Here is a 72,089-nt window from a genome sequence, read left to right as displayed (position 1 = left end):
ATTTCAAACATGAAGCTACTAATCCCCTTACTGCTCCCTTTCTTCCACTGTTCTGTTAGAGAGGAAGAGAAAGGAAAGACTTTTCAAAAGCTGCCTGTGACTGTAGAACTCGCCTCTAAAAATCATCCCTCCTAGTGACAAATTTGACTCTTCTAAGTAGAGAGAAAAAGATATATTTCCTAAGCAATGTTGTAAGAACAGATAGACATGCACAAAACCTCTAATGCAGTCTTTAAGAACCAGGCCATTTGCCTGGGTAACTTTGCTGTCCTGCATTGAAAATGTTGATGATGACATTTGTATTTTGCTATGAGCTAGGCTATGCTTTCAGAAGATACTATGTAATCAAAAGGAAAGTAATTAGGATGGATATTGCCACTAGTTGTTCAGATCACTTAATCACTTTACTGCTTTGAGCTAAAAATGCTATATTATCATTTCCTTGATAAACTAAATGTAATACATAGCATTTCTCATTTTAAGATGCAGGCTTTTTCCCTTCCAAGTATTTATCTTTGTTTGAAATGTTCCTGTAAATAGTGAATCTACAGATAACTCATATTGGCAGTGATAGCATATGATTCAAAACTGAAGCTACTGTCATTTTAAATCTTTAGAGAAATATTTTATTCTGAAATACTAATACTTTCAAGATTCTACTCCTTCAGTAATTTTCCAAATCAATTGGCAGGTCATACTTTCATTTCACTGCAATCTAGAAAGAAAAGGGTTTTGCGTTTTTGTGAATATATTTTTAAACCATTTCTATAAGCATAAATCAGTATATAAAATTAATTAAACCTTGAACTCAACTGGATTTTTTCTGCAGTCTAGAAATACCAATTTTTCTGAAGCATTATGCTGCTGGGTAACTATATTTTTATTACAGACACATGAGAGTATTTTAAATTAATTCTGTTTCTATTTAATATTAGTGGTTATTTACATACTCCTTTTGGTTTCCTTGTCAGCAAAGCCATGCCATTTTTCCATATGAAATATGCCTAGCCTCTTTAACATTCTGTTCACATAAAAAGCGCATACAACCAACTACAGACTATGGTCACATGGCACCTTACGTGCCATATTCACTATAGTGGGTTACCTTTTTTCACATTGAATTTTTCAGTAATTCTGGACGTCAGTGTACATACCAACATTTGCAACAACTTCCCCTTGCTCAATAATTAGTAATATTTTTCTTGGGGCCACAATGCTTTGGGGCTCCCTAGGAAGCAAAGAGTACCTATACTTATTTCTTGCATAAAGGGCACGTTACTGCTTTTGCTGGTGGCTCTCCCTGATAAAAGGTGCTGCCTGGTTACCTAGCCCTTACCTTACTGAGCTTGCATGAAGCAGACCATCAGCCCCCAGTTTTCCTCCACATGCCCCAGTCCCAGCTCTCTCTGCTCTGGAAGTGGCTGCACACGTATGTGCTGAATTCACACCTCTGAATGGCATAAATTTGCCAGCTTCCCTCACGCAACACAGCAGTTCAGTGACAGAAAGGTGCAGTACTAAAACAGAGATGAGATTTACTTAGCAAGCTTCGAAGTTAGGTTTTTGGGTATAAAACTGAAAAAGCAAATTGATTGCTTTACAGAGTATATGAAATATCATTCCCATCTCAACCTGACAGCAGGGCTCATTTCTACCTTCTTCAAGTATACCTCAGGTAGAAATCACTCAGCATCACATATTACCTGAGAATAGATGCTTGACTCACCTGACCTTCCAAATGATCCCCTAACTTGTGTACATTTTTCCTTCTTTCTAAGATTTTAAAGATATATTTTTAAATACAAAGACTATTATATGCTGCAACAACATATATAAAGGAAATTTCTTCTGTCCACTTCAGACAGAATTGTGCAGGACATACAGGAACTATAAACTATCTCTGCACTCTCCTGGAGGTGCATATAACATAAAATTTATTTTCTACTTGTCTTGCTCATTCTTGACAACAAACAGGTCTTATTAAATAGAAGTTATTCGTATAGTTGCTTACAATGGCCATCTCTTTTGTATACTGGTATGTAGCATACTAAACCAATTTTTCTTACCCCTCTTGGCATATCTGCCAAGTTCTTACTGTGCAGTGCCTGTGACATTATGTTATTAGCAAAAGTTGTGATAAAAATCTATACTTTACAAGAGGGAAACCAAGACTCAAATATGTGAATTCTCTCTAAATGAATTCCCCTGCCCTCCTGCTGCAGAACTTAACAGCTGTTTGCTACCTAACAATCAAGAGAGAAGAAAATTTTCTAAAAACTCATCCACTGCAGCTCTTTTTGGAGAAAAAAAAAAAAACAGTTTTCAGAGGATCAAATAATGATCTAAATTCAAAGCTAAAAAAAAAAAAAAGGTAGAAATTTGGAGAAAGTCAACAGGCTTGAGCAGGCAAATGATTATTTCCAAAAGATTTGGAATGGAATTGCACCTAAAAGAATGGCTTTCAAGATGATTTTGAGATCAAGCACCTCTGTTCGCCATATTTACTAAAAGATAACATTACTGTAAATTTAAAAAAAAAAAAAAAAAGAGATAAATCAAGCCACCCTCTATGTAAACTTTCTATTTTTAAACATATAGTTACTAAAAGCCCTTACGTACTCATATGAAAGAATAAAATTTTGTGAGATATTAAAAAACCCGAAGTATTTCCTTACTGTCTACATCACTTATATGTTCAAATAAAACAAGGACTACACAGGTCATATGTGAAATTCATGCTAGAATTCATGTAAATCTTAAAATAATTTTGAATGGTTTTCTGTAATAATACTACTTTTTTAATATTATTTTTTTTCAGTGAGGTTTTTCTAACACAAAAATATGTTAGACTTGTTACAGGCCTAATTATATTTAGATAGGAATTATATTTTATATTGTAGATATATTTTATATTGCAGAAAAATTGTTAAGTGAGACAAAAGGGCACAGGAGAGAACACTTCAATCAAAGAAAAACATAACAAAACTTATTGGATCTGATTCATAGCCAGCTGGAAGTCTATGGAAAGACTTCCATTGTCTTATAAATAGGATTTCAATCACGTTCATTGAATGGCACCTTAGGTACTAAGACTGCTTTGTGACCATTTCGTTCCATGCTACTTGTCAAGAAAACAGCTGTTGATGGCTCAATTGACTTTTTACCCCATCTTTTACTAGCTTATGTCAAAGTTGTCATGCTTTCCTCCAGGTTTATTTGTGCATGTGTTCAGTTATATATGCTGTGCATTTCACTGCATTTAATTAAATGTTTTATCATTTAAAAAATAGTCATTGCAGTTACTTCAAAGTGAGAACAATCAGAAAAGTTATCCGGGGATTTTAAAATAAGATTAGTTACTACAGTTAACACATCACATAAAAACACACCATGTCTTGCCAATAATTCCAGAAGCCATTCAAGGACTTATATGTAGAAATCTCAAAGGCCACTAAATGCATTAATTTAAAATTTCTCCCTTTCCAAAATGATTTACTCTTCTCCCACCCAACATTATATTCACTTGAAAATTTCCATAATATGTTCTGTAATTGTAGATATCTTCTTTCAATTAATTCACCAACAACTGATGCTTAGTTTCCATAGTAATAGACTGCTTTAGCACTCTTTGATAAACTGCATTTATGCAAATTAAGGGTTGAAATTCTAGATAAGAAAGGTGAATTTCAGTACCAGGCAATTGCCTAGAATTTATTTATGAATTAGAACAAACAAACGTTTGATGTAAAAACTGCATAAAGAATGGCACTGTGCACAGGAATTTGTTTATATTATGTTTTGGTTTATTTAACTGACTCAGTAATAACCTGATTTCAATCTTAGGACTGCTGTTTTGATAATAAAATAGTTTCACGTGTAATTTAGGTCTGCCCTCAGCTTTGCCTCATATATACAAAACTGATTGTATAAAAGAAAAGAGATCAGTTTTTAAAATAATCTTGTATTATTATGCTGATGAAGTGATCTAACTTCTTAATTGATCCAGTAAGCCTTCATGCACTTTATATTGTTCAAGATGGATTAAGTGATAATTGCATTTGATGTAGGTCCTACACCTGGAAACAAATGGCTCATCACACCAAAAATGATGAGGCTGCAGACTGGACAATCGATTGATCAATGCAAAATTTATCTCACATTCCAAGATATCACTAATGCCATATTAGAAAATGGTATTGCTTGGGCTGTGATTTTTAAAACCCCTTCCTGTTACATTTGTAGATGAGAATATTTACATGATTAGTCATACTGAAAGAATGAATTTTCTAACTCTTTCCAAATTTCTTTGAAAAATGGCAGTTGATCATGACAGTGAATGCTCAGGCAGCTGCGTTTGGGTCTCATTTGAATACATGCTGAAATGTCAGATATCTTTACACTTCATTTGATAGATTCCAGATTATGTTTTGTAATATTAACTGTCAAAGTAAGTGGATCTAAAAAAAAAAAAAAAGTGTCTCCTTCAAAGACAGCATATAGAGCAGTGCTAGAGATGCATTGAACAAAGATTTTGTCTGACTCTCCTGACTAGTTAAATGGTACCAGAAAAAAGCAGTTATACAATTGTCTCCTCTGGCATGCCTTACTGTTCTTCCATAGATTCAAGGATAAGACACAGACACAGACACAGATTTCTAGGTTGGAAGAGACCTCAAGATCATCGAGTCCAACCTCCGACCTAACACTAAGTACTCCACTAAACCATATCGCTAAGCTCTACATCTAAACGTCTTTTAAAGACCTCCAGGGATGGCGACTCCACCACCTCCCTGGGCAGCCCGTTCCAATGCTTAATAACCCTTTCGGTAAAGAAGTACTTCCTAACATCCAACCTAAAACTCCCCTGTCGCAACTTTCGCCCATTCCCCCTCATCCTGTCACCAGGCACGTGGGAGAACAGACCAACCCCCACCTCACTACAGCCTCCTTTAAGGTAACTGTAGAGAGCGATAAGGTCGCCCCTGAGCCTCCTCTTCTCCAGGCTGAACAAGCCCAGCTCCCTCAGCCGTTCCTCGTAAGACTTGTTCTCCAGACTCCTCACCAGCTTGGTCGCCCTTCTCTGGACTCGCTCGAGCACGTCCATGTCCTTCCTGTAGCGAGGGGCCCAAAACTGAACACAGTACTCGAGGTGCGGCCTCACCAGAGCCGAGTACTGGGGGACAATCACCTCCCTAAGAGAGAGAGCTCCCCACCCTCCATCTCCATCCCCTTCCTCAGAGTTTGCTCTAAGCTGCTACAGTGAGCCCAGTGCCACATGACGCAGACAGCAAAGAGTTATGAAAAGGTGAAGCATTAAATCACTTGTCAGACACTTTCACCTTCCTTTCTTATTTGTCTGTAGGTTGACCGTAACTATTGATCTGGGCAATTATCCTGATTCTATGAGACTGCAATCACAGGTGGCTTATTTTGGCTCTTGGGTGGTTCAAGAAGCAGCAGCAAAGGGGAGAGCACATTAAGATACAATGCAATTTTCAAACAGAATCATTAACCACTGTATATAAGATTTAATATAGCTGTTTTACAGCCTGTTACATCTGAAGTATTCTTTGTACACTGTGATCTGTATTGTCACCATCTCAAAGCTTCCATTGCCTTTGAGAGTTTAAAATCAATGCAATAGGGCTTAGAAACACCAGCTGAGAATTGGGTCCAACAGTTTTTCAAATGGCTATTTTTCTGCAAAAGAAGAAAAAAATAAACAGCGCATCAAGAATGTACTGACTAGTATCTCATTGATTCTCAAGACGTTGGTTTGCTGCTTCGCTGCAGATGTGGCACTATCATTGTGCCATTTAAAGCACAGACTACAAGTTTAAAACCACTAACATCAGTCAGTAACAATACCTGCTTTCAAAGCATGCGTTTACTTGCACATACTAGTTTTTGAAAGGTAAAAGTACCTCAGTGCTGAATACTGGAGGCAGTTTGCACTCCTTCTGGAATAGTAAGAACCCCAACAGACTTCTACAGAAGAGAGAGAAAAAACAGAAGCAATTAACTGAGCTAAAGGAGCTGAAATAATTTCTTCGGCATCTTGGATCTATTTATACAGTAGTGAGTCTTTTTTAAATATGTATATAAATATTTTTGTTTCCTTTTCAGTGTTTATAATGTAGAACTAAGCAGAACAGGTTTGTTTTAGTTCAACTCATTTCAACCTATCTCCAGGTCCATACTTAGCAACTAGTCTTTAAAAAACTTTAAAAAATACCTATGGTCTGTATTAACCAGGTTAGACAGGATAAGTTGAGTTTTAGAAAAATCCTATCAGTATGTGAACAAACTATTCCACAAAGCCTTCTTCCAACCTGGAAAAAAAGAAGGCGTGTTTCTACAAATGTCTCCTGGCTACTGCCAGGACAGGAATAGGTAGAGTTCCTTGCACAGCTCCAGCCCACAATGACCTCAGAAGCCCCTCACTTTCTGTGGGGGCAGCACCCTGGGAATGTACCAGTAAAGGAGATGAAAGGCTGTACTGGGTCCGGCTGGGATGGAGTTAGCTTTCCCCACAGCAGCCCATACAGCCTTATGCTCTGTACTTGTAGCTAGAAGAATGTTGATATCGCACCAATGTTGACTTGTGAAATCAGAAATGGAACACAGGAAAATTCAGCTCAACCCTCTTCAACCTCTTAACATCCAGCATACAAATTTGAAAATGTGAAAAAAATGCAGATTGCAAATATAAACGTATTACTGACAATCTTGGCTTGTTTCTGTTGCATCAATAGATGGCCTAAACACAACTCTACAGACTTCTTTCCTACCTATTCTCAGACATCAATGAAGGCTTAGCTCATGTATCATTACATTCAAAACAGCCAATGTTTAGATACAATTCCATATGAAATTTAGCTTAAAAGCCTACTTCTTCTCTATTGGATCCTTAACTTATGCATTTCATTTTGAATACAAGGATGGACATCATTAGGATTTCATAATCAATACAAAATCTGGAATTTTCCAAACTCTTAACTCTTGCCATTGGAATTTGAATATATTTTTCTCTTATAATTTTATATAGCACTCCTATGAACTGGGACACCCATGTCCTCCACAACCTTTATGCCAACTTGAGAACCTATTCCTCTTTGCTTTCACCTTTTCTAGATCTGTATTTTTCCCTCTAACACTGCCTTTTCCTGTAACCGTTGTCTCACAACCTTAGTTTCTCCTTCCTTTAGTAACATTGCTGTCCTTTGTTGTGAATCTTGAATATCTACAGGTGAAAAACGCTAAAAGCTAGACACCAATTACTGGTGGTATGCAAAAGCTCCAGCTCTAAGTGCAGAATTGAAGAGATGGAAGAACTTGTAGGATAAGGTATTTTTCATTAATACAGTCTTTTCTTGAACATATGTAACAAATGTGCTTGACAACCCAAGAATGGAATTGCTATGGGCAAATGGTATTAACAAATCAGCAAATCTGGTACCTTAGATGAAATTGCTTATGTGAATCTGCTGTTCTGTCTTTGTCTAAATATGCACTTTCTTCAAGTGCTGTAGGGTGTAAAGTCAAAGCTGTAACTTGCTGAGGGGATGCTGACTGAATGCTTTGAAGGAGACTTCATTTGCAGTGGCAGAGCAGTGCATCAGTACACACCAACGATATATTCTGCTGAACTTTTCTGGGTTTTTAGGAAGATGTTTGTACACACTGTATAATAGATCTGTATGGGGTGTCTTGTCAAAGTCATTTATAACTAGTAAAACTGAAACTATTTATAAGGCCCAGCACATTGTACTATAAATTGTTTTTGCACAGTCCTCAAGAGACAATTCATGGCTTTGCTCTGCCTCATGCATGGCAGTATACATGAGCCTGTTCATGTGTTTATTAGCTTTCCTTATAAAATATATTTTCAGACTGATATGCAAAGCTCATCTACCAGATAAGAAATGGTAGAGAAGGTGGAAGTTTTAGGAAAGCAGATGAGAGAGTAAGGTTTTCACAGACAATCCGAACTAGAATCTAGTGAGCAGTTAATTGTTCTTGTAGCTGTGTATGGTGTAACACTGTCCTTACTGTATCCCTAAGGAAAAAAATAACTACTGCTGGCAGTATTAGCAAGGAATGCAGCTGTTTGTGTCACACCATCAAATCTGATGGGAGTTCCACAGCCACTTATAGGAGTTTTCTAGAAGATGCTGGAGTGGCCTGGTGTTTTAGGACTCTGGTAAAACGAATAATTATTAATTAAACAAACTACCTGGTAAATAGGAGGTCTGGCAAATTTGCAACTTCAAACATTGCAGTGCTGGTGTTACTGACTTATAGTGGCAGAAAAATTCACACAACTGAGGTGAGAGCACAGATAGGTTCCAGGGCTTTGTGTGAATTAACAGTTAACACCTAGGAGGCATATTTCCTGAGAAAGGCGAGAACTACTGCATAAAATATTTCAGAGGTTAGGCTCAGCTGAGAAAACAGGGAACAGCAAACATTAGACATGAGAAGAGAAGCACATCAAAGTGTGACTTGAAAGTAGAATTTCAGTGAGTAATACACTGTTCAGTGGGAAGCCAGGCAGCAGCAATCTTTTAGCACTTGAGAATATGTTCATTTGTGATTTGAGCTGTGTAACTTGCTTTGCTGAATTTTGATTCTTCTGGGAACTTTCACAAAATACTCTCACTAGGCCTCAGCACTACAGTATTCCATTTCCTAATCTGATTGCTGCTCAGGCAGACAGCAGCTCTTACAACAGGCAGCAGAAACAGGATGTCTGCAAAACAGACTCTCAGAGAAAGAATAAAGTTTCTCTATCCAAATGGCCACCGTGTCTCCAATTTTAAAAGTTATATTGTAGATAATGAAGTCACCTTCAAAACAGAAGCCACTAACAACTTTCTAGCAAGGTATTTCAACCACTAATTGGTAATCAAGGGTGTTAAACTCTACTCTCATCCATACTGCAGAAAACCAGAAGAAATTCCACTGCTAAGACCGGTATTCTTTCTCTGCAAAACCAGTGCAGCTGAGACTAGTGCCAGGTGGCATAATCAACTGCAAGGTTTCCTACTCAGGTATCGAGCTGTCGGTGCATTTCAGTTGCCCAGAGTAACCCTGATGATGATAATAATAATAATAATATGAACACTACTAAGTCTTTCAAAGAAAATCATTACAACATGAAGTTGCAATGCACATTTTGTTACTTCCTTCTTTAACCACTCAGATCTCCTACTGCAATGGCATCCAAGGAGCTAAAATGCAAAAACAGAAGAAAATTTTAACATTACAGTATGGTTATTTCCAGGAATATCATTTCCAGCATCTCTGGAATACTTCACAGAGTGACACATTGCCAGTACCAACCCCAAAACTTTTATAACTTTAGACCCTTCAATATTTCAGTTGGTAGAATACTATTACTTTCACATTCTTTTCACTTAGAAGCAGAGTCAGAGTTTTTGTTTAATCTCAGCTCACTTCAATATGATGCCAGAACTTAGCATCTGACTTCATGAGATGTTCAACAAGCAAAGCTAACCCATTTCTCACATAACAATGGTACTGTTACAAATTCCTCCCAGGGAAAAGGATTCATCACTGAAACACCAAACACACAAACTAGCGATGTTCTAATAGACCTTGGGAAAAGCAAAATGAACTAACGAAGTTATTCTGCACCATAATGTAACAGCTGTTGTCACTGATGAAAAACTGCAAGCAGAAGTAAACCACGCATATCCAGAGAGCAAGAGGCCAAGAGGGTAAACTATGGTAAGTCACTACCCAAAGGACCATGAACAAACACATGAAAGATATGCTACATTTATGGTTTTTAAATGACATATCTGTCTGGAGATGTAGTTCCATATCAAAATTTAAGCCAGCAATTTCAGTAATCATCAAGACTTGCAGAGTGCTAGGTTTTGGAAAGTACTGGGTATCACACCCACTGAAAAATAATTAAAACTTTAACATTCCTCAAGGTTCCCATACACTGTGGCAAAAAAAAAAAAAAAAAAAGTCCTTAATTTCTTTGTGGAAGAAAACTGTTTTCACTATGTATCTGTGGAGAGTTTGATAAAATCAAAAGTAGCAGCTGTTACTGTCTCAGAGTTCTGTGATTATTGTATACAATTAGCTAGCAACCTCAGCCTAGCCCTTACTGGATAAACATTCACATTATAAAAACAAAAGGCATATCTGGCTTTGTGAGCAGTAACTGTATTAAAGGAGTTAATTTAATTGAAACAGTATTGTTTTATTTTTACACAGGCAAGTACTGTCTGAAGAATACATCATTTATGGCTAAACCCCTTTCAAATTTTTAGAGTTGTGCAAACTCTTATTATCACTTCATTGGGTTGCAATTGCAGAAATAAATCTGAGAATGGTTCTTAAATTTGCCCTTAACTCCAACCTTTTTCCTCTGTCCTGGTACTCTACATGTTTGGGAGAATCATCTATTCAAAATTTTGTTTTCCAACACACACTTAATCTGTTAGGGTTACTTTCTGTTCAATTACTTTAGACGTTTGCTTTTTTGCTAAAATATTTAGAAATGAGAAAGTCACTTATAAGACTAGAGATACATAAGACAGCAGTATCTGATATAGATCATTTCATTGGGTTGATTTCTGCAACTCCTTATCCAAAAAAAAAAAAAAAAAAAAGAAAGCATCCATTGTACTCATATTTAGATTTTGTGACAGGAATAGCAAGAGATTAATTCTCTCAGCTCATTCATTCTAAATTCATTTCTGATTGTGTTAAAGAGTTCCATATTTCTTAATAGAATAGGATCAGAAACCTTATTTTTCAGACTCCAGAAATACTACCTTTAGAGATATTAAAACATCAGTGTAATGCCCTACCCACAAATATAAGCAGCTTCCTAAGAAGGATCTCAGAGTTCACCTACTTCACAATTTTCATCAAAGAATTAACAAAAACTGTCATTCCTAACCGATACTGTTTAACTTGTGCTTGAAGAACTCATATATTCCTAGCTACCTTTTCAGCAGACTTTGAGAATCAAGCAAAACAAAACGAACAAAAAAAAAACACAGGATTTTAGGCTTCTTAGAGGAAAAAATATTCATTTGATTCTATGCTAAAGCTAATAAGCTTGTTTATTCATGACAGTCCTGCATACTTCATTTCTGTAACTGGCAGCATGTGACTGAACCAATTACAGGGCCTTTCAGCAGTGGCTAAAAATTAATAATAAGCCAAAAAGCAAATTCTAAATGTGTAAAGAGTGTTCAATAAACCATAAATAATAAACCATTTAAATCAATGTAAATTAAATGGTGACAAAATAGATAGCATTCAGCACTGTAACCCTGGACCATGACCTTTAAACAACACAGATTGTTCATAACATTTATGCAGCACTCAGGAACAAAGTTCTTTGAACACACAAGATCTGAGCAGTAGCAACCTGCATTCTTACAGCATAAGCAGAAAATGGGCAACAGGATTAAGCTTTTAATCATGCATAAATAGAGTGTAACATCTTCCAGTGAACCTCACCAGAAAATGATATACAGGAACTGACACACAGTTGAAAAACAAAATTTCTCCTTGAGATAGTCAAGTAATTTCTATTAGGCTATAAAATTTTTCAGTTCAGGTCATACCTACAAATATTGATCAGCAATTGAAATACTGACTGGCAGATCTAGAAATGACATTTAAAATGCAGGACACTATGACTTCCTTTATAAAAATCCCCAGATAAGTTCTTTATTATCAACAGATGCAGCACAAGGAGGAAGATAAAGGCCAGTGCGACCTATTTGAGATGATTTCAGGAATCAATCACAAGCAACTCTGAAAAGTTACAGAACAGCATGAGGCCTTCAGCTAATCCTTCTATTTATTTAAATCAGTTAAACCCTTGACTTGTGAAATCAGAAATTGAACGGAGGAAAATTCAGCTCAATCCTCGCCAACTTCTTAACATTCGGTATACAAATTTGAAAATGTGAAAAAATACAGATTGTAAATACAACTGTACTGCTGACAATCATGAGTTTTCTTCTGCTACATTAATAGATGGCTTTTTGAACAACACTTTTCAGTATCAAAATATGCCATTTTATTGAACTTCAAGTATTTCAAGGAAGTATTATCAGTTTTGACAGACTTTTCACTAGAACAGAAAGACATTCAAAACAGAAGCTTTAATAGTTGCGGCAGTCTGGTAAGCAAGGAAAGACCCTGGTCCAAGTCTCCATTCTGTTATTCCATATATTGGGAGAGAAGTGATAATTTTGTTGTCAAAAATATAAAAGCATCCATTTTTCCTGTGATTGCACTGAAAATGCATCTTCCACTAACTTAAACAATCTTTTTCAAGCTAAACCTCATTTCTATTGAAATAATGAATGGCACATAGCTGGATAAACATACAAGTTAGGACATCAGAATTAGCACTCAGTGGTATAAATAGCACAGTAGTATTGGTTTAAAATGTTTGTCCATTTTGAATCATTCAAAAATCACTGTTCATATTTTAAAAATACAAAAAAAAACTGAAAATATAACTGAAATCCAATTTTCCACATTAATAAACTGATAAGATACATTTTGAATTGCCCAGAAGAAAGCTGTTAGTATAATCTAAAATAGTTTTCCTGATGATTTTATGATTTTCATCCCAAGTTAAAGAAAAAAATATGGAAAACAGTATCAAAAAGGTACCAAAAGCAGGTGAAACATTGGTACAGTTGAAGAAAATATAACCATTTTGCCAAGGACATTTGAGAGTTTTACACAAAAACTTGGTTTAGGGAGAAAGCAGCATTAACCCTGGCTGCTCTTACGTTTGCCCAGAATACCCCATCAATCTTTTCCCTATGTCCTGGATGTTTTGTTTTTATCTAAGAGGCAGCTACACTGAAGAAGTGAATATAGCTATTCATAGATAACACAGGCCCATGCGTACTGCAGAAGGAAACAAGATCTTTTCAGTGATTCTGTAAAGTTAGAAGCAATGGGGCCAAGAGGTTAAAGCCAGTGTTACTGTCCCTGCAGTAGCACCTTGACCATACCTCTGTCCAGGGCTGTCCTCTTCTGTTTTCATCTAATTTTGAATTACAGGAAGCAATCTGGTGCTACAGAAACCACACTTGTCTCTCTGTTCCTTTGTGGGGGTTTTGTTTGTTTGTTTTCCTAAGCAGCAATGCTTTTTCTGCTGTATAATAACCCCATATTTCTCTCCTAAATAACATTAGAATTAGAGCACCCTCACACACAATAGGAAGACAGAACAGGGGAAGACACATAAGAGATCATGAAGTTTAACTGCTGCAAACCATACAGCTTTTGAGTCAACCCATGAAAGCTCTCAGAACAAAGCATATTTCCTCCTTGACCTTCACCTGCTGCTTGGCTCTGACTCACAAGATTGTGTTTTCCCTTGTGGTGAACATTTGTTAAACCTCAGCCTCATTTATCATGAATGCTCACACAGACTTTTCACAAAGAGCTAAATGCCAGAAGTGAATGGGTCTTTTTGACTAGGCAGCCAGGCAGACATACAACAATGACACCCGAGGTGGATGCCTGCTGTCATTTGGCTTTAACCATGTTACTCTTCCATCATCTTGTCATAAACAGAGTACCTGCCTAGCAATTTGCTCAAGATACCACTTAGAAGGGATTTGAAACGCTGCTGAATATTTAAGACTTAACATAAATTCCTTGGAGTTGGGCTGTTATGCTGCTATACAGTTGTGATGAGAATAAGTGACATTAAAATTTACTATGGGAAAATAAATACTGTTTCTATATGTTAGTAGTTCCCTAACTGTTGTCTGTGATAATCCCTTCTCAGCTGGCTGCCTGAAAGGGCAGGCTTTTATCTTTATTTCTAAATACTAAATCACATACTTGAGAAGCAAAGTTTGTGTTTTTCAAAAATCAAATAGCATCTGAAACAGAGACACAAAACAAAATGAAGGTAATATCTGCTACCCAGACTTAGAAGGGCAGCACTGATCACGAGTACAAGTAGGAGGCAATGCTGCTCTACAAAGTATTCACGTTATCAAAGAGAGAACCATTCCAAAGAAGAAGGAAATTTCAATAACTTTTCTTCATCAAGAGGATTATACAAGCCCCACACTGCATTAGAAGACATTTACAACGTAGTTTCAGTCCTAGCCCTACTCAAATACTCATTGATGATGCACTTGCTTGATCTTAAGTGTAACCTACCAAATCACAGCATCACCTCCTCTTGTTAAGCTGCCTTATCATCTGCACAGCCCTCACCAACTGTGTTCGAGGTTCACAATAGCTGCCAGAGAAAGGCTTACAAAAGGCATATGCTGTGATCGCTGGGTCCTCAGTACCAGCAGCTTTGCTCAACAGATCTGCTCGTACTTTGTCATATTTATGCTAAATACAGCCTCTGCCATCCTTCTGAGCCCTGGCTGAATGAAATAAATCCAAGCTTAACAACTTCCTAACGCATAGTCATCTACCAGTACTTAAAGATTAGCTATAGAATAGATCATCATAAACTAGATGAGCATAGGCTGTTCCAGGCTGGCAACATCAAAGACCCCTCAAAAAGTCAGGCACATATTTTAAGGAACAATCACACCTTCTTTTCTAGCTAATAGAGAGAGAATGCTGGGTTCAGTCACATGAAGGGCTGCTTCAGAAAACTACAGTAGGAAGGGATACATCACCCTCAGGAAGCACGTGTTTCCCATCAGGGTTAACAGAAAGAATAGACAACTAAATTCAGGTGAAATAAATCCACCTTTTGCAGAATCTGAACTGCGGGTTGTTGAATCCTAACATTGTGCTCTTAGTTTGACCAATTGAACCTTTATATATATATTTCTATAAATATACACACACACTTTTTTTTTTTTTTTTAACTTTTTAGTTTACATGTAATACACCAAAGCGATGCGTTTAATTAGGGGAGTTAAGAGCATAAAGCATTATCCTGAGACACAGTTCCCAAATAGAAATGAAAAGCATAACTCATCAGCAAATTAGCTTTGTCAAACCATCTGCTGAATTTTAAAAATAACATATGTAACAATATTTCCCAACTCTCTCACACACTGAGCATTCAGCTCCCTTTGCATTCCCTTGTTTTGTGCTTGTCATTGTAGTCATCATTTAGAAAAAGTCACTGTTTTTTTTGCTACTGGGGAGCTTTAAGGAGCTTTGTAGGGAAAATCTTTTGTAATGTTGAATGTCATTGGATGCAGCCTTCCAAACAGTAGTTTTAGAGCCTAAACATATACCTTAAAAAAGTCATCAGTTATACAACATTCCCTTATATTATATATCTAAATTGGATTCTTTCCTATTATAAACTACACTTTCTAGTATCCAAATTGCCACCATGCCCACTTACACTGATTTATTGGCATATAATTTACACCATTTATGACACCACTAAATTTGGCTCAAACAAAGTTCCTGCAAGTGGCAGCATGCTGTGCTACAGATAGATCTGCTGCGCTGGACCAGATGGTAAAATTCTGCTTTGCAATTATACTAGGGGGAAGGAGGGTGGGGGTGGAATTACAAGACAAGAAAACAAAACAAAACAGAAGTCCTCACAAGAGATAGACTAGGAACGACTAGGAACAAGGAGGCCGAGACAGAAGACAGATTAGCTGTATTTATGGAGTTTAAATTCCTTTCAAACTAGAGTTTCTGTTTCCTACAATAACACCTTAGAACTAAGCTTTATTTACTCTAACTTAAGCAGTAGGCATGCAGACAGGTAGTATTAGTTCACTGAGGAAATATGAATAATGGGTATTAGGCAAATCCTACCTTTCAGTGACTAATTCTGGGAGGGAGGGTGGAATGGACCACTTTTTGGCTCAAGTTTGTTAATGTCTAGCACAACAGGTTTCTTGTTCCTAAGGGAGGGCTTTGTTCATCCTGTAAATATTTAGAATGTGCTTACTCTGCCACTCAGAGTATGTATGCCAAAGCCCAGTGACATAACTGGGATCCGAAATTGTCAACATCTAAAAAGAAAAATTGCAAAACAAAAATTTCACAATTAAAACAATCAGAAAATGAATTGAGAACTCTTTTCCTTTTGCTAACTTAAATATGAGTTATTTTTATGTATCTAAGCAAGAGGGTAACAGATCTCCTATTCCAGAAGTTGAAATTATTATTTGTATACTTCAAATTTCCAAAGTTATTTAAAAACAAAAATGAAGAGCTTTCTTATCTTTCAGATAAGATTCCAGTGAATGTGACCCAAGGTGATTTTGACCCAAGGTGATTTAACTTTGTATACACAAAAAGTACACAAAAGATTTAAATTTTTTCAGTCTTACAAATAAGAAAATATGAACAGCTTTCTTTTCATTCTTCTAATAGAAGGAGTAGTTCTACCAACAAAAAGTACAGTACCATGAAATAATCCATGGCTGAGGAAAAATCCCAGTTGGGAATTCAATAGAGAGCTCCTACCACTGTTTGATTCAAACAGTTACTGATGCAAGTTACAGCTCAGTACAAATTTTGATGAATTTGACTAATTTTGTCAAAAGAGCATATACCACATAAGAATCATTTTTCCTGTAAGTTAGAGAGAAATTTTGAATCAGATTCTGTTGAGAAGACAGGACTATTTATCGCTATCATCAGTTTCATACTCTTTTTATAACATTACTCCAGTAAGCAGTAAATGGATTAAATTTTAAAAAGTGAAAAATAAAAATAAAATAAAAAGTCCTGCCTACCCAGAACACTGAGTTCATAGACAGTCATCTGCTGGAGTGGCATCCTGCTGTGGTGGATACCTCACTGTAATATTCTTCTCCAATAAGAAGAAAATACCCATGAGATTCAGGGATCACAGAGCAGGAAGAAACATTTACACTAATCAAGTTTTCTATTTTCAGAATATTTTCGTAATATTCTTCCTCCTTTGCCCCCCACCTCCCACCCACACATTTATTCTTTCTCTTCCTCCGTGTAGCGTTCCTTATAGTCAGTGTACTTGTTTACTTGAATGCATTAGGGTAGAAAGGTCTTTCATCTGTGCGTTCCAAAAATCTTTGCAACTAGCAAGCACAGAACGTTTAAATATAGCATGTCTTCAAGAAACCTTTAAGAAGATCAGTTCTCTTTCCTTGTTTCTTCAATCACAGAGAGATTGGACTGCTGTCCAAGAAGAACTGAAGTGAATTGAAAAGGCTATCATCGCCAGGAGTCATGATAGAAGCATTGTCAGATGGAGACAAATTTGGTAAACAAAAGAAGTCACATTTTTTTTTTCCCCAAAAAAAATTTTTCTTGGTTTTCCCAAGCTGAAAATGAAGTACATCAAAAAATGTGTCTCCTATACGGTGACTGTTGAAAAATGTCACTCATTTGGCAGAAATGTTCTCTCCGAAATTCCTCCTTGGAAAGTCATGTTATTTTGATAATGAAAAAAAAAAAAACACCTTCTGTGTTAAGTTTTTCTTTCTTTAAAGGACATAAAATCCATATAAAAAAGATAAAAGAACAATTATTTTCCATAATGTGCAAGACAAATGATATGTCAGAGCTGTCAGCAAATAATTCTTTCCATTAATTCTACATTTTGAATAAATTTATACAAGCATAAGAATAATATAGAGGTGCCAAATCCTAACATTCTACCATAGTTTACATGGTATTTGGTGGAACTGGTTATTAGATATTTAAAATAAATATTTATTGCATTTATTGTTACATTTTTATTGCGTTTAAATAATTTTAGTCCTATAAATCAAACAGATTTTTGTAGACTGTAAGGAACCTGCAATTAAGAACATCTTTTTTGTGAAATATATAAACAATCTTACAATTTAAAGTTACAGAAACTATGTGGTTGTTTTAAAGAAAGAGTAAAGTGTGTTTGTCTTTTCTTTTGTTTTTTAGATTCCACCTTTTGTCTTTATGTTGTTGTATCTCAACTTTCTTTATCCTAAACATGCTGTATTGATTCTTGTACAGTACCTGGATACTCTGATTGCAGCTCTGGAAATTCAAAGATCAGGTGCAGCACATTCATGGTCATAAAGCAAGTGCACTATGTTTGCCTAAACATGAATGCACAACTCAATCTTATATATATATATATATATATATATATATATATATATATATATATAAAATGCTTCCTCCAGTTCCTGCAGAAACCCAGCCACATGAACTGATCAAATACATTGCCGTACTCAGCCAGATGCTCTGAATGCGTTACTTTTAACTATGCTACTAATGTATGACGCAGCTTTCAGAAAGCGAAATGTCACTCTAGCTGGATTGAGCAAAACTGATAACGATGCTTCACAGTAACTCATTGCAGAAACAGGGGGAAAAAAGTCATCAACAAAGCACAGAATTCATATTTTAGCACCAATTTATCTCTAATAGATATCATACCCTATGTAAACCTTCTGGTCTTTTTTTTTTTTTTTTTAACATCGTATCTGTTTAAAAATGCATGTGTGAGAAAAGGGTATTAAGAAAAGATTTTAAAGATGCATATAGTAATTCATATAGTATTTCATATTAGAGAGATACACACAATCCTCTCTAAGCTGTGGTTGGAATTACAGATAAGTAATCATCAACCTTACTATGAAGTCATTGGGAAGCATATTACTGCTATGTTCCTTTTGAAATATCAGGAAATTACAACGCTCAAAATTCCAAATACTGAAATGTTACATATTGCAGTTAAAGGGAAAATAGTATTAAGACACTACCCTCTACATTCATATGAATAGAAGAAAAATCACTATCAGATATCATCTAAAAGATAATACTTTTGCATGAAGAAATGCCAGTATAAGTTTTTTTGTATCATGCTTCTACCCAAAGAAAAAGCATGAATATCATCTACTTTTTTTGTGGTTACAGTAGAAGACATGCACTACCTGTCGCTGACTTGACATGCTGTAGATGTAGAAAGCTGATAGCAAGCACTTCATCTTTACAAGTTGGCCTACATCTTCAAAAACAGAAGCATCATCACTACCTTTCTTAGGATGTTTTCACATGCAAATCAGTGAAAACACCACTACCATTTGTGTGACAAGAGAAATGAAGAAACTAATTTCTAAATGCACAACTCATGATGTTCGAATAACTTCTACAACCTATAAAATATTGTTTTACAATCTGAAGGAACGCTAATCTCATAAGAAACAGTTTTCAGTTCAACTATGATTTCATAGTTGAACCATTTCGGAGTTCAACACAGAAAGTATAGAAAGAAATTGTTGTAAAGATACAGTAATTATTTTTTTTTTAAGAAATATGGTAAAATGTAGGCAAAAAGTGCTGACCAGTGAAGCTAGGGAGAGAGTATAAGACTACAAGGACCATGTGAGGCAGAGCAAAGAAGCAAGATCTAGATTTTTCAGCATGCCTTGTAAATTAATCTTTATATTAAATAACCTGCTGGATTATCTAAAGAAGTCCTGTAGAAAAAGAGCTACAAAAAGCTACAAGTTGGGAAGTGCTCCATTTAAAAATAAATAAAAAATTTTAAAGGGAGAAACATACTTGATAAAGCTAAGGATATTATGCTTTAAACAGTATGAAACAAAGCTCTATTGAGAATTTTTGTAACAGTGCATCACAGGTTACCCAGCGTGTCTGCTGTGAGCCAGTGTTACCATGGAGCGCTTATTACTGATACTATAAGAATGGAACATACAGGAAGCATTTCTGGCAGATGTTCCTCTAATTGGTTTATAGCCTGAGATTATTTATTGTGGTTATTATTGCTAATGCAAATGTTAGGCAATAACAAATATGTTATATTTTAAGGGATACTGAGTGCATACTTATAGCAAAAGAAACTGACACCCCTCTGCTGATTTTCATTAGAAAGTCAGAAAGCATAAATATTATGGACCCCAGAACTATGTGATCATCAAAACAGTCAGCAAAATTTATGCAACTGAGCGTTACATCCCCCACTCTGAAAACAGACCCAGAGATTGATGAAAGATCAAGGAACAAATCAGTTACAGTGCACATCACTGTTTGATATCTTAGTTCTTCCAGGACTGTTCCCCATTTATTGCCATCCTTCATATCCAGTCTATCATTCATCCAATGCTCTTCTCTTTATTTTCATTTCCATTCTATCTGCAGAAGACCCGTGGCTATAAGCAGCTGACCTCCACTTCCCATTCCCTAAGCTCCCACAGCCATCGTGGCCACACAGTGGATTCTTCTCAGTAAGTACTGTAACTCAGAGTGTTTTTGTCCTTTAAGGCAAATGTATTACAGAAAATTAGATCTAGCCTTCACTATATGTAGTGTTAGAGGACAGTCCTACTACATTCTGAGTAAGCTCACCCTTCTTTGGTTGTGTCATTGCTCAAACACATCAACAGAACAGCACAGAGGAAAGAAAATTCTTCCCCAGAAGCCTAGCCTACCTTTTTAGTACAGATATTCCCTTTTTTATTTATATGATACTGGCTTAAAGGCAAAATACCACACCCAATCATTTCTTATTGTGAATTTTTGTTTAAAAGCCATTCTTCAACAGTAGATTACCTATACCGAGAATAAACACAGTCAGACCATGACATGGGTTAATTGAAAGGATATTTCCTAAGGCACTGATGTCTGCTGTGGTAGAGCATTTTCCTTGTCAACACTGCTGAATGGATGGTGCTGGGGAAGTGGAATACATAGTAAATACTTAAGAGTGAGAAAGCAGACAAGCAATCGCAGGCAGGAGCTGGCAGCAGGACACTATCTGAATAGCTGATCAGGAAGGGAGCATGAGGGTGAAATAACCCACTCAGTGTGTGCAACAGTTACAGTAACATTCTTTAGCTTTTTGAGGTTTCCTTGATGAAAACATTTTACTGGTGCAAATTTCCAGGCCACGAACGATTGAAGGTTCTCCCTTAAATGATATACAAGCAACACACATTTTAGTGTCCTTGGAAGGTTGTACCCTCACAGCATTTTTCAGATAACAGATAATCTGATTTACACTACAGCAGAAGCAAGTCTAAAGTTGAATATCAGACTCCCACTGAGAGGCACTGAATACTGTCCCTTTTATAAAGGTGTGGCACATTACTCATACTTTCTATATCTAAGTCACTGTTCTTTGGAACTTCTATGCAAATGATTGAGGAATTTGCTCAGCTACAGCGAGCTGACGTGAGCTCAGAAGCACATTAAATTAATTCACTATTTGTTTTCTGCCGCACATCCAGATGAATATTTTCTTTTAGTCTTCAGTAGATTTGGCCATGCTGAAGAATAGCACGATGCTGCAATGTCTTTGTTCAAGTTTGTTCTTAGATATAAGACTTGGTATTTTGCTCAAGTATCCATAATGTACTAGCAACTAAAACAAGAGCATGAAATATTTTACAATAAAAAAGCATGAAAATTAGTCAGCAACACGTTGGATGCTGCAGTGCTCAGGTCTCAGCAACTGAATGCACGGGCCAAGTTGTGGCAAAGGTTTGTCTAATATTACACTAAGCCTCAAACTGACATTAAGGAATAGTGAAAACCCAGCTGCATCTTGACTTCCAGCCTTTTCAGGGATTTATTCTCTTGTCTCAGCACTGTGTTCACAATTCCTCTCTGAGTGACAGATGTGATAAATACTGGAAAGGAAGAATTTCAGTATTTGCAATGGAAGGCAACAGGGCAAAAACTGCTAGGAAAGAGGGACCAAAAACAGGTGGCTAAACTATTTTCTTTGCTTTATTTCTTGGAGGTTCTGTCCTGTGGAGATATTTTATTGCATGAAAACTTTGTGGTAGTTTCCTTTTCACTGGACTGTATCTTTATGATTTGAAAAGTGCCTGGAATCTTGCAGCACTTATGACTTTAATGACTGCTTAAGCTATTTAACACCACCACAAATGTATTTATTTACCCTGTTAATTTTAGGAGGTGCATCCTGTCACATGTATCTGGGGTTCTACAAACTCAAAGAGTAGACATGACAGCTCCTTTCAAACAGATGTTGACATTCCACAGAAAGCAAACATGCCTCCACCCACACAATAGTGTCTCATCTTAGTTTTGGGCAACTGATCTGTGCTTTAGTATTTCAGCAGGCAGTCTAAATCTAGAGTCTGAATCTGAGAGCCCAGCTTGTACCCAAGGACATGATCATGTTCGATACTGCAATTCAAAGAGTAGCTTCTAAATTGAGGAATGCAGCTGACCTAGAAGTGGAACACATCCATCCTGGCTGACCCATGGAATAATACTTCTATGCAACAATACCTCAGTAAACAAGCCTATTGATTCAAGGCATGGCATTTGGTTTAGTATTCATATAGGGTGAGGGACTAAAAGATTTAAATTCCTGCAAATCAGTATATTCCTACAAAGATTTACCACACATAGTGTAAAGGGATTGTTGTCCTGTATTATAGCAGGATCATGTAATACAGAAACATCCCAGTGCCTGAATACAACTCTGCTGTCGCTCATGATAGTGTGATCTGTAGACCACGTCTTGACAAACAGTATAGGGTATTTCTACTTGTGGTGCTACTACAGCACACAGGTAAGGAGCCTGAATTGTCCTTTGTGATCCTTCGAACCATTTGCTGTAATCTTTATGGGCTACTAAGATGATGAAGGGCCTAGAGGGGAAGACGTATGAGGAGTGGCTGAGGTCACTTGGTTTGTTCAGCCTGGAAAAGAAGAGGCTAAGGGGAGACCACATCACAGCCTACATCTTCCTCATGAGGGGGAGTAGGTGCTGATCTCCTCTCCCTGGTGACCAGCAATAAGACCCAAGGGAACAGAAACAGGCTGTGACAGGGGAGATTCAGGTTGGATATCAGGAAAAGGTTCTTCACTGAGAAGGTGGTCATGCACTGGAGCAGGCTCCCCAGGGACGTAGTCATGGCACCAAGCCTGTCGGAGTTAAAAATGCATTTGGACTATGTTCTCAGTCATACAGTCTGAATTTTTGGGTAGACCTGTGTGGAGCCAGGAGTTGGACTTGATAATCCTTGTGGGTCCCTTCCAACTCAGGATATTCTATGATTCTATGAAACGGGAACGCTTAACTTCATTCTCGCTGTATACTGAGAATATTTTTTTCTACTTCATTTCTATAGTTTTCAAGTGCCTCAAGAATATCCCTGTGCAGGTTTTTCTCTTACAATTCATATGATTGTTTTCAACCAGCCTGCCTTGTGCTTGTTTTCAGTAGTGAGTGGAATAGATATGATATTGTGGATTTATCCAATTTATCAGCGAGGTGCCAGACTGATAAAAGATCTATATGGTAATTTTAGTTTCCCTACACATTTAATTTTTCCTTGCCAGACCAGGTTGCATGCTGAAGTGAGTTAGAAATAAAAATAAGAGGCTGATTAGCTTTGTTATGACCTTCATCAAAAATTTCAGTTCACAAACAATGACCTGGGTGATTCATTTATATCTGGTTTGCAATATTAGTATTGATCTCTCTGCAATCATTCATAAAATTAATGTGGAGTTATGGTAATGTAAAATAATTATTAAAGGACAGAATAAATTTTCTTACTGATGAACAAGAGAATTTATTGATGTTTATAATATTTCACTAGAATTATGATTTGGCAATTAATTTATTGATAGTGGTAAAAAGCTGCATAATGTGTTTATTGGAATATGGCTGCTCCCCACCTTCAGATTCTACTTCTGTTACATACTGTCTGTTAATGGGATGTGTGAAAAGTAACAGTCACTACCTATCAAAGGATGAGTGAATTCTATGGGCTAAGTCTCAGAGTGTTTTAGACCTCTCTCTGCAGCTGCCTAATTGAATTTGCTTACAGATTTGCTCCATTGGCACTTGGAAATGATTTGGAAATGACATAAATCTCCAGAGAGCTCACCCTTCATGCGCTGACTTCTTCCAGTCTCCTAAATGGCAATAATACTACCATCAGAGAAGGATAACCAACTGCATCATGCAGCGTTCACCAATTTAGGACATGCTGACAATGTGCTCTGCAAGAACCTCTCACATTACTTCAGGATATGGAAAATCAAAAAGCAACAGTTAAGCCTGACAAGGGGAGAGAGTACACTGCATCTATCTGCAGCACGTTACCTTCTCAGTACTGTTACAGATAGGACAGCAAAATTCAAGGTTACAACTCTAATAAGAAAGCATAATAGGAGGAATGTACTATGATTCATTTCTTACTTCATTTGAATATTTACTGCTGGCATTAGTTGACTTAGCAATCACTCAGCAATTCTGAGAAATTGTAATTGGCATTTTGTTAAAGAGGTTTAATCTGGAACAGATTTGTAAGGAAGTAGCAAAGCAGGAGTTGCTTTCTTTTGTTAAAAGAAAGTAATTTTAGTTGACTAGTTTATAACTTCATTCTACTCTTACTCTTTGAGAGATTTGGGAAATGTTTGACTAGCATATTTTTCTCTGAATTTGGAAAATATTGTTTTCCAGAGACAAAAAAAGCTTTTGCAATAGCTGTACACACCATACAGTCCACATATGCACACTCTAAAATAAGTTCTTAAAGGAAACATAATAAGCAAATGCTGCCTCTTTTTAGAAGATAAATATTCAGGACAACAAAATTTGTTACAACTGGAAACATAATTCTGATTTTTGGAGGTAATGGCAACATGATAATATTGGTGATGGCATACTGAGACATCTAAAAGCTAGTTAATTACTACAAGTTTTACCACTTAAATGCTATAATGAAGTCTCACTTTTTGACAATTCTGGAATTCATTCATGTGAAATTTCATTTGATTTTAAGAGTTCTCTGTAACTCTTATTTTTGTACTTGGCTTATTTAGCTAAGCTTGTGGGACGGACTGGACAAGACAGTGCTAGCTTCAGGGTTTAAAAATTGAACCTGGGATTCCCAGACTAAGCAGCATATCAAGCAGATCATCCCAGAACGTGAACACTGGTTTTCAGAGTCTTTCAGAAAAGACTTGGGCACATTCAATTTCAATTCTAAAATAAGCAAAAACTCAAGAAAGCAATATTAAAACCAAAACAATCATATCTGATGCCTACCAAATATCAAGAGAAAATCTTGGAACAAATCTTTAAACTTGAAGAAGTTGTGTTTTTGTTTTTTTTTTCCTCATTATTATTACTAAAATGTGATAAATTTGAGTAAGTGTGGATATGCTTAAAGATTATTTCAAAACTTTTTGGACTTTAGCAAGCATGAACTCCGAGACTTGCCTGTAAGTCAGATTCAAACTTATCAAAACATGACCCCACAGCTCTCATTTGTAATTAAACTGAATAACAATTGAGATTAGAAACTCCAAGAATTTTTTGAGAAGGTGACACATTTAGACAGCTTAAATTGGGCAGGAAATAGGAGAAATACTCAAACACTTTGACCCTCTGCATTCATTGCTGGAAGAAAGAGATAATTGAGTGCAATTCCTCAGAAATATAAAAGCCTCCATAATCCAATTAATACACAGAAGCCATGCTGCATAGTTCAGCCAAACATTAACTGGACAGAAATAAAGTTTCTGTTTTTCAAATACTTCCATTAAACCCACACTTTTAATTGGTGGGGATAAATGTCTTTCATGTCCAAAAAAAACAGGAACCCTCTGCAAGGAAAAACACTATTAAAAAAAAAAGTAAAAAAGATTCAGTTCCCCCATATTTCATCCTTACATACTGGCACACTCAAATTTCACTGCCAGTACTCCTTCATCAATTAGTCTATGCCCATATCAGTTCAGATCACTGCAGAAGGCCTGTAGAGTTAAGTAGTTGGCCTTGAGAACGCAGTGTCCAGATAATGGGTGTTCTAGAGATTTTACTTTTTAATATTTCTAACCTGAGTCCATGGACTGAATGCTCATTAACGGCTGGGGCTCATTAGGGGAGCTCTTTGAGCACAACTTCTAGCTCAGTTTACCTGAGAGCAAACCAGCTGCCCTGCTCTGAAACAAAAGCAAGGGAGATAATTGGGGCATTCTCTTCAGCAGCATGAATCCTGATCCAAATTAAACCCAGATTCACATATACCACACAGCCCTAATATAAGCAAAGGCAAGCATCACCAAAAGTGAGGATGCTGAATTTTAAACTCCTGAATACCTAGCCAAAAGGGTGACCAGAGGAACGAACAATAAGCACTTTTGAATTTACAGTTCTTATTCCAAACAGCTGCAGCCCTTCACCTTCTTCTCCTTGCCCTTTCTCAAATATGCATACCTGAAACATCCTTCACTAAATGTTTATACCTGACTTTTAATTTCTCTCTATACACATCCATATATACACACGCATATGTGTACAAAATCTGTAATATCACTAGAATCTGAGTTTGAAAATGCTGGGTCCAGTTTGCTGCTGCTCTTATGACCAATAATGAACACCTTCACTTCAGAGAATATTCCTGAAAAAATACAATTAGTTTATCTTTTTTAATCACAAAGCTCTGAATTCACACTGATTTTTTTTTCCCGATTTCATAACTGTACCTTATCAGATGCGTTTCTAAGCCAGACAAAAACCCATGGATGGTTTCCAATGAGTATTTGTTACACATCCAAACAAATTTTTGCATCTGCCTTTCAGTTTTGGCAACGTCACTGACCACATGCAAGCCATTCCTGCACACTTCCAGAGCTCCAAGTTTTAGTAAAAAATCCAATACCATGAGCAAATGTATTCACCTTCAAGGAGTGTAAATAAGGACTGAACATCAATACAGTTATTCAGTGTGTCCTCATCCACACAGTTACCCACTCATAGGCTATCCTTGTCCTACCCTGGCACCGCATTTTTGGCGGAGGGGAACAATTTAATGCCTGGGGAGGGCATCATGCCTGGAAAGAGGCCAGCTGAACATCAAAGGGACAAATTCTTCTTTCCAGAATGGGAAGTGGGAAAAAAAATAGAAAAAGCAAGTGTGGCTTGGACCTGTGTTACCCTAACTACAGGATTCTCTCCTGCATGGGGAAGCTTTCCTTCAAAGGAGATCAAACAAGTTTTGTTGAGGAGCAATTTGGGTATAGTGACTCCATTATCCATAATAAATACTCCAGCAATCTTCACAGCATAAGCAGAAAAAAGCCCCTGTCTCAGCTCACCAAACAGCCAGACTAGCATCCTAGACTCCTTATGGAAATTCTTCTAGTTTAATTCCCATAGAAAGTGTGCGGTCAAGATCACAGGACAAAGAGGAAAAAAATTCCATATTGTTTTTAGTGTAAGCCAACATACTTAGATGGCCTGAACTGCTTACAGTTCTGTCTTTGTTTTCCTGGTGAATACTTTTGACACCAAACAAAAATCATTTGTGAAAAAGAAGCACTGCACATACTTGTCTCCAAATTTTCTTATAATCACTATGATTTCTACATGTTTTAGGAGGTCTTAGTACTATTTGGGGATGTGCTAATCCCAAAGAATACTGCCATTTCATTACTGCCTGATGTTGAATTCAGACATCCTTACATGGTGCAGCTATTGTGACTTTTTCCCCCCTCATCTGCAGTCAAAGGAATCTATTGCTAAGCACTGAGGAACTCTGTTATTTTATCAGAGCTTAGTCAATACAATCTAAAGTTTAATAGGAAAACAAAAACGTTACCCCACACTTGCCTGACTTTCTTTTCCAAATACGTCCCACAGTTCTAACTTAATTATCCAAATCTTACTACTAGAAGGAATTGCAGTGGCCATGTATAACTTCTCTAACACAAAAATAATCAAAGTAACGCATACATGCATCTCCTTGTGTTCTGTTAAGTGCTCTGCAAATACTACGCTAAATTCCTCTCTTATTTGCAAAGTTTAACTACAATCATTAGCAGTATTTGCTCAACTAAGCTCATTTTCAAGAGCTGGTCATTGAATGAGTTACCGTGTGCCTTGTAAAAGCAGAGATAATGCCAGTGCCTTGTCCATAAACATAGAAGGTGTCAATAACAGCACTGGGGGCAAAGACTTTAAAGTTCCTTGCTTTCCCTTATGTGCTGAACTTTGTTTTCTCAAAAGAAAAATTAAATCCATTGCTGGGGAATCATCTATTGGTGATTTGTAGGCATCATCTGCAAAGACTTTTAAAGGGGGAGAAAATACATCAGAAAATAAAGATCTTTTATGAAGTTAACATGGCAATTTCCACTGTCTAAATGAACCTCCATTTAATTATCTATGCTTCTATTAACATGACACATGCAGGTTATTACCAAACCAGAGCAATCTCATAGATAAATATAAGTTCACATAGAAACCCAGTCATTTCCACTACCATAAAATCTTAATTTCCTGTGTTTTTGCCAACCAGCAGAGCCGACTTTACCAACCAGCTACCAAGAATCAGACACAATTGACTTAACTTTCATAGCTGGAAGAAGTAGAACAGGCCTGTAAATAATTAGAAAAAAGTATCTTGGCCTCCTAGGCACCCATGTGCACACGTGCGTGCATGCACATACACAGCACTACTTTTCAGGAGCTTACCATCTACATTCCTAACAGAGTGCTGGCCAGGTCTACATTATTTACCATTATTATTCAATACTGCTGATATATAGAAACATAAGGAGAAGAGAAAAAACTAATAAAAAGAAAGCTATGGGGAGATAAAAAGCTTTTTAGCCGTGCTGAAGATTTTTTGCACTCTTTGCAAGCTACTTTAAATTAAGATGCTGAGATATGAATAATATTTACAGCAGAAGTGACAGAGTTACTCCATACATATCACAAATTATGTAAGATGTGACACAGACATCTGAGGTTGTTTCTTTGTTCTTTTTTTTTGTGCTAGGTAACTACTGCAGGGTGAGATAGTAAGGACGACCTATATGAAGCACTTTCAGGCACTATAGCATTGTCTATACATATAATAAAAAAAATCGCAACCTTCTCTTCCATTACAAACACAAGGGTAAGCGTGAATGATTGTGCTCACCTCCTTTTAAATGCTATGACCTTTCAGAGGTACAAACATGAAATTGGATGGCAATTTGTGTTAGAGGGCAAGGAGTAAAGATGATGCATCCTACTGCAATTTTTTGATCACATCATGAAAGATGAAATATGTATATCAACAGTGAGAAGGCCCAAAAGAGATGGGCCATAATGATGCTATCTGGCCCAGTAGTTAAATTAAGGCTCCCAGATACCATTCAAAGACTATCTATGAAAAAGTGTTATGTTCAAGTTTGATGAGATTGAATTTGCATGAACTATTTTTAGGACATTACTACTGCAAGTAACTGACATGTCTTAAAATACTGTAATACTGCCAGAAGCTTAAAAGTAAAACTAAAAATATTCCTTCTAGATTTCTTACAATTATCTTGAATTATTACTAGCATAAAAGAAAGCGCTTAACAAAGATTAAGGAAAAAATAAAGAAAAAATTTAAACTTCACCAATTCTCATCTGAAACGAAAAAAAGTCATTTAAATTAGATTAGTTATGGATATTTGTTGTTCTTTTGAGATTTCAGATACACTATTTGGAGTACCTTAGAGAACCTTGAACCCAACACAGTTTTCTCAAAATTATGAACTGGCAGAATTTCATTTGTACTCCATCTCTTTGCTTTCTGTGACAAAGATTTTTCAAAAAGCAAAATTTCAGAAAACATGCAGAATAGCATCCAGGCTCCAAAGAGAATTTTGAAAATTGTTTTGCTCTCATTTAAAATAAAAATTCAGTACTTTTCCATGTTCTGTACAAAAGGTTAACAGGCTGTCTCAGAGTCAGAGGCCTGAAATCTTTAGAGTCTGTTAGACCAAGCCAGGCTGTGGAAGAGAAGTTCCAGGCAGCACGTCAGCTATACGGAAGTCTCCACCAGAACTTTTCAGCCCCGTTTTCTTAATGAAAGCAGACTCGTACAAACCACATCACCTGTTCATCTGCCACACACTTATGCATTCTTAGTTTAACGGCCAAATCACAAACTTTGAAAGATATCTCAAAGACAGAAAGAATTCTTTTTGTGGGTAGGGTGGGGTAGGTGGAATTCTATGAAATCCTCCAGATGGATAAAAGGAAGAAATGTCAAATGTAAGATCAACTGCTCAATTTTTTCTGCTTGCTGGCCTGTCAGCACACGCATAACTCTAACAGAGTACAGCTGTCTTCTGCCCATAAAACAATGTGGGTCGCAAGAAGGAGCAGAAAGTATCAAACAAAACTTAGGGCATGTGCTGGAGAACATTGTGAGGGAGTATGAAGGACATGGTGTGGACAACAGGAGTTTAGTCTATCCATCAAGGACATTCTTATTGGGTTCTAGTATAAATCAAAAAAGCACAGGATAGTTTCCAAATATCAAACCAAACTACTTTCTTAATTTATCCTTTAAAAGAATATTTCACCTAAGTGGTAATGCACATGCAAATTGCTGTAAGAGCGGGGATTAAAATAGAGCTTCTATGACATAGTACAACGAGGTCCTTTGAGATGGGAGAATGTGGAGCTCCTTACTGGAAGAGCGCTTGACTGAAGTATATCTGTATAGCCTAGAAAGAATAACAATACTGCCACAGTCAACTTCACTCTTTCCAACTTCTAAATTTGCCTTTATTTTCTCAGCTTAGTTTTGCTGGAAGCTAGTCTTGTAATAAAGAGAGGGCTGCTGAAAAGAGATTACTTGTGATACTGAATACGCAAAACACACAACAGAGGTCAACTGGAAGTGAATAGGGGGGTCTATCAGGACAGGAAAGAGAGCTGTGTTGAGCCATTTTATTATTTCACAGTGGAAGTTATTTTCATGAAGTATTCCTAGGTTATATGATTTTTCACACTTTTTTCTTATTTTCCTTAAATAGCAGCTTTTACTACTATAGTGCCAGTGCAACAATAACCAACATCATACCAAATCTGCCCTGTGTAACTATAAAAAAGGCAATGAAACAGTATCAAAGAGTAGTAATTATAGTCTTTTGTTTAAACTACTGTTTACTAGTTTGTAGAAAAGTACATAATAATCATAAATCATAAAGTGCCATGAATACTAATGCCTAAGATAGCAGGAAAGAGACTCCACTCCTCACTCTTTTTCCTGTTACTGTAGAATGGCTGTGGCAGATTAGAATACCCCTGTTCCATAGCACCTTAGAAAAAAGTCATTCCATCTTTCTTTTCCACTCCCTGCAATGCTGGCAGGCACCACAACATCTGCTTAAACAAACAGAAAGGGTATTGCATAGGCTCTGTGTTAGAGAACTCTCTTCTCTATGTTCACAAAGCAAGAACTAAGTGAACATGCAATATAAAGGATAGAAAAAAAATCTGATCAAATAGTTTTTAGTAGAATGTGTGATTAGACTAACTGATCACTGACCTTTACAACCGGTAGTGGCAACAAGCTTTTATATAGACAAAATGTTTAAGAGAGTTAATTTATGTTAAAAAAATAAGTTTGGAAAGGATGTCTGAATACACAGTATGAGGTTTCAGACAGCCTCCAACTGGGGCTAGGAGTCAAGAGTCATATTATGCAGTAACAGTCGAACCCACACTTTTATCTGCCTCAGCAGATAATCACTCACTTGACAGAACAGGATTTTTCCTTTCATTTCCTTCACAGTTGGTAATGTATCAAATGATGGATGCAATAGAAGAGAAGGGAGGATTTTCAGAAGTTTAGATTTAGGAGCATAAATCACAAAAGCAAACAGATTTAGAAGCAGACTGACCAGCATTCTTGAAAAACTCTTTCCTTGTTTTTATCTTTCATGGAGCAACGTCCCTCACTTTGCTTCTATTATTATTGTTCTATCCTCAAGCACAATACTCTCTGAAGCTTAAATAGTTTGTACAAAAGCATATTGTCAGGAGTCAGGACAAGAATCCCTAGTTACACTTGTCACTAACAAACACCGATAGTGTTTTCCAAAACTTCCAGCATATCCAAATGGCAGCAGATAGGGACATCAACAGCAATTAACTGGGTAAATTCAGGGAGTGGTTTCTCATTTCAAGCTACATTCTTAGATCCTCAGTCAATGCAACAGTCTCTCTTGCTTTCAAAATCTCATTGTTATTCCATATGCTCAATGTATTATTTCATAGCTCTGCAAATCCTGGGTATTTCATGATAGAGATAGCCCTCTGAGTTGTGCCATTGTATGAATACATATTGTATTGTGCCTCTATCCATAAATACCCAAGAATCTTTCACTTCTACCATCCTGTCATCAGATAATTCTGCCATCTACAATGCCAATCTGCATGCAGAGAATTAAGAGATTAAAATAAGAAAGTTAAAAATCTATCTTCTTGAGGATCAAAGGATGCAGGATTTCAAACTGTCTGCCGACTGACAGGATATCTGATACTTTTCTTCTTACTCATGCTGACAGTTAAAAGGCTACATTCTCTTAAGCGCATTATGCACTTACAGAAAGGTCTACTGAGAGTTGATTGCAGGCAGGTGCACATGTAACTGAGGACAACTTGTCCTCTCAACTCTCTTAACACCTTTTTCCAGCACTTCAAAAAAAATCACTTTCTGTGTAGTTTATAAATCTCAGGATTGTGGTGACTACTTAATCTCTCCTCAGATTTTTTTCCTAAATCTTGTTTTTTGAGATAAATACACTTCTGATTAGATTGTCATGCATTTGGTTGGAAAACTTGATATAGAAAGATTAAGCAAAACTCCTACTGGATCTACACGTTAAGGGAGAATAAGAGTGTTTCGATTCTTCAGATGTTAATGGAGGCTTTGACTGTCTTTTGTTTACAGTAAGCATTACATTTAACTCTGAAATCACTTTTTCAATATTATATTTGTTTACCTCACACGCAAGGGAGACAGACCAGCAATTTCCAAGATCTGGAACCATCATATGTACCAGGGCATTAGTGCAAGAACAGGAGTCGAAACAGAAACCAAAGGTCAAGAGAGGGAACTACTCCCAGGATAAAAGACAAAGTAAAAACCAAGATGAAAGCAACAACACTAGCATCTAAATATCAATTAAGTGAGAAGCAGTAACTTAACTGTGTTAGATGGAGCTAATCCTCTTAGCAACTCAGAGTGCCCATGTTTACCAGGGACTTGCTGAAAGGGTTTGCTTGTATGGCATTGAGAGAGCCAGACACCTCCTAGTGGTGCACAACGGAACAAGAAGCAATAATGGACAGCAGTGGGAAATTCCAATGACAAAATTCCATTTAGACACAAGGATTTTTATTATTATTTGCTATGATAGTGTTCAAATATTGGAGCAGGCTGCTCAGAAAGGCTATGGGATTTCATAACATCATCCCTGGAGGCTTCAAGACTAAACTGGACAAGTACTTGAACAACCTGATCTCATTAGACCTGCTTGAGCAGGGGAATGGACTAGAAGACATCCGGATGTACCTTCCGATCCAAATTTTATGATTTAAAAAAAGAGCATGTTATAGCAAAAACTAACAATAATAAAAATACATCATAAGCAACAATGAAATATTTACCCCAGGATCTAAAATAGGCACTCAAGAAACAAGATACTGTAAATGAACAATAGCATCATCTGATGAATCCCAGTAACATTGCAGCTTACTTTTATAAGGGAGAAAATTATCAAGGCTACTACCAGAAGACTTGCATGAGATCCACACTTTATTGTCTTGTGGTCCCTTTCCAATTTCTGTTTGTGAGAATGTGGATACCTCAGCTCAGTCCTCATAATTTGATAGCATCCCTGTATCAATAACACCTGCATCTTCTTGTTTGGCTTTGGTTAAGCTTCCTCTAATACAGCCCAGAAGCTGTAATCAAGGAGGTACGAGAGCCACAGTATCCAAATTAATATTAACTCCTTATAAATCTCAGTAAAAGGAGCTTCTCCACTTGTTTCACACACTCTCAGAGTGAGAAGCCTGATGTCTCTACAGTTCAGTCAGCAACAAAAAGTAAAGAATACCAGCACCTCAAACTCTAAAGCACTTGGATTATTCTGATACAGTAGCAAGAGACATTATTCCAGTGCTGGGTAAATCCCTCCCTTAAAGTCTAGCAGTTTTGGATTGGTTCAGCGTATTCTTCAGTCACCACACATACTTTGTGTTGCAATACATTGTTATTTTTACTAAGTGAAATAAAACCCAAGAATGTGGATTTACACCTTATAGCAGTGTTACCTACATTCTTTTAATATCCAGATGTTTCCTCCTTTCCCAATTAAACTTGGCTCAATCATTTCTACACTCAAAGTATTTTAGTTGTATCACAAAGGACCATATCCCTTGTTCACTTCTTATCTCACTTTATTTTATTTAGAAAATATGCAACACACACAAAAATCTGAAGTCTGAATTAAAATTATTCATATGCTATTTCCTCCTAATTTCTACATGGGACTGTGTTAGCCCATCTCCCCAGAACAGAGGAGGTAAAAATAACTGATGCTCAACTGAGTTCAGACGGAATGTTGTTGCTATTCTATAATTTAGCGCAGCTTATCAATAACAATAAAGCTGACGTAAACACAAAGCTATTGAGAGCATGAAGTTGTTCAGATAAATTGATGTTGCTGGTATCTGCAGGGAATTTCAAGGCAAATCAATAAGCTACAAATGCAGAGTTCCCATAAAACTTTGCCTTGGATTCATGAACAGCATGTCACTGAGGTATGTTTCAACTAAAACATTTCAGGTTTTACAGTGTTTTCTGGTGATTTTTTGTTTGATTGAGAAATTTTCTACCAGTTCAAACTGAAAACATAAGCATATTACCTTCCTGCTGCACAACTAAATTGGGTTATAACACCAGCTGAGCAGCAAAAATAGTTGAGTACTAAGGCTCATAGTTTCAAAATTGTTTTTTGAGAAGAAAAAGCCCAATTGGTGAAGGATAGGTAAAATGCCAGCCTTTTGTAGGTGAAATGACCAACTTATATCTCTGTTGGCTTAAAACAAGCAACATGTTCTGTAACATTAGCTCCTCTCCTCTGAGGAGTTGCTCAGCTGGCTTACGACAGGGAAGTACTGCTACAAAAAGGGATCACTTAGCTGGGAAAAAAAAATTAAGAAGAAACACAAGCATGGACAGACTTACTAAATGACGGGAAGCCACCAACATTACCATTTTCTAGTGTTCTGCTTTAGGAGTCGGGGATGTATATACATCTACACATTACCATTTATTTTTTTTCTGCTGCAAGTTGCCATTTTCATGAGAAAAGAGAAATTACTGCCAGCTTCCATCCAGCAAAGGCAGCTTCTTTGGCTCCTGTCTTGTAAAAGTGTCACCATTAGGCTCTTCCGATCCGTCTCCTTGTTTCATTAGATTTGACACACATTCTCTGAAGTCAGAGGTTAAAAAGCTTTTGAAAGCCAGCAATTCCTTCCCCCTCCCCACCCCATTCTTGATTGCTGCCTCTCTCTCCTACACTCAGCTGAAGGCTCTATCAAGGTGCTGCTGTTTTGTCTTTTGTTCCTCAGTACAAATGAACCCAAACTGAGCTCCTACATCATGCTGCTGTCATGGGCTCATACTTCCAGGCTCCTAAATAAACTGCATCTGACTTGCCAGTTGTTTTCTAGCATCAGTGTCTTGGCAACAAACATAAGATGCCCTAGAGCTTCACATACTATCTGTCTTAGATAGCATCATTCATGCAGAATTGTTGGCTGCTGTTCTTCACAAAGAATGCAACCAACAAGACTGCAGTTCTGGTTTGTTAGCTTCAAACACAACCCAGTTTTTACAGTAAACTTTGGAATATTATAACAGTCCTACTTCCATGTAGAAGAATGCAAGTATTTTAACAATCCAGCACAACAAGATCCACACAAGCACTATTGACCAATTTAAGAGGGATAATAGTACAACATTAATGGGAAAGTTTGAGTACCTGGCTAAAAGAGCTTGAACTTAAAAGTCACTATCATAATAGATGTGCAAAGGAGTCTTGAAGTAGGTAGTTATTCTAAGGACTGCTCAGTAGGCTTATTCTAAAGCAGTTTAGGCATGTATGCAAGCCCACAGCTGTACACAAATGAAAATGTTTGCCTATTTTTGAAGGAAAGAATGTGTGTATATATATATATATATATATATATATATATATAAAATTTTTCAACCATTAGATACATTTCTGTGACAAAAAAAAAAGTTTCCCACTTTTTGTTGTTGTTCTGTGAGTGCAGGGGGAAGGAAAGCAAGGGTCACTTGTAGTAGGAAGAAAGGGAGCAACTCATTGTGCCAAAACAGCTAACCCGACCTGCAGTGCGCTCACAGACTGCATGCAGGTAAAGAAAAAGAGTATGCACAGACTGATCCACAGCTGCGCTGAATGATACGGAGGGAAATAAATGTATTTCTCATTGCCACATAACTTACCTTTCTTCTGTGCAGGATCTCATTTCAGAAAGAGAGAAGTGGTAGCATTTGCCCTGGAATTTTGTCACTTCAGGACAGGGACTACTGTATGGATCTACTCACAGTTTGAGCTTAGAATAGGTGTATCCTCAGCATGAGTTTATTCACTTCAGAGACAGATCTCCCTCCTTCCCAGTTGTCTACCTTATGAAGAGAAGGCTGTGACAGCACCTTGAGGTCTGCTGTGATACTCCAAGATTCTATCCCCCACTTTTCCTTTATCTGTAAAAACAAAACCAAATAAAACTCAGCAGTTTCCTTCAAACCTGTAGCAAGATTGGTGATTCCTGTTGTTGAAATATTAGCTTACCTGAGCCCTTGCAATTCATTCACCAACTTTCAGATGGACTTGTACATCAGCCCAGTTTGTTACTAAGGAGCAGTTTGACTATAGCTTGAGTGAATAATTCAAATTATTTTAAGTCTAAAATCTAAACAATTTATCCTGATTGCCCACCGTCTGTGATATCCCACAGGATAGTAAAGGTAGAAGCAGGATCATTTTAGCTGTTTTTTTCTTAACATCGTTAGTCCAATGCATCCCTCTAATAGAGCCAAACAGCGGGAACTCAGACTTTTTTGATAAGGCATAACAGACAGTTCAACAACGATATTCTTAGTCTCATTAAGTTCAAGGAAAACTAAGAAGGACTTCAGAAGGTCCTTACACTAGGATAACTATCACTGAGTGAAAGAGAAGGGATCAAACTGCCTCATGAACGAGGGTGATCAAACACATGACAGAAGAACCATTAACAGAAAACAGGCCATAGAGCACTTTATCAGAATATAACAGACTTCCTCCACAAGGAATGAGTAAAGTCCTTTAAAAAGAAGAGTATTAAATCTGAAAAGCAGACAAGAACACGATGTTCCCAAATTCAGCCTCCATCCTCCTCCCTGCTTTCTTGTCTCTTATATCTCCTGCCTTATATTAAGATTTAATTCATGTACACCCCTTCTTAGGCTCACCTTTCACGTGATTTGGAACTTGTATTTAGTGTCCATTTACACAATCCAGAAATTTGTGCTCAAAAAGTGTCCTCACATAGACTTTTCTGGGAAGTTATAACACCATCACAACCCTACTGCCTCAGACCTCCTTCAGTCCTGTGCCACTACATTAATTTCTTTACACAGAAAATGCGTGTAGGATGATGTTAATAATTAAATCTCTGAATTATCAGCTATGGTGAGATACACAAGCTGAAACAGATTTTTGACAAACATAGATGGAGCTGTCATTCTGTTCTCCTGCCTTGTGTTGGCCTGTAGTCATTCCTATCCTACTAAGGTGCAGAAACCGCAGTGTTGGGGACCTCTGACTGGGAAGAGAGAGTTGGGGACACAGCTCACAAGAAATTCCCATGCCAAAAGGTCAAAAGAAATAATAAAAGGATAAGGAAAAACTCTGTTATAAGAATGCTTTGAAAGACAATGAAGCTGTAGACATTCTAGCAGCTTGAGACTAATTTTTTTTTTTTTTTTTTTTTTTTTACAGTTCACAACACTTATAGTTGTTACTTACGTATTTATTTCATTACATGCATTTTAATTGCTATACCATACTACAGTAGCACACAGGAATCCCCATTGTGGGCCCCACTACTGACTGCTGCATGCAGAAGACAGAATTAAGAAAAATCCCTTCCAAAAACATCAAAAGTTACTTCAGCATACCTGAACAGATGCATCCTTCTGGTTGAGTTTTGTCCAGCTCCTTCTCTTCCCCCACTCTCACAGAAGTCAATGTCAGAATTCCCATATTCCTAAATAATTGAAGAATAAGACTCATAGGCACTAACAAGTTGTCTTATTATTAGTGATAAATGCTGCTGGAAAATGTTGTCTAGGGCAATTCTATAATAGTTTTTATTATCCCATTATCTTCAGTAGGGCTGCAACCCCTGATGATACCATAGGGGGAAAAAAAAAAAAAAAACAACTCCCTCCTCTTTTTGGTATTTTGCACTGTTGTCATAGTTTATAACTAATTCATAAGGGAACTCGGCACTAACAATCTGTGTTGTGTTTCTATCTGCGTAGGGTGGAAAAGCAATTTAGATGTGAGAGAGTATAAACTTCCTCAGCATTGTACACAAAAATATTTTCAGCTTGTCTGCCTGCAAATAGATCCTATATAATCCAATTCATTCTGAATGACTGATTATGACAATCCTGCTCATAAATCCTGAACTTGACATTTTAAAATCAGATTTTCTTTTCATTTTTAAGCAATGAAATGACTTCTGTATTTTGACATGATTCATCATTTTCAGGATGAACTAGCTAACTACACAGGCAAAAACCTCTAGCTGCAAGGACTCATTACAAATTATCACCCTGTATTTACAGCATGCACCCTACTCTTTTGGAGTTGCCTTAAAAGAAACAGATACATCTATTTTAAACATAATGGGTTGAATCAGTTAAGAAATTCTTATTAATGTCAATGAGCTACGTACGTAAGGTGCTAAATGAATGCATATAAAGGAGTATGGAAATTTTTAACCTTCCTGTAGTCCATATGAACTTGAAGAAAACAATGACCAATTTAACTTTTGTTTTCATATAACGTGAAAACAGTTATTCTGACCTGGCCCATTCCCACAGGGTGAATCCCATCATTGGGTGATTTACCTCTTCACTGCAAGTCTCAAAGAAGTTTACATTCTACATAATTCAGAGATTACTTTTTTTTTTCCCTCCTACAGAAAACACATTACTCCCTTTAGAGCCATTAAAAAAAATACAGAAACAAACGATGATTGGAGTTAATAGGGATGCACATATGAATTGATTAAACATCTGCCTAAACTTCATGAAATTCTAGAACTACCTGGTTTTATCAACTCTATTTCCTGAACATCAACTACTAGTACAGAAGTCTTTAAATAAAAAGTTTACTGGAGGCGAGTCAGTTATACAAAATAATAAATCCCATCATACCCAGAGGAGAAAAAAATTTGCCTCAAGAAACACTTTAAGAAACTTCACACATAGGTCACTACATTAAAGTGAAAAGGAAAGTACTGTGACACTGAAGGCTGAATCCACAGTTTTAATATAAAATTTATTTTCTAGCACTTTATAATTTGGCCATGAAAAATTCCTTCAGGCTGAATTTTTAGTGTGGAGGCTTAACTTAAACTCAGGTTCTCTCCGCCAGTCTGAAATCTGGTTAAGGCATTAAGAAGACTAGCAAAAATTACAGGAAAAAAATATATATATTTCTCAACTGAAATTCAGTAACAAAATCAGTTGCAGCAGACAGGCAACCAATGAAATTGTTAATGTATCATTTTTCTAGAATCTCTCTCACTTTATCTGAAATTCACACACACACAATTATGCAAACACAACTCTGGACTCAGAAAATACAGTGATTATAGGCCTGACAAAATCTCATTTTCACAGCCATACAACTGAAAAAAGATGTTTTGAAAAAAAAAAAAACTACATAAATTTCATTGTCTATAAAGCACATCTACCAATCCTGCAACCAAAAAGAACTGAATTTTAAAACTTTCAAATGCATAAACACTTTCTTGATCCCAGACCTGCCTCCAAATAGTAGACACCAGCAGGGTGGACCACAACAGTCTGCTACAGACACTTTGCATTTCTTCTGAAACAACGTGAAATTTTACAGTAAGCCTGAAGGACCACCAGACTAAACAGAAAATTGGGATGACACTTCCTGCACTTTTGTTGTGTTTTGTTGTTGTTGTTTTGTTTACCCCTACTGGTCTTTGTGACAGTTTTGTGGGACAGATACAGAGTTGAGGATTCTAAAGCCAGACTCAGGTTCAGCACGTAACATTCATACCAAGCCTCTCTTCCATCCACAAAGAACCTTTCTATGATTTGTGGGACCAAACCCGAGAGCTGAAGACTTCCTCCTTCAGACTCACACAGCACATACAGTTACTTGAGACATCATAAATTTTAGGACAAAAAAAAAGTCAGAATATGCAATATTTCTTGAATACAGTTTTCTATGCATAATTTGTCCAAACACATACTTAAGGCCATCCAACCTGTGGTCTAGTGTGGCAGAAAAGGCACTTCGATATTCTTTCAAAACAGCAAATAATAATAATAATATTGACATCAGTGCTGTCTTTTCTGAGCATGAGGTAAATGAGTGCTATGAAACTTCTCATTTTTAGGTTGCCTGCAGGGCGGTTCCTGCCTCCAGTAGAGAAACTAATTTAGATTGAGCAAAATCAAATAGAAATTATTCCTGAAGCACAGCAGTAATGTTAAGGATTTTAAGGCTGAATTCTACCTAAGAGCAGAGCTTTGCTAAGGACTGAACTGCACCTTTAGAGGCTATACGGGGCTATTTTATTGGTCAGAGCAGTACAGTGTTTCTGGTTAAAGCATCATCTAGGTTTTCTCCCCAGTAATAATTTATCACCAGTCTGCCACATCTTTGTGCTTCATCGGTCAATTCTGCCAGTCTTATGCCTGTGCAAATCATTTACCTCAGAAACCACTGCAAACTACACAGAACCCAGAATCCCAGACCTGAAATTGCAGGTACAATGATCTCTCTGCCATTAAGATTTCTGGCATTATGTTACACTTTAAACAATATTTTCATTTGTTTTATTTTGCATCTAATCAGTTTTACTTTGCCTTACTTTATACCCTACACATACTAACAGAAAAAAGAACATAAGCTTCTTGCAGACTTAAACTTGTAAGCTATCTAAAACGTATGGAATATTTCCTAAAAAACTATCCTCCAATGTAAGTATCAGGAATTAGAAAAGAAAATAAACCACGTGATAAAACCTGAGGCAACAGATCTAAGGTTTCTTTCACCATTTTCACTGTCTGAACTTCCAACCTGTGCGTGCTTCTTTTCCTTGTTCTCAGATGTATTACCCTAAAAAATAAGCATCAGTTTTGCTATTTATAAAATGAATACCAAATATCTTTATCAGCAAATTATTTTTAAGTGAAGCTAGACCAGAAAGTAGAAGGCTCAAGGGGCCTAAAACCAAATAAACTATGAAATGCTTAACTCTGTATTCCAGCAGACTTCCCTGGAATTGTTCTGAGCTCCAACTTCGGCTGCCTCTGCTGTTTTAGCATGCAATCCAATGAACTCGAAGTGAAAAACATTTAAGTATAGTCTCTGAAATCCAGAAAAATTTCCTCCATTCCCTTACTCTTTCAGCTGCATGGCTATCAACACTCTTACCATCCACTTTCCCAATTTTAATTGTCTTATAGAACAATTTGTCCTTTTAGGCTAACCTTAGAATAATCCATTAACTTCATTCACAATTAATATTACTAAAACAAAGGGGGGAAATGACTCAACCCTCAGTATACCTGAAAACAACACTTATTTCTTCGGAATACCACCAGCTAAAGTGAAGATCTACTTTTGTTGAAGCAATATTTATCTTCTGTTCACAGCTTACCACACTGATGAGTTTCCAAACAAATTCGAAACAAATTCCTGCAACTCTAGCAGCTATTATTACCTATGGAACGTGAACAAGTGCAGAGATGTACTTACTCCTTCACCGCAGTGACTTAACAGAACGTGTTGCTCTAACAGTTTCAATCTGCTGGAGCAATGGTGGCACCCTGTGGCTAGAAAGATAAGCCTAAAAGCTTTCTACTGCTTTCCAACTGCTGCATAACCCTTCCGGCACGCAGTCCTTGCTTCTCTTCTGATACTTAAGATGATACTATGAATTACCAGATAAAGCAGACAAAAGAAGTATCGAGTTTCATTACTTACCAATATGTCAAATAATCTGCATAGTATTTAACTTCATTTCTAAGAATAGATAGGAGACGCTTCACTGCTATAAATCCTGAGGCAGCAACTGCTCAGGCTGCAGGTAAGTCCTGAAGAAATCACCAGGTGTGCCAAGCGCTGCCAACTACTCGCACTCACAGTGAGGTGTTGAAATGAGGCTCACCTGCATGGCACCTGGCACCATGAGATTAATCTGCATGAGAGGGCCTCACAAACACCACTAAAACACCCCAAATAATTAATCTTGTCAAGTGACTTTCAGCTATGCACCAGGGGGTCTGTGGCATCAACTTTGCAGCGGGGGCTATGGGGTGTCGGTGAGGAGAGGGCAGGGCTGCCCGCCCTGACAGGGCTGGATCCGGCCAGTTCCGGACGGTTCCAGAAGGTTCTGGCTGGTTCCAGAAGGTTCTAGCGGTTCCAGGCCTCAGGGAAAATGGATGCAAGAAAAAGCCAAAATGGCCCAGCTGTGAGGGCACGAAGTTGGGCCTCAGGATAAGCATGGGGGGAGAGGAGCTGAGGGTGGCTGGTGTTGTTTTTTCTTGTCTTTTTTCCTCACTATCAAAATCTATTTTAATTAGCAATAAATTAATTTTCCCCAAGTTGAGCCTATTTCACCCCTGACAGTAATTGGTACGCATGTCTTTATGTCAGCCCATGAGTTTTCTCCTTGCATTTTTGCCACCTGTGCTGTTGAGGAGTGAGAGCAACAGAGCAGCTGGGTGGGCACCCAGCAGCCAGCCAGGGTGAACCTGCCACAAACCTACTAAACTACCACAGAGCCATTTTTAGTAGTAATTTCTCACTGTACAGGTATTGACCAAAAGGAGCTTCCTTCAGTAAAAGCACAGTTGAACTCATTTGAAAGCTGTCTTTAAAACTTAATGAGTTAAAATATCCCAGAATTTTTACCTTTCCTCTTCTCTCAATCAGTCAGTAAAGGTGTTGTTAGCTGCTTTAGGAGCAGAAAGTCACAAATCTTAGCAATGGCATTAATTACCTTCATTAATCATTACTATCATTACTATCATTAATCCTTGAGCTGTTAGAAAAAAAGCTACATGACAAGAAATGAAAATGGCAGAAGTGTGGGGACATTAAGGATAAGCAAACACATACTTCACAACTAAAGGGAAGAGCAGGTCATGAACAAAAAATGGCTTGATAATTCTGTAGGACAACAGTAACCACTATCTTGCAGCTTCATCATCCATTTAATGTGAGAAACAAGACAAATCAGGGAGGATATCTTTCCTCTGTTTTACAGGGTATCAGGAAATGCTAGCAATCAGCTGATGATAATGATCAGCAAGTTCATACACTAACTAATTCTCCCCAGTAACTGCCTGGCCAACATATACTTTTCAAGCTGTAGGTACTATTAAGTAGCAAAGAGACCCTTCTCAGCAGCATACAGATGATAGACAGAGGAAGCATTTGGAAAATGAGAAGTGAAGATGATATTAATATGAAGCTGATTAAGAAAAAACAGCATTTTAAAATCAATAAGAAAAGGCAGAATTATTTGAATAATCTTACCCATCTCAGCCATTTACATAATCGTCCTGACACTCGTCCCTAAGATTCTGCCTTTACCTTTTATTAATCTATGGTTTCTGTACTGTCTCTATTGTTGTGTATTTTTTCTTATTATGCACAATTATATCTTTGATTTTTTAGAAAAACATGCATCATGTCTTAGAAGTCAATGTCTTTATTATTGCAAGTTGATTTTTTTTTCTATTCTTAGTTTAATCTTTTTCCCACAACATCCTGTGTCTGGTAGACAATGGTGTACTGTATAGAACAGTAACTATTTGCCTTAACAAAGCTCTGCTGCACTGCCATCCATTAGTCAGTGAAACAGTCTGGGTTTTCTCATATCCAAGACCTGAAACCCTTTCTTTGAGTTGCAACAGTTTGCCATGTGACAGGGGCATAACTTTTGGCAATGCCTTTTAAATGTGACAAGGTACGATTTTGACAGGTATTACATGAGTGGAGCAGAAAGCTGTTTCTCAACAGAATTCCCCCATGCTAAAATTTCAGATAAGTAGAAAAGGTGATCTTATACCTTATAGCTGAGAAAGATTCATCAGACTACTATGTAAGGAGGAGCAGGCAAATAGCACATAAATACTGGTGAATTACCTCAAGTTGACAGTGTGATAGTTTTCATAAATAGGCAAAGTTCCATACCTAGTTTCCATAAATTTTCCTGAATAAGTATTTCTTAAATATCACAGTACATTGTTGATGAAGTTTATAAACCTGAATAGAAAATGAGAATATTGGATTCTTGCACATAGTACAGCTATGTCATTCTTTCCTTTATTACTCCTGCAAGCATGAGGAGATTTGCAAATAATGAGCCTAGTAAGCATTTTACAAAATCAAAAATTGCCAAGAGTTTCTAAATGCTGCATTTTGCACGATCTGCTACTACTACTTACAGATAAGATCAGCTTTCTAGCTGATATTTCTTCATTACTGTTGACCACACTGGAAAGAAGCAATGCAGATTTCAACAGTGGACTACACAATTATTTGATCAGACCTCAGAACAGCCAGTGGCAGAAAAATGCCACAAAACAGAAAGCCCCAGCCCAAGACTTTCTGAGCAGAGTCCTGTATTCGTACTCTCCCAAATCAATGGCTGTCTTCAAAGTGTGATTTCATTTTCTCCCTTGCTTTAACCTTTACATAACAGATTACAAGGAAATTAAGGTGTTTTTTTGTTGTTTGTCTGCTTTTGTTGTTGTTGTTTTTTTTCCTGTTACAAATCTCAGAAGCCTCTGCAAATTTCATAATACTTGTGAACTGAGATGCTCATTTTGATTTAGATTCCAGATCTGAAATTGGAAGAGATCCCTTATGTAGGAGTCTGAAAAAAAACCCTCAGTGCATTCACATACTCCAGTGACTAATCCTGTGTTCTGTCCCAAACCCACGTGTTCATTGCTTATAGTTTTTTTTTGAGTAATTGAAATAAGGCTTTTGTAAAAGGAAATTTGGGAGATGTGGAAAGGAGTGGTATTTCTAAGATATTGATTCACAAAATGAAGACAGACACTACTACAAACAGTTATGAGTGTTGAAATGCGCCCTAAGAAATTGTCAGCTATTTACCCAGTGTGGTTGTCTCCTAGAATCATAGAATGAATTCTAAAATGTGGCTTTTCTGAGTAGGAGGGGAAAAAAAAAAGGCAAATAAAGCATTCATCTCTAAGTGGATCGCAAGGAATGAGGTGGAAGGAATTTGACTTAATAAGCCAATTCTTGCCCTAATCTTTTCCTTTCCACTGGTTTCTTTCAAAAGCAGATCCAAAGGGTATCTCCATTCATGATGGTAAACACCCAGCTGGTGTTTACTGCAACAGAGAGTTTTGTTGCAGTGCTGCCCATTAGCTTATGATACTGACAGGTTTTGCTCTCCTTTACAAACCCATTCCCAAGCAAACTATTTGATCTGTGTAATCATGGGGAGAAAAAAAAAAAAAGAAAAAAAAAAAAGGGCAATAAATCTTGTTAGCCAAAGGCTGATACCAGAGATCTGCTTGCACACAGAAACTGAGAGTTCAACTGTCTCGGTTAAAGAAATCATTCAAGTCACCCGTTTGCTGCTTTAGAATAATTTCCTCAATGATAGCATGTTTGCACAACCATCAGAATTTAGTTTAATGGCTAGTGATCCAAAAAATTAAAGCTAAACCTCTAATTGATGGAGTTAATGCAACAGGAACATAACTACAATTCTGTAACTGGAATAAGGTCTCCACTGCTTGAAACACACTTTACATCTAAGGAGCTTCTATTTTTGTCTTCTGATTTCACTGCATTCCATTCCCACTCCATTTTTTTTTGCTTGTTTTTAATAATCAGATATCAGAAATAACTGAAATGTTGAAGTATCCTCTACACACCAGGCAACTGTGCAAACCACAGAGCTTGTCACAATACTCTATGCCTGTAGTAGAAGTATATGACTGCACACCCAAGAGTGAAGTACCTGCTCCATTCTGTTTCAGTACCAAGAGAGTGGCCCTGTTTTCTTATGCATAACAGGCTTTGTACCCCTCTACTATGTACCCCTCTGTTTGGGTACATAGTATGCTTTCCAATGGATGCTCATGCTATAAGAAGAGAGTGAATTTTTGTACATACACATACAAATTAAGAAGCACCCACTGACTGCAGTGATATTCAACTTTCACCTAACTTGGGCTCCTACATTCTAGTTAGATTCAATTAATTCAATTTTCAAATAGCAAACTGGTACTTAAAAAAACACCAAGTTTATGTTGCTATATAAGCTAATAACATTGACTCATAGCTGAGAAATGAGATGTGAATACATTTCTAATTAATTTCTCTTTACATAGCATATGTCACATACATTAATCACTGTCCAACTTAATAATTGCTTTTCAGGAATTTCTTATGATTGTAACTCTAAAAATGTCTGACTGAACTATGTCTGTAAATCCCCTGGCATTTCATCCTAACATGGTTGTCTTAAAAGCCAGCTTCTCTTACAGCTTTTTGGTGTTTTACTGGTAATAGGCTATTTGTCCTGTTACAGAGAATAACGGCACAGTTTCTCTCAATATAGCTGCACCCCACCCCCCCCGGCCAAAAAAAAAAAAAAAAAAGTGCTTCTTCATACATAAGTTCTGTATGCATAAGAAAATCATTCGAAAAATCTTGCATTGACCCTTTATATATATCTCAAAATGAAATTACTAACCTAGGTCAGACAACAAAACTCGGTATTTCAGAGAAAATGTAAAGCGTACAAAAAGCAATGTGAAATATTTTTTGAGTTTGTGACTTAATTACTTGCTTTCAGGCTGTCACTAATTGAGTGCAATAATTATTCTTTCAAACACATTGACACGTTACTCATATATACAAAACAGGCTTTGTCACGTATCTCACTAAAAACAGACCTGTGCAAACGGACAGATTTTTTTTGCAGCAATTGATGTAAAGAGGGATTTAAAAGGACAGTTTCAATGCAGTTTATTTGGAAAGAAGCATTTGGAAGTGTCATTCCCGAAGATATAATATATTTCACTTAACCCTCACAGCCCAAAGCATTAGTCTTGAAGCCTTTTGGAACCTTTCCATAGCATGTTTCCCCTAGCACTGAAGGAGGTTGTGGGGGGAGAGGGTAAGAAAACCACTGTCTAATGGGATGGAAAAGTGTTTGATCTACCTGGTGAAGCCCTGACTTCTTTTGTCAGTGTTTCCAGTTTGGCATGATTGATAATAAACGTTAAAAAAAAAAAAAAAAGGTTTCTGTCACTGTCTTCTAGAAGCTTGTCTATATTATTGTTCAAAAACAAACAAACAAACACAAAGTCTCTGATCCAAAATGCTACTATCACTTAATACTGGAGAAGTTCCACATTTTTGTTTCATTTTGTTTTTATTCTTAACAGTGATTTATATGAGCTTCCAGCAGGTCCTCCAAGATGCCTGATAATATGAAATGTGTGCTACGATTTTGAAGCTTCTCTCACCATTGAATTTTGTTGCTAAAGTCAAGGTAAATTTGTTTAGAGAAACTGTAAGCTAACAGCACAAAATCTCATCTGTTAACAGGTAAACGCAACATATTGCAGGGAAGCCTAAGGATTAATATTATACGTTAAAGTCCCCGGTCATGTTCCTCTAGAAAGGTTAAAAAACCCTACTGAGAATAGTGTCAGATGCTTGTTGACGTATGACAGTAAATGAATTATCCAGGGGGTACAGAAACACTATCTATCCCACAAAGATATGCTACGTTCTATTTTTGTATTGCTTTCCTGTATGAATTTAAGCTAGGATAAGTGAAAAGTCATGCATTACTGCTTTGAATGCCAACTGTATTTGCATTTGTCCCTCAAAGATTTTGAGGTTTTTCTGTATCACTGACTAATATAAGGAACACAGAAAAACAATGAGAATAAATTTAATTACACTTCAAAAAGTGACATAATTTCGCCTATTTTCAATGAATTAAGTGTTTGTGAAGTAATGTCTTGTTAGCCAATACAGTTACAACTGAAGTACATTTTAAAATAAGCAGGAGGTTTGAGAAGGATCAATTATTGGTTATTTCTACTTCCAAGGGCCACAACAGATGATTATAAGTTTTATTTTCTAAATTAGCCTAATAGATTGTTATGCAATAAGATTTTCTGATAAACACTAACAATTTAAACTGACATTACTTTGAGTCATATTCTAATTAAATACCTTCAACAGCTTCTATAAATGAAAACTAAAATGTAACTAGGAAAAAAACAAGGCAGTGACTTTTTTTTTTTAATGATAAATAACATTTACAACTATTCACATGGTCTTGTGACCTTAGATGTGAGCAGGATATAATTTCCACATAATAATTGGGCATTGCACATCTCCAGCTTAGCAAAATGAAAAATCTCCAACAGTTCAATTTAAATATATATATATATTAAAACTAAATCTGAAATACCACAACTGACCTCTACATTGAAAATCACTGCTAGCATAAAGAAAAAAGTCACAAGCTCTTAACAGCATTTTCTTAATGTCAGAATTTAATTACTCTCTAAAATTCCATTTCTGACATTAATATCTTATTTTTCCCATCAGACCCCACATTCATTGCATTGGTTATTTTGGTTCAGACTATAAAAGCTAACACAGCTCTCTAAGGATTTGATTCTAGTTTCAGTAATGAATGGATCTTTCCTTGTGATGAACTGCAAGCTAATTGATGCTATCAGGCCAACTAAATCCTTCAAAGACAGAAAGAAACAATAGTGGTTATTAATGATATTACCATTTTATTTTCTAGAGATACATTAGAGTGAGAATTAGAATCCATATTTGCTTGCCTTCATCACCTCATTCATTAGCTATATTTTGCTATATACGGTAGACCAGCTGCTAACTTCAAGTTGTTAGTAATTTTATTTTGTTTTCAACTCAGTTCCTTTGATGCATTTATGTAAAACTCTTTCAACATGCTTTGGTTTTATTTTTTATCAATTCCTTTCATACAGAATGAAAAACTAAAGTGATGTTGACCTTATATGTTCTCTCTCCCTTTACTCATGTTCCCAAATGTGTTTGTGCATATATGTATATATACACACAGATGTAGCATATCATATATGTATAATTTTGAACGTTATAATGGGAAAATCTCTGATCAAATTTTAAATACTGTTTTGGAAACATACGGGTGCATGTTGGGATTACCTGGATGTATAACCACATCAAGTACAGGGTATGGTATAAGGAGCTAACAAAACATTTTAAAATCACTAGATTGGTATTCACTAAACATTTCAGAAAGAAAAGCTAGTTCGGATTAAATAAGTGTTGGCCGTAAATAAACTACAGGTTCTTAAAAGGTTTAACAGAAGTGGCTCGATATATTTTCTCTTAATTTCTTTCACTTCCCTCTAGAAATGTATTATATTTTGCTGCTCTTAGATTTTAGAAGATTTGTCTTTAATAATGATCCCATGAAGCAAAGCATACATTAGCTATTTAAAAATAGATGAGGTGAAGATAACAGAAGAGTAACTTGCTCAAAGTTCAATAGGAGGAAGTGAAAATCAAAACACAAGCTGATTATTATTTAAGACCTCCAAATAAAAGACTCCCTTCCCAGCAAGCCCGAGAAAAGATTAAAAATCTCTGATCTCTGATACGGTTCACCAAGGGAAAATTTACAGCCGGTTCTCTGTCTTCCTAATTCTGTTTTGGACAAACGCACAGATTTCTGAGCACTTACTGAAACCAAATTGAAATGCTGGATGCTCATCCATTATTACCAAATTCCATATGTCCAATTTTATTTTTGGAATTGTCTTTGGCAATAACACACTCCATTAGAAGCTCTGTGGCATGGACTCAACTCATGTTTCAGAGTAAGTGATTTTAGGGGGAAAAATATACTGCGGATACTCAATAGACTATATGATACTGTGTACCTTTTACCTTAGTTTTGCATGGAGGATGTTACTGTTGACCTGTAGGACTCTAAGAGCAAGCAGAAGTGTGAAAAGAAATGGAATAAAAATATTTGCTATAACTCATACACACAGGCAGAAGTGGTGATGAGTCTTGGCAGGCAAATCTAATTATGTAATTTCCTGTTGTCTAAGAATTTCTGTTTCCATGTTCTTCCAGAAGTTGGCTTATTTGCAGTTTCAACTCTTTGGCTGCTGAGTGTCATTATAAGTGCATATTACATATTTTTTTAAGCATCTCATTAGAAAGAAATGTCCCATTACCAGCGTTATCTACCTTGCACCACCACATAAATTTACCCAGCCTTAGATCCAGGGGCTCTTTCTCCTCAGTCACCAAATATACCAAGGCAGCTTTCACACAGAGCTTCTGTATTTTTTCAGCCATTTTACTCAGACTAACTCAAAGGGCTCTATCTAGTGTACGCATATCAGTTGGACTTAAAAGTTGGTACCTTTAAGAAACATTACATGTGCACATATTTATCCCACATGATCATTTCATTATAACTATATCCCAGTCCCTCCAGAAAGCTCTCATAGTGTGCAAGTTCCTCTCTGTGCTAACACCTCTGCATGGTGCAGGAGGGTTTTGTTTCACTTAAGCGATTGTCAAAGCTGAGTGTTGCTGGGAAAAACTTTGTTGCTTACACAAATTGCTTCAGCTTTTTTTGAAAATCTACCAGGAGCTTTGCTGCATCAGTGGATTCCCTGAAATCTCTGGAAAAAAAAAGAGGCAATCTCTGCCTGAAGGCATATCTACAATATCCTGTGGAACACTGGATGGAGGTTTGCTTTGTAGTTGTGGGATCAGATGTACTAAAATTACATAATCAGCAAAAATACATCAGAGTTTTAACTTTAGCTGCAGCACCATAACAACAAAATACTTCCAGCATCCAGTAAATAGTTTTGTGTGGCACTGTACTGTGCCATGGAAATACACTGCAGTGCACTGTACTGTATTGTGAAAATACATCTCAAAGATCACACGTTAATCTGGCAACATTTTGGTTAATTGAAAATTAATTTCTGAAATTAAATTTCAGAATTACTGTTTGGCAAAATGCCACAACCTGTTTACTGCTTTTTAGCATTTTCTGTGAACAACATCAGAAAAAAATATATTTCTCATGTAACAAAATGACTTAAAAAATAGATATATCAACTTTCTGAATTTTAAACTATGGTTAAAGGTTTCAGCTTTCCTTTCATTCCCGATTTACTACTGAACTCTATTTTTAATGTGATGTCAGAACTGTATTATAATAATTGCATAAGTCTCCATTAAATGCAAAACATGCAGCAATGTTTAAAAAAACTAACATCCAAATTCAAGTGAATATATATGTATCTTTTATTCATGAAGCATCTTTCACATCCCGTTTATGACTGTAGCTGAATATTAAAGGCTTCCTTGTCAATGAAATAAAGATAATGCTGAGGCCTATCATCTTTCTTCATTTCACATTTTCTCTCCATAAAACAGCTTGAAATGCCTTTCATTGGAGCTACTGCAGTGAAAACTTTGGCATTTCAGTAATGAATGTTCTTTTCAGAATGAAATACAACACCAAGTTAGTATGTAGGCTACGTGCACCACAGTGCTATTAAGTGAGATAAAGCATAGAAACATTTCTGTATTCTTGGAGGGACAGGAATTTTTACCAAATGAAGGAATCATTTAAGCAGCTACTATCACATTTATAGGTGATGGAGATGAGGAAAATAGCACACAAATAAGTACATCCTTCCTAGTACATCCCAAATCTATAAGCATGTAAGCGAATTTACACCAACACCTGCTAAGACTCATTTGTTGACCACCACTACTAACATAGCAACTGCTAAAGGGACCACAGAAGTAGTACACACACAGGCAGTTAACAGTTCAGCTAATGAGTTGCTACAGCTTATCCTATTAATTAGCTATAGACATCAATCTCAAGCATTAGTCAACTCACATTCATTTACGTAGCAAAAATAGTAAGCAAAATTGAAAGAAGAAACCAAGTGGCAGCACATTCCCTAGCCTCTCTCTCTCTCTTTTTTTTTTTTTTTTTAACACTAAATGAAAAAGGAATATGAAATTCAGAATTTTTTAGCAACCAGTTCAAGAAAGCACCACAGAACAGGTAAAAAGTTAAATATATGCACAAGACTCAAAAACAGAAGAGTGGGGGGAGAATGTAGGATAATAGTCTGTCAAATACGTCAAGTAGCAGAGTAGAGAAGGGACAGCCAAAAGCCGTGTTTGGAGCCTAGCGGAGTCCAAAGTGAAAAGCAATTGGCAGCCCATTTGAGCTGTGTCCTCAACAGAAATTTTGTTCCAGACAACACACCGATGACCATTACTCTGTAAAAGATATCATCCAACACATGGAGTATTTTGATTTGGGGACAGCATAAAATATTTAACAATAAATATGAAAACAGAAAATTCAACGAAACCACGGTGCTGGACCAGTAAAAGGCAACCATCAAAATGACTCTGACGATAGCAGTCTTTCTTGGCAAAGACTAGATAGGATGTGCTTTAAAAGGCTTTGACTGTAGTGCAGCAGCAGAGAATTACAATCAGGAAATAAGCCATGGAAACTAACTGTGACAAGTCCCTGCCTAGTTTATTAGAAACAAGAACTGCTTTTAGTAATCTCCCTCACATCTCTCCCAGAAAGGAGGATGAAAGGACCATTGCTTTGGACAGCCAGCAGTTCAAAAGGCAGGTTCAGCATGCTATGCTATAGCTGGCTGTCCTATTCTATCACTGCTTAAGAGCTTCCTTTCATGAATCAAACAAACAAACAAAAAATTTTGCATGTCTCACATTGCTAACAGAATTGTTTTTAATTTTTGCTGACCATTACTTGATACTATTGTGTTCATTTCCTTTTATGATCTCCCAGTTTAGATAAACTATTACTCATGCATAGACTGAAGTAAAAATCAAAAAAAAATTCAACTGCTCCAGCTTCCATGCAAGTTGTTTAGCTGACTGAAGTATCAACAAACAATAGCATCTGTTAAGAAACATTGATTTTTCTCACAAACAGTGCAAATTCAACCTTGTGAAAACATTACGACAGGTGATAATATATACATTAGAAAGTTTACCATACGGGATTAAATATATTAAAAGAAAGTTCTAAACAAAACTCTTTTATTACAGTTGCATAAACTTGGTCGTGCTCTGGTTTAATAAATGCTTGATTTGATCATGCAAAGAAATGATTTTTTCTTTGTAGTTTCTTATGCTGTAATTTAGCCACAACAGAGATAATTTGCACAATTTTAGGAGCATGATGCAGCCTTTTGAGAACAAGGAAAATGGAACTCCCTGCTGAAATAATCGACTTTTTGCTGAATATTAAGGAGGGTATTTCTGCAAAACAAGCTGCAAAAAAGGAAGAGGGAGCTTTTCTGTGGCACAGTGAAATATCACATTCAAAGCATATTGAAATAATTTTCCACTTCAAAGGCCAGTATCTGCTGCTTAATATAAATATTTGCTTCTGTACTCCAAATGTTAGGGAAAAGGTGGCTGAGTCCTATTTATCATTTAAAGGAAAGAGACTCAGAAGCACCTGAATCTCAGCCATACCTGCCAGTAACTTTTAGGACTGTTATCTACTGCTGCTACAAGACAGCACTGGTGAAGAACACAGGCAACTGACCTACAAGTGACAGATGCATTTGTACTGTCCAAAGAGAAGGAAGGGCATGGAAATCTGTCAGCCAAGAGAAGCCCCAGTCTCTCTGAGCCCCTATCACAGGTCAGTGGCCTTCAGCCATCTCCAGGGACTCAAGCATCCAACTGCACAGCACCTGAAGGCTGCTGGCAATGCTTCTGTGTTGAAGTTCATTTATCAGGTCACAAGTCAGAGCCCAGCACCATAAACATTTCCTAGAGCATTCTGCAGCCAAGTCTCCTTCCTGCTTAATTCCCAATATATACACATATCAGAAACGTGTGTATTTATATATATAACCTCTAACATACACTTTCAAAAGCTCCCATATCACCTATTTACCCCATTAGCAGAAGCATTATGATCTCTCAAGCAAATAGTTAATCACTCAATAGACAATTAAATACTCACCGAATTGAAAAAATGTATAATTTAGCAGCTATTAAAATGTGCATTATAGATATAATGACTGGAATGGTCCTCGTGGAGTTTGGAGTACTCTGTCATCACTGTATGCCCAGAGAGACCTATTGATGCTTTGCATACTTTCTAAACTGCCACATTTCCACAAAAAAAAATGCCATTGTTGCCTCTTCATCTTTAAACTACCTGCATTTATTTGTCCATCACAGGATTAAATGAAGGGTCACCACTGCCATCATTCTACGGTTAAAAGAGGAAGCTTAATATTGCCTCACAGGGAACAACATATATTATCTTGGAATTGTGTCTATGTAGTTTATGAAATATTTTGTAATCTTTCCAAGGTAATGCAGTATCTTTAACGTAGACCATCCACTGCACATAACACTGCATTGACTGCATAAAATTCAGCTGAAGTAATATCAGCTTTGACAGATGAACCTGAACCAGCACTGATGAAATATTTTCATAGAACTCTTAGAAATTAAAAATAATATAAAAATAATCTGTTCCTCCATAATGGACTCCCCAAACTCAGATTAAGATGGGCAAAGCAAATGAGAGAGATAATTTCACTATTCTTTGTGTGTCGGTCCTGAACTGACAAGACTTTATAGACAGTAAACAAGGACCCAAACCTGCACAGCAGAAACACAGAAAATCAAAGTTGATCCATGGTTAGTAATGTGAGGAGGAATGGGGAAAAGCACAGCTTCTCCCTTGATTGCTAAATATACTGGGAATGTCACCCTTCTTTTCTTTATTAGATGAAGCTGAACTCTCTCGGCTCCCCATCATCCTCAGATACTGCAATGTAAGCTCCCTCGGCTTATTAACTGCTTGGACCATATACTTCCCTAAGCAGAAGAGATATTGGCTGGCAGAATTATGAGGAAAGCTGCCCTCTCTTCAACAGAGAGCTGGCAGTACTGAGTGAAGAGAACAAAATTACTCGCATCGAGTCTCTCTCTAATGAAATCATTTAGATGAGACTGTTTTCCCTTTTATTAAACAGGAGAAAAATCAATAAAGGTTGATTGCCATTCCTATTCATTGTGCTATTTCTAGAATGAACCCAAACACCTGAACTTAAAGACAGAGTGAAGAATGCTAAATGTGTTAATAGCAAAACAAAGTTTTAGATGTAAGTATACGTCAGTAAATGGGCATTCCATCTCAATGTTACCTTTAATTGATACTAATGCTATTTAAGTAGTCCTAAAATATAGACACAAATTAGTTGCTACAGACAGATTTGCCAGTATATGGATCAAAATCATGTAATGATCACCTTTAAATAAAGGTCCACAAACAGACAATTTGGTTACAAATAATTTATTCACTTGTCCCACTAATCTATGTACAAAAAAGTGAAAATTGACAGGCTAAAAAGTCACTGATAAATGTTAGTGAAAGATACTTCCAATCAAAAAGGAGGCCTACGAATCATGTTTGAAGTCCATATTCAAGGTCAGATGACTGCATTGAACTGAAATATATAGTTTTCTATTATTTGCCAAAGGTATCTTCAGAATGAGGGCCATACTGTGTTTGTACTGGCTCAGCTGAAGAGATCAGAACAATCCTCTGATACTGAACTCAGGAAACCAAATTAGGCCTGATCCTGACTCGTGGGCATGACATTTCACCGTATTCTACTGCACTCCTTTCTGTGTTTATTCCATGACGGTGTTCCAGAGGCACTGCCATACATAATGCAGAAATGGTCTCCTCTCACCATTACATTCATTGCAATACGACCTATTTTAAAAGTTCATCATATGCTACCTGATAGTGACAGACTAGGACAAATTTCAAAATATAGGTCCCCTAGGTAACTCTAGAATAAATTCTGTTGTGTATACTAATGAAAAAGCTGCCAACATAACCTATTTTTTTTCAGAACTCAAACAAATTTACTTTTATTCTATAGACAGACACAGAAAGCAAGGTTTGCATCTGCCCCCTTCCTTTCATGGCATTTAAAATCTAGTCCCAGAGACAGGTGTTTGAAGGAAGTTTGGATCTGAGAATTCTGTCAGGACAACTTTGAGTTTTAATATCCCTTCCACCCAAGTTACTTGTGGAAAGTTTTCCACCCTTCAGAGTGTACTTACTTTCAAACAACTCTTTAGCCTTCTGATATTGATGTAAAACCAGAACGATTCGCTTTGATTTCAAACTTCAAACAAGAGTTCCAACAAGGTTCAAACAAAAAATTTAAAGCACAATGCATGGGACAGCATCTACTTACATTTTCCCATTTTCCTTTTCCTAACAGATTACCTGAAGGAAAAAAAAAAAAAAAAAAAAAAAAAAAAGGAGGAATAGAGAGGAAGGAAGAGAGAGGAAGGTGCAAGAACATGGGAAATAATCTGTTCTCGTCTGTCCATAGGGGAAAGGACAACATGTAATAGGTTTATGGAGGAAAAGTCTTGGTTTAAATACCAGAAAAACCTTTTAGCTTAAGCACTGATCTTGATTGCTACATCTCCATTGCTACAGATTTTTGTAAAATGGTTAGCTAAACATCATTTGGGAAGTTATTCTGGGTACAGGTTAACCCACCTGCAGGCAGAAAGGTGGGCTATGATGAGCTGTTGCTCTTTCTGCAATGGTAAATTCAACAGTTTCAAGGGTGGTATTTATATACATGACAAGTAGAAGCAGATAGTGATCATGGAGACCTATTATTTTTTCATGACAATGAAGAGAGAATGGAAATATCTCAGGGTTCAGCGTTTTCTTTCTCCAGAATCAGTGCTGAATGTCTCATGCAAGATTCTTTTCTTTAGGGACGGTAATGGAAAACCTCATTGACTTTTGTACATATGAGGATATCTAGCCATGAAAATTCCCTGTTTTCAAACACCATAAGACCACAGCTCCTTATCTTTAGAAGCCAACAGCAACAGCATTTTGTACTGTCTTGATCTTTGTTAGGAATAGCTACTTTAAATGCTAATAAGTATAGTTAACCTCCAGCTATTGAATGTAAAGCTTTTATTCCTTTTATTCTTTAAAACGATAAGCCTAAGTTATTTTTTAAGTAAAATAAGCATCTGAATTATCTTTTCAAATTGTAATGCCTCAGCTGTAAGGACTGCAATATATATTTTTAAAAGTAAACAGTGAGGACAATACAATGTTATCTACATATTGTCATTAATTTTAATAATAATGAGAAATGTATTGAACAATTTACAGCATTCCGGGTTGTGATCCTTTGTGTTCAGTTTAACACAACAATATAGTATCAGTTCGTTCCCTATGGTTGAGTGACTGGAGAATGGATAAGGAGCCTTTCCAACAGAAGCAATAGCAATGCAAGTTTGATGAAGTAACTGATATCTAAAATTACACCTCTATAAACCCCTTTTAACACTGAAAAGCAATACAAAAAACATGTATACAGAATGCACCTTTCAAACTTATGCCATTTAGCGGCATCTCCAAGACACATTATTTGGAAGCAGAACTCAAATAGTAAACCACAGAATGGATTCAGGTGTAAGTCATTGGCATATAAAAGCGATCCGACAAGTTAACAAACACACGCAACAGTTTTAGTAACAGGAATTAATCTAGAAATCCCTTAGCAGAAAGGGTCTGGCTTACTAGCAGTCTTGAAGTTTTATTACAGAACAGATAAAGTTTTTATTAGGAAAATAAGTAACCTGGAAAAGTTTCCCTGAGAAACACAGTCTGACCCAACAGCCACCATATCCTATCAATCTCTAGGTGCCTACTTTGAAAAATCAGTTCATTGGCTGCTGAACAGGTCAAGCATAGCATCATCATACACTAAAGATGAGCAATATTAGTGCACACTTAATACCTTTGCACAGACACTTAGTGCTTATGTATTCCCAGGAAAAAAACTGTCCATCTGATAAAGAATTAGCAAAAGACAAGGATGAGAAAACATTAACTATCCCTGCATTCTTTTTATCACTAGTAAGCTGATAATCATATGCCATTGACAGCAAAATTTTGACAACTGCAGTCAAGACAGACGAGGTGAATTAAATGCAAAGGAACACTTTGATGTGCTTCGCTTCGAAGGCACCATTTCATTTTAAGCACTAGGAACACAAGGGATTGCCAATTATCACTCCTTGAAACACTATGTCCTTCTGCATTAGACAACATTGAAAGGAGACTTCTGCTTGCACATAGCTCTCACTACATATTTTAAAAGTTAGCAGTCCCTACTGGCCAACAGCCTTTAGTTCACTGCCTCAGGAGGTGTTATGTGCTATAGAAGCATAATGGCTTGTGACAGACCAACTCTGCATTGCTTCTCAGTTCTCTCCCTGTAACAATTTGGCTCATGGTATTTCCCTGACCTTATCGCTTCCTGTTTGTAGCAGTTAAGTATCCCCAAAAGGAAAAGACATTTTCCACTTCATATGTTTTCACCAGTCGTGGAAAGATGAGCCGCAAAGGAAAATAGCATGAATACCAAAGATTACTTGGGACAGGTAGGCCACTGAAATGACAGGATCAGTCAGCATTACAGCATGGTCTGAGAGATCTGCTTCTGTTTATCAGCCCTGGATTTAGAGCTCAGTTTCTTCTCTTTCTATAGCAATAAATGGTTTACCACTGTTTTCCCTGATTAATCAAGTTCTGATGTGAACGCCAGCTATGCTTCTGGAGCAATTTCCACCAACTTTAAAATACCCTTGCTGCACACACATTCTGTGGTTACTCAAGTGTATCACGACAAGATAGGAGGAAGGCTGTTAGCACTGAAAAGAGGACAAATATATAGCTCTACTGTGGGGAACTAACTCTCCCTGTAATTCAAGTGCAGCTGTTGAGGATAATACTCAAATGGTTATTTTTATTTTTTTAATCTGGAACTTGTTAAGTCTGAACTTGTTCCCAGTTTCATTCCAACAGTTATAGATTCATTTCTTGTCATTTTCTGTGCTCTTTGCAATTTCTGTCAGAAAAGTGATGTATTTGAAACTGAATGCCTTATACATTTTGTAAATTATCATTGCGAGCTGCATTGCTTTGACCTTTTCGGTATGCTGTAATTTTATTTGCTGCCATAGCTATTTAGGTTCTTCTCTTATGCCTCATGCTCACTAAACTGAAGGTAACATAGACAACAATGGCCAACCAGTCAAACCAAACAGAAGTTTGAAATTAAATTTCAAAGAATTAAAAAAAAAAAAATCACTATACTTCATAATGGGAACCTTATTTTGAAATTCTGATGTTTCATCCCTGCATTGAAGTTAATGATGAACAAAGGACTTCATACCAGGTGAATCTGTTCACCTGACAAGACTTGTAATAACAATGGTATCTGAGACACATCTAGCCCATTTCAGCTACAATACTAAAATGTTGCAAGTGTCTTAACTTTGTCTCTTTTTATGCTTCGGTGCTTTCCTTATTTCAGATGACTCAAAATGGACTCTGTCCGTAGTACTGACTAATTTTATTTTTCAAAGTAGTGGAATTTATATTAATAGGATAGGAGAGATGCTTTGTCATAATTAAAAAAAAAAACAAACAAAAGTCATGACCACTGTCTAAATGCATCTATTTATGAATATTAAAGAACTCAAAGATGCAAGAGTACAGATCTATGCTTTGTGAATTAAGTCACAAAAGACACATTAAAACCCTTATAAAAATCACAAAAGATTTATTAAAAACATTTTTTATTGCAGAAGTATCAGCTTTGCCCTTTTTTCCATTGAATATATTAATTTAACTTTTCACCTTTAAGCACATCATTAACCATACCACTGATCTTTGTCATTCTCTAAAAAGTTCATAACATTAACATAGCTGTAGAAGTATACAATTTCTTATAAAGCTAAATGCACAAATATTCCTTCATTCTGTAAACCACAGCAGCTACCCAAATGTTTTAAGAATTGTTCTAAGATAAAAGGCACAAAATCTAAGACAGCATTGCTCTGTAAACACCAGCTATTTGATTGAGTACATCAGCATTTAGAAATATTAATATGAACAAAAGCAGTTCAGCACCTTCTATTTTACCTTTAAAGAAAGGCTCTATACATTCACTCTTTAGGGAGTAAGGAAGGGTATAAGCTGTGGATTACCGGAAGATGATTATTAAAGAACACTCAGCCTTTCCATGGAACACACCAAGTAAGTCATTAGACCTTGTTTTCATTCCCTTGCATCATTTACATTTGATATGACTTTACAGCCATTATCTCAACTCTAAATGTACAATCAGCGTGTCTTTGTACAGGACAAGGTAGACAAGTGTTCTGAAGATAAAACAGATGATGGTAAAGTTCCCATGAGACAGAAAGTCAGTGGCCTCTTGCTGGAAAGCAGAAGGGAATGATGAGATGAGCAGGGTAAAACAAGGGAAGGATGACACTCCCAAAACCAACCAAGCTGAGATATTTATTCATAAGCAAAAAACAGATAATCTGGAAATGATGTGATGCATTGAAAACCTTATATTCAACCTTAAATGTATTGCTGCATTCTCTCTATTGGCCAAATTACCATATTTTATAGTAATACCATAATCATCAGTGCACAAAGATGCAAAGAAGAAATGGGAAGCATCTATTTTAACTTTCAACAGTGAAACAGGTCTTTGAACTCCCAACAAATATGTGGCTTACAATAACTTTCCTGGGTTACTTAATACAGTAAGATGACCAGTGTTTGCTAGAGATACAGTTTGCCTGGCATGTGTATAGTTGCTTGCTTATGCAATATTAGTATTTATTTTTAGCAGGGGTACTTCAGGAATTATTAGAACTAGTTATAAGTTTTTGTAAAGGTGCCCAACAAAAAAAAAAAATACTCTTGGAGTTATCAAATTCATAGGCTTAATGAAGCTGTGGTAAATAGGTAAGAGAAAGGCAGCTCAATTTCTTCCATTTGGCAAACTGTTTTTCATGTTTGTTCATGGCTTTTATTTATTTGTTTGTTTATTTTTAGCATTTGTCTAAAGCTCTTCAAAATGTGCCAGCTCTTACAGAATTTCTCCAAACACAGCTTAGTTGTTGGTCCCTGCATGACTTTTATTATTCTGCACTACTGTAAGCTATCTCACAGGCAGATCATACGGCTGCCTGGAGCACAGCTGCTATTCCACTGAAGCAAAATTTGTGTTATTATTTTAGAAATTGATTTCAGTGATAACAAGGATTTTACATAATCATAGTGATACTACATAGTAAAATCATTCAAGGATTCTATTAACCTTGTTTCATTAATATTTCAAAGCAATACTTAGTGTTAATTGAAACATCTTATCTTTTTTTCATTCAAGAAATTACACCGAAGTCATGTATCTCCTAAAACGGCCCCGAGAGTGATCCTGACCATAAAGAGAAGTGGAGATGGATGAACTCTCTTCATGACTACTGCTATGCAGCAATATAACAGCCTTTGAAATCTGGCTCTTTATGTGCATTTTGTGGAAAGAGAAAAGATTCCACCCTCACTAATGAAGAAATCTACTTTACTGAAGAAAAATCTGCTTCACTGTTTAAGGGCATAATGAATATGACTGATGCTTTCATATATCATGCTTTCAATATGAAGGAGGTAAGTGACAAAGCTACAAAAGAACATAACATTAAACACACTTATCTGTATTTTAAATAAATGTACATCCCTGCACATAGCAGGAGGAGGAGAGAGAAAGAGATCATGAGTACCAAACAGATAAAAAAAATCTGGCGGAAATGAAGTGAACAACAAAAATTTTAAAAGGGATTGAAAATGATTTTTTTTTTCATGTTACAGAGGAAGGGAGGGAGAGAGAAGGTGGAGAATGAGAAAGAAGAAAACATTGATTGGGAGAAAAAGAAAATGGGAGACTTCACAGAATGTGTGTGAAGAAAACCATAGAGAGAGTGTGAAAAAATACACAAAGGCAGAGTCCCTTAAAGATATATTTCCTTATCAAATAAAGATTAATGACAGCATGAAAAGAAAAGCAATAAAAAGAATGAATGATGAAATAGTAAAGGAGAAAAAAGCTTAGAGAGTGAACAGTTACAAAAGCTGGCCTCCTGCTGCCTACTCTGTGAAGCAACAGGGGTCAGCTCTGCTGGCGAGTGGGATCTGGCACAGGAGGGATCTGCTTGTGCTGACTCCTTGTAGCATGTCCACACGTTATCCAAAACACGGAATGACTGCGAACAGTCGTCGCTCAGTTCCATTGCATTAATTGGCTAAAAAACTAATAAGAGCATTTCCAGGTTTATGCTGTTAACTGGTCAGTGTCTCAGTGTTCATATTCATTCTTACCAGGTAATGCAAAGCTAGGATCCTGACTCTGTCATTAGCCAAGAAAACTCTTGCTGCCAACTGCAGCAGGACCTTGTTTTCTAGAACTAGCCCTCTTCTTCAAGTAATCAGCACAGTACCTTGTACTTACTGCAAGTGGTCTTGGTAAGACTTTATACTTCCCTATGATCACTCATTTTTTCCACTGTTAATTTTCTCTTGAGATAGTGAGGCCTTTTACACTGATGGGGCCTGCTGACCATACCGTTGTGACGTTATAGTCACTAAACAGAATACCTGTCAGGTAGCCATACAGTGAAGTGTTTTTCCCTCTAGATGCGGACTAGCAGGTGTGTTCTTCTACCTAGAATTTCAGTATGCTTCTTCTCTGACAAATATTTTGCAGCTCCCCTGAGACCAATACTTCTTTTTAAGAACCGTTTGAATGCTATACTAAGACTTAAGTAAAATATGCTTAAATTACAATAAATGCCGTCCCATATTTTATACCTGCTGTGCTCTGTGCTACTTAGGCACCTCTGCTGCCCACTTACTCTATTCAGACCAAGTAATGTCAGGTCATCTCATTTCTCTTCTAAGAAATGGATGCTGCTTTGAAAGGGCCAGCCATAACAGCCACCCCACCTCCATGAGTGCTTCTGCAATCAGTTCTGGTGCTTGCACTGAACCATTGATCTGACTGGTCAGCTCCAATCTAACTAGTCAAACTTTTAAAGACCTCCTCAAAGCAACATTAAAAAGCTGAATGCTAATTTCTCCACAGGCACTAAGTGCCTCGGACATAAATTACCTGAACTGCAGTTGCAAGAGCTCAGCAGTTCTGGAAATCAGGTTCGGCTTCTTATTAGCTGGTGAGTAACAGATTAATGTATTAAGCTGTCAGAGCCAGGTTTTGCTGTTCTCAGTAAAATCAGAGGCAGATAACAAACCAAATTACCTTCCTAGGATACAATCCAAATTGCATTGTGCTGGCTATCAAGTACTCAAACTTCACTCATTCTCACTGATATAACTGCAAGTGACATAAGAGCTGGACACAGGTACTAAGACTTGATGTATATAACTGGTGAGAGGTTAGTATGTTCCATACCTTGATTTGCTGAACTGGAGAAACATTAAAAAATGAACTGCTTTCTACATTACTAGGGAAAAATCTTGAAAAATCTCTCTCAAAGAATGTACAGTATAGGAAACTGTGGGCTAGACTTCTCTTGTAAGAATGCAATTATCTTGACAAAGCCCTAGAGAGTTTCTCTTTGAAGTCATATGGACACAGGAAATGGGTTATTTCCGTGGGGGCAAAAATGTTTAAGAAATAATAGAAATAATTTTCATTTGCCACGCCATCTTCTGTTCCCACATTATCAATTCAAGTTGCAAAGAGCAACATCTCAGAACTGCTTGACTAATTTCCATCTAAAGCAATCTTGAATGGAAAATGAAGCATTGGTTGGTAAACAGTGTATTTGCCAAGCTATGTGAAAAACAAACAGAAAAGTAATGTTCTGCATTTTCCAACTGTATCAACTCAAAAAAGGAACAGCACATTTTCCACTGCTGTTGGTAAAAGGTGATGCAGGTGAGCACGACAGGCTCCTGCAGAGGGCTCGTAGTCACCAGAACAAACCAGCCAGAACATGAGATAATGAAGACTGCTTCAAAATGTCCAAAGACAGACACTATCCTGCTGTATCAGAAGCTATACCATTTATCAGGTTCTGAGACACCTCAGGGATTCATATTTCAGTGTTCATATCACTAATTGCCTACTTATTTAGCTATGTTATCTACAAGGTTATAGTTGCCAAAATATCTGCACAACACTGATATTAGAAACATAAAAAATTAAAAATAAGAAACAAGCTCTTTCCTACCATCCTAGAAATCAGCAATGTACATTAGAGTCCAAGTGCCCTTAACCATTATCCCTGGGAAAGGAAATTTCAGTAATCCAATCTCAGTGTGATAAAAACATGGACTATCGCTAATAGGTCATCATTATAGAGGGATGAGCCATGTCTCTGATTAACTGTAGTTATCAATTCCCTGTTCACAAGGTGATAGAGGGAAGAGCTGGACATAACCTATCCTTCTTCCTCTTATAATCTCTCTGCAGTTGTTATTGTGCCATTTCCTCATTAGAACATAACGACAGGCAAGTGGGTATAACACTGCTTTAAGGTCATGAAGATAAAGCTCAGGACCCAACATTTTGACTAAAATTGGTAATAGGCGTGCAGCTGTTACACGGTGTTTTTCAGGCTTACTGGGGCTCTGCCAGTGAAACTGTTGGATTTGCTCCTGCCTGTGTGCCTGGATTTACTTCCCACAAAACACTACAAATAGCTGCAGATGCAGAGGGAATCAGCCTTACAGCAGAGAGAAAGCACTGCTGCTGGAGACTAGGATAAGAGAACAAGTTCTTGCAAACACTGAAATGTGTGAAGTTGCTGATGTGTTGTGATAGTAGAAGTTAACTTCTGCCATCAAAAGACTTTTTCCCATTCAACTCAAGAAATTAAGCTAAGCAGAATTTAAGAGTCCAAATAAGCAAGAAAAGAATTAAAGGTTGGCGATTCACAGTTCAGGTAGTACCTATGGATATTTAAATCCGAATTTTTCCTCTGCACAGTATACTGAAAGAGACAACAACACAAAAGAAAAATAAATCAATTAATATTAAAATAAATTCTTCTCCTAGGGAATCCACAATATATGATTTTAAAAAGAAAAAAATGTCCACCTTGCCATTTCTACCACTAATGTCTAGGGTGCATACTTTAATAAACACTCACTTGTATGTTAACAAAAATTAACTGATTTCTGCATGTTCAAGTACTGAGCTTACAGGTGCAGCTAACAAACTTTCAGATCTGCACCCCTTTCTTCTTTTTTGGAAGACCAGCTAAAAATGAGCCTCAAGAGCTTGATTTGTGTTCTCACCAGCCCCACCTTAAGAAAAAAAAAATTGCTATCCATAAGGGTTAACAAGTTTCTTGCAAACTTATAAATCATCTTCTGTTTACATCTTGTATTCAGCTGCTGCTGTAATGCTGTTACCAATATATTTGTTCTTGTTTTGTCTGTAAAACAGAGCTGGAAAACAGAGTTTCTTATTTTGTAGGATTGCAGGTCACATGTGAAAGCTGTTCAGGTTTCAGCATACAGGTTTGCCTGTGCACATCAGAATCTGAAACACCCAAAGTATTCTATTCCTTTGCTCCCTCTTGAACAAAGGAACTGCCAATGGATAAAGTTTACAAAACATCAGCCAGAAGTGACAGTATGAGGCACTGCAATGGCCATTACTATTACTAAGCCAGAAGTGAGTGCCTAAAGATGAAATCTGTTTTCTACGTGAAGATAAGACAAGAGTCATGTCATTTTATCTCTGTTGTCAATACAGTTATACTCATCCTTCATGGTTGCTCCTGGCTTTACCTGAAATTTCTTTCACCAGAGAGAGAGTTAGCTATGAGCAGACTCAATAGCAGAACAGAGCTGTCTGTCAGAGGCTGAACTTCATTAACAGCAGCACACCAAAAAAAAAAAAAAAAAAAAAAAAAGAGAATATAAGCACTGATAATGAAGTAATCTCCCACAGACTCTTTAAGTGATATTCCTCAAAATACAGGAACTATTAATTCACATTAGACTGGGACCAATCTCTTAAAAAAATTCAAAAAAATGAAATAAGTTTGTGAATGGCTTAAATACAAGTTTCTGAAAGTGCTGATTTGGTATTCAGACTTTGCATCTCTAGAAAGGCTCTCTGAAGAGTTCTCTGTTTTTCTATGGTGCACTGAGGATCAGCTGTCTTAAAGAAGAGTCTAAACCTTCCCACCAAAACACATCTTCAACCCCACTTTCAGATTAATATAACTAATCTAGTACAGTGAAAAATTCATCAACTACATCACCCAAAGAAAGCGGTCCCATAAAACAGGATCCCTGTTGATTCAGAGTGCTCCTAACAGGAATAGCTACTGCACTGCCTTCATTTCTGGAACCTCTTTAGCTACCCAGACAGGGCTCTCTCCATCTCCAGCTTCAAGAAACACCCACCTCAAATCAGACCATGTGACACTGACAGAGCCCAGGCTCTGCGCTCTGCACTGCATCTGCATCTCCAGGGGTGCGTGAGTCACAGCCCCGGGGCTGGGTTGTGTCTGAGCCCCCCCCAGTCTGCTCACTCTGGGAAAGGAGCAGGAATCATCTGTGACACTCACTGCAGCAACCAAGATCTGCAAAAAATTTCTAATATCTTTTCCGTGCTGTCCTGTCCTCCAAAGAAACCCATTCATCTTTTAAACATTTGAAATCCAGGACAGTCAGGCGGTTAGAGAGAAGCTCCTTGAAGCCTGTTACTTTTCAGCAATGGATTTGTATATTCCTCCTTGAGAAGCTGTTTTGTGATTTTCCTGCACAGAATTCAATAAATGTGAGCTTTATTGAAAAATAATGAGCATTTCACTACTCTCAATATGTTGAATCAATGCATGCACACAATTTCAAGGAAGACGAAATAAACTTATTTGGTTACATTCTTTAAATCCTGTGAAAATATTCATAACTTGGTTACACATCAGCTTCACATCTGTCACATATTTTGTTTTCCCCTTCTTTAATCATTTCATCTACCCTTCTCCCACTCTCTTTTTCTTCTGCATTCTAATATTCTCTATTCTTATTCCACTCCCTTTTATTCCACTTCCATTTTGATCTCATTGCCAGAGGGCAAGAACTGATAGCAGCAGTACAGAGATAGAAATCCAGTTCTGGAAAACAGGGAGGAATGAAGAAATCCTTAGAATATATAATGAGACTTCACTCATATTCTGGAATATGAGGGACCTTGAATGAACAGTTATAGTATTATTTTTGAAATTGCACAGTTAAATTATTTGTCACAACTGAAAATATCCTGTCTTTCAAGCAAGGAAAATAACTATGCTATCTTTGCAGGTCTGACAATGAGGTTGTTCGATGACAAAGAAAGAAGATGAAAACAATAAAATTTACACAGCTGAGATGTAAACACTTCTTTTCAAAAGTATGTTGAAATAAATATTAATCAGTAATAAAAATGTATCAGAGAAAATATGGTACATCTTTCATGCAGACTCAGTCTTTCATTCATATAAAGCTGCAGACGTGTAGTCAACATATCAAGTTCTGATAGTTCATAATCTGGCAGTCCTGGTTAGATACGCATGTAAGCTTAAACATTATTCATTTTATGTATTTATCTTATGGACTTGCCAGCACGTATTAAACTTTTATTTTATTTGCTCTTGTAAGAGCACAGAGGGAAAGAATATAATCTTTTATTTACTGCAAATATCTGTTTTGTGATTAGGAAGAATAAATACTATTACACTTCAAATTCAAATCAGTCACCATCCATATTTGTTCTGTTACGAGTAATAGACACGGGACAAATGATATCTCAGCTACCATTTCTTAAATAAAGTTTTGGCAATGAATACAAATCCAGACACAAAGGAGGTCTACATGGCACAGTGCAGAAAAGCAGGGAATATTACACCAGTGGAATAACTTGCCCATGTAGCTTTTGTTACCAAGGCCCTCTTGTTTGCAAATTATTTGACTAGCTCTGTCAAAATAGTTCTGTACTATGTACAAGTGGTCAAAATATAAAACTGAACCAACTTCCTAATATGCAAATTTTTGACCTGATTTGTTTTTGTTTCAACCCAAGTGTCATAAATACATCATATGTATATGCTATACAGGTTTGTTTCACAGTTTTCAACTAAGAGCTATACTGAATATCAATGTGCTCCAAAAATTCACGAACTGAGAATCTAATGTATTAATGTCACCAAATGAGAGGTTGACATTAAATGAATTTTTGTCCTAGGCTGCACCAGAAGCTACTAAATAGAGCAGTAACATTGGTAAGTGCAAATACAATTCCTCACATAAATAGCAATTTCATTTTCCCTAATAATTGTTATATACTTGTTTATCACTTTCTAAGTACTCATTCGATTTTATTTTTCTTCCAGTCTCAAGGAAGTCCAGTAAGCTCATTACCTAGTTTTGTTCCCCTTAATTGTGCTTGTCTTGTTGAAAGACCCTGGAAGTTTACAAAGCAAACAGACTGGTATTTAGAATACAGTTCTCAAAGGTTTGTCCAATGGCAGAGAAAAGTAGTGCATTAACACTAATGGAACATATTAAATCCCTGAAAATTATGAAACATACCACCGAATAAATGAAACTGCAAATAGAGCAAGTAAAATGCCATTATCCTCAACTATCCTCATTCTTGCAGTTCTGAGGTTATGATCCAGCAAAGTTTGAAGTAAATCCAGCAACACATAGAAGTAAATATTTTTTGCTTGGTTTCTGTTCCTAACTTTACGATACTTGAATGGCGGAGTTGCTGAACTAAATTAAAATCAAGAACTATGGAAATGCTGAAGACATTTTCAAATATTCAGAATGACTTCATTAATATTATCTGTGATTCTAAAACCAGCAGAGCTAAAGCACTCTCACTAAGTTGTCTACATGCATGCTGTTCCATGGTGGTGAAACATTTTAGCTCTTGTTCACTTAAAGAAGCCAGGATGATTTTCACTTTTTGGTTCTTGGAGAAGTTGGAAACTGGTAGGTGGCAATGAGGTATTTTCTCATCACAGGATGTCTTGACTAATTCAGAAGAAAAATCCCTCAACTCAGGTATGGTATTTTGATGCAAACTGTACTCATGCTCAAGTGACATTCCTTTGTTGTAGAAATATCATCTTGATACAACATGGATCCAAGAATACCATGTGAGATTAAGACACTGGAGTCAAATATCTGTTTGTTTTCAGTATCACAGCTCAAATTCACAACACATCACTAATAAAATACCAGTTCTCCTCACAGCAGTCTGTTTAAATCTTAGCTTTTGTGGTGTTTTTTTTTTTTTTTTTTTTTGAAATACCAAAGCAAACAAACATAGTTAGAATACTCCCAACCAACAGTTCCATAGCATTATCCTATCATACTCCTAACCAACATTTCCATAGAAGTAACCAGAGTAGTGGGTAATCCAGAGTCATATTTGATTTAGGGGGCTGTAGTTAAATTGCTGCTGAATCTGAATTTTCTTAAAAATTTTAATATGTGGGTAAAGCCCACATATTAAGAGAAATACCCATGAAGTTTGCACACATGGTGTCACTACAGAGGTGCCTACATGCTCCATGTGAGATACAGGAGGAGCTTGAGAGCTGTCACACAGTTGGAGAGCTGCAGTGGCAGAACAGTAGTCTAACCTGTGGATGAAACAGCATTGGTCCCAAAGAAGAGCGAATTTCACAAGCAAAGCTTCACTATACACTGCAGTTCAGTTCAAACTTCTGTGATATTTTTTAGGCATTAATGAAATTTCACCCCTCCAGAGAACCCAAAGTATGCACACTGTCTCTGTGAAAGACTTCTGAATAGCAAGTGATCCACATGCCTTTTGGTTCTTTACTTCTGTCTACTTAGTTTGTAATCTTAATTTATTTCAGAGCATTTTCTGGTGTAACTTCACACTAAAATGACATAGGATATTAGGCTGTATGTGGTATAAATTGTATGGGTTATTGCCAATGACTTTATAAAGGTTATGTGGAGCATTTCATGAAATATTCTAATTCACATTGTAATGGCTCTATTGCAGCTTTGCAAACGTTCTAGTGTTATTCAAGGGACAGAGGTCACCATAACTGAGAATGCCAGTCATTCAGTGACTTCAGCCACATTCAGTGAAATTACAATTATCTCCACAGCTCTTCTGCATGGTGGAGATGCTGTTCACAGACACTCATTTAAAAAATAAAAATACTATTTGCTTACAGTAGTCAGGCCCGATAGAGATAAATAACTTAGACTCAATTGCAAAATGTGAAAATTAAAATATAGCGCTGTATTTATGAGTAATAAAACATGATGTTCTGCAGAACTGCTTGCTTTCTTGCCCATGCTTCTGGTTCATTTCTTCCCAGATCTGTCACGTATCAACAATGATGAAAAGATCAAGAGTACAGGTTCCAATACCATGGGGGGGGTTGTTGTGCTATATTGAGATATGTCACTTAATCTATCATAGGCCACATGAAAATACAGTGAGGCAAATTTCAGAGGCATTAAAATAATTTACCATGCAAATTAATTTTGCTGCTAGGTGTTTTACTCATCCTCTCGCTTTGCAAATCCTTCACACCAAACTGTCTTGCTTACTTCTGTAAACTATTTGTGGAGGAAGATTTTCAGCCTGAGCAAAGTGAATAGAATGTAATGATGTGATTGTTAATTTTTTGAACCCACTGCAGTATATTCAAAAAGGACTAAAATCCATATAAGGATTTATTTCATGATTGGTTTTGGGGTTGTCTCTGAGACATGCTATTAAGATAGGCATCATGTTGTCAGTACACCCTTAAAGTACAGACAGGAAAAGAGGGTAAAAAAATAATTATATGAAATAGCAAATTCAACTGAGATGCAAGAAGATTAAAAAAAGATTTAGGAGAGTCTGATGAACCCTCAGTAAGCATTTTTTTTGGATTTATGAGGAAAGCTTTCTGGTATAGTTCTCCCCCCGCCCATGATGTATACATAAGTAAGTACGATTACATCACGCAACGTTGGAGAAGAAATCTCATCTCTGGGAATTTAGGATTATCTCACTTCCTAAAACATAGGACTATGTCCCTACTGTAACAGAAATCAGGGGGTAGAGAATGTTGAATTATGAACATAGTATCAGACATAGATTGACCAATAGACCAGTCAATATAAGCATTAAAGAGTTCCTGTAATATTTAAGAAACTGCACATTTCTTTAAAAAAAATAATTGAAACACAGGAAAAAAAATAGAAAAAATAGAAAAAGAACTCCTGTCTACTGTGGATAAAAATACTGTTTCATTTTTCAATTTATTTTCACTTCCTATAATAAGTCTATTTTTTTTTGCCAGGCAGATTCATTGTCATATTTTTCCTTTGATTTTGACTGACATGTACACAATTAGAGTTAAAGACACGTTAATTAATTTAGCGATAGAAAGCTATGACTGAACAGCATTTGTTAAACGGGAGAATAAAATTCAATCATGACTGAACATGTTTATACAAGACAACTTTGTTTCAAAAGCACGGGGTTATTCTAATAAGAAATTGATTTGGATGTACAAGTATACCATTATTCAAATAATTTCAGAAGTAACTCAGCTCAAAGAAAAATGCCATTTTCTACACCAGCAGAGCGTATAATAGTTTGTCATTACAAGCAAAGTTTAACTTACACAGAAGTTCGCTGCAGTTCTTTGCAAGCTCTGTTATAGCAGGAATGGATCACATCTCCATATGACACAACATATTGACATATTGTCTGCTTGTTGCTACCCATTTTTGACCATTATGTCAGAGGAAGAGAAGTTGCTTTTTCTTTCCATGGGATATTCCTTATTTTTAGAGGCTTGTGTTTATTGTACATACTGAAGAGTAAGTAGTCACTTGCACACTTAAAAATCACCCCAAAATTCTAAAA

This window comes from Cygnus atratus, chromosome 9 (assembly GCF_013377495.2).
Source record: "Cygnus atratus isolate AKBS03 ecotype Queensland, Australia chromosome 9, CAtr_DNAZoo_HiC_assembly, whole genome shotgun sequence".
Classification (NCBI taxonomy): domain Eukaryota; kingdom Metazoa; phylum Chordata; class Aves; order Anseriformes; family Anatidae; genus Cygnus; species Cygnus atratus.
The sequence above is the reverse complement of the archived record's forward strand: the minus strand, read 5'-3'. Positions refer to the sequence as shown.